This window comes from Durio zibethinus, chromosome 28 (genome assembly GCF_047325235.1).
Source record: "Durio zibethinus cultivar Kanyao isolate XHJ-2024 chromosome 28, ASM4732523v1, whole genome shotgun sequence".
Taxonomy (NCBI): domain Eukaryota; kingdom Viridiplantae; phylum Streptophyta; class Magnoliopsida; order Malvales; family Malvaceae; genus Durio; species Durio zibethinus.
Window position 1 is genome coordinate 6,253,880 of NC_143189.1, and position 60,948 is coordinate 6,314,827.

Genomic DNA, 60,948 nt, shown 5'->3' on the forward strand with positions numbered 1-60,948 from the left:
TTTCTTTGTCAATTTAAGTTGATTGGAACTATCGATTTTCCTATTAACTATTAAGCATGAACTATCATTATAAATTAGCATGAACTAACACATTTTTTACAATGACAATTTTAATAAATTTTGAGCATTCATGGATTTGATTGTTTTATATAATTATTATTTTCATTCATCATTATTCCAAGAGATTAATTAAAGAAAGTTATGACATAGTATGGAATATAGATAAGGTGTGGCTTTCCTATAAAATTAAAGTACGTAGTTTTTGTTTTTGGTTTTAAGGAGCTATTAAGTGCACATCACAAACAAAAATGTATATTATCTTTTGGTACCATGTATTTAAATGCTTCATTCTTTTTTAATGATATATATATTTATATATGTTATTTTTATTATCTTTTTGTGCTTTATATTTTGTTGCTAGAGTTGGGAGCATAAATAGTTGTTTTGGTATAATTTTTGCTATTTATTTGTCCTAAATAAGCTTAAGAGATTGTGTTTTATAAATTTTTTTCTAACTTCCTTCGTTGTTTTTTTCTTATATAGATTGCTCACGCAATTTTTATCTAACGAAGTTCTACAAATGCATTTTGTTTAAATCACTATAAAAATATATGCTTGAGATTTTAATTTTTCTATATACATACTACATTGTTTGGACCACTTAGGTTGCTATCTACCTGCTTTTTCATGATTAAATCCTTTCATTAGCCATATTAGCATTTTAAACAAGATGGATTTATTTTAGATTTTTCATGACCTAATTTAACAATCTTGCTTTTGGGGCAATAACCCACAATATTTACAATAAAAATAATAAAGTATATCTATTCATGTTAAATTCTTTTTTTGAAATATATACATTCACATATAGACATTTAAAAAATATTACATTTTCCCTATCTCTTTGAATTTGAATAATATCATGAATACCAACATGTTAATATCTTCTTAAAAGTTTAAAGATTGTTTGGTTACATGTGTAATAGACAATAAATTATGGTTGTTAATAAACTATTGTATTATTTTTCATTATATTCACTTATTTTAATAACATAGCATTTCATGATAAAACATTTATCATTTTTTTAAAAATAATTTCATAATGTAATGCGGGTTCAAATCTAGTAATTGAATAAAACTTACCTTTTAAAAAAGTTCTAGTGGATTTGTTTAATTTGAGTTTGGCAAAACCCTTATCTAAAGTCTGAACACAAATTACAATCAATTATGGCCCAAATGCTTAGGCTGAGGCTTAAAAAAATTTTGGGGTTTTCCCTTTCTTTTCAAGCTTTTAAGGGTATTGCTTTTTTTTTTTTAAGCCCAATCATCACAAAATAAATTTTGGTTCCTGTAGACACCCTAATTGGTTCGAACCCAAGCCCATTAGGCCTGATTAAACAGGGCCAAATTATCAAGCCCAATTATCCATTTTCATTTTTATTTTTATATTATATTATTTTATTCTATAATTTTTTTAGTTTTATTTATCCATTTTTATTTTATATTATTTTTATTTTTTTGTTTTATCTTATGCTGATTATTCATTTATTTATTTGTTTATCTTTGATTTTTTTTATTTTTTATATGATTTATCTATAATTTTTCAATTAGGTGTTCAGATAATAATAGTGATGATAAAAAAAAATGAAGGAAAAAAATAGAAATTTGGCCGTGCAAAGATGTTGGTAGAGTTGGGGATGGATTGAATTTATAAGGGATAAATGATATTTTTTATGATAATACAGAATTCCTGTTGATGTTGGACTTAAAGTCAATAAGAAACTCTTTTAACTATATTCTATAAATGGATGCACTGATCAGGGGCAGAGGACACAGGGAAAAAATATAAAAGGAAACACAAAAATACAAATCACGTAAATGGAGTCGGAAGGCAATCAGAAATTTGTTAAAAAAATTTTGGGTTAAAAAATTTTTTTTTGGAAATTTTTTAGAAAATTTCAAATTTAGATGAAATTTTTTGACATCGGTTGAATTTTTTTGTGAATTTTTTGGCACTAGTTGAACTTTTCGGTAGCTTTTCTAGAATTCGATAGAAATTTTGACGTCGGTTGAATTTTTTGATGAACTTTCAAAGAATAAACCCGATTCCACCAAGATTTTCTAGAATCCGGTGAAATTTAATTGATGTTCTTAGGGTGTTCTAGAGAGAGGAGGGAAAAAAAGAGAAGAAGAGAGAAAGGGAAAAAGGAGAAATTTGAAGAAAAAGTCAGGAACTAGCCTTTTATATTGTCTTAAAACGGAGTTGTTTTGACATTAAGAAACCCTTAGGATCCCTGCGTTTCTATTCAGATCAACCCGACCCAAGCGTAACCCGCTTTTGGCCAACCTGCATTCTAGCCAATCTCTTCAATAGAGCTAAGCCAAGTCGTACCCTGAGCCGCGTTTTTGAGCCCTTTTTTGTGTTTGAAACAGAGCCGCGTCGCACCCTTTAGTCGAGTTGTTTCTTTTTTTTTTTTGGTTTTTTAAAGTTATTTATTTATGTGTTTTTTTAAGAATTTTAGCATGATTAAATTTAGAAAAAATATAAAAATAAAATATATTTTTAAAAATAAATGATAATTATTCAATGATAAAATTTTTAAAAATTTCAAATGGTAAATATTTATAAAATTCTTAGGTGAGAAATTTTGTTTAAATTTATCTCAAATGGTAGAATAATTTAGATAAAATTTCAATAACAATAGTTACTATTTATTTTCAAACAAAAAAAAAACCAAAAAATAGAAAATATTAAAATTTTGAAAAAATATTAATTACTCAAAGATGAGATCCTTAAAATTTTCAAATGGTAAATTTATAAGGAATCTTTAGGTGAGAATTTTCTTTAAATTTATCCCAAATAATGAAATAATCTAGATGAAATTTCAATAAAAGTAATTGTATTCTTTTTCAAATATAAAAAATTTGATTGAAAATATTTGATAATTATTAAATGATGAGATTCTTACAAATTTCAAATGTTAAATTCTTAAGAAATCTCTAGATAAGAAATTTCTTTAAATTTGTCCAAAATGATGAAAAAATTTAAATGAAATTTTAAGAAAAATAATTGTCATATTATTTTCTTTCAAAAAAAAAAAGAGAAATAAAAAGAATTTCTAAATAGGCCCAAATTGAAAAAAATTTAGAAATTCAAAAAAGAATATTTCTAATTTGGCCCAAATGGTGCAATAATTAGATGTATTTTTAATAAAAAATAATTAAAACTTTTTTTTTACGATGAAGTTTCTTCAAGAAAAAAATGAGATTCTTGAATACTCTTGAGATGAGAAAATATTTTTAAAAATTCTACTAGATTGATGGAAGAATCTTATGAATTATTTCCAATATTTAACATAAAAATTTGAAACCATTAGAATCAAAACCCTATGATAAATTTAAAATAAATGGTACCATCATTTGGATAAGCATGTGGGGGTGCTATAACCTTCCCCACATGTAACCGAACTTTCGAACCCTATTCTGGTTAGTAGACCCAAACTTATTCTTTTAAAAACCCTTAGTCAAGTTTAAGAACTCTTTAAGAGGATAAATTCCTTAGGTGACCAATCATACCTAGTAAAAAAAGATTGGTGGCTACTCCATTTGTTAAGTCTAGCTATAGATTTTTGAATCTATATGTTATGACAATTTAACGACTTCGTTGAAGACGCTATAGAAAGTCAAGCCATAACAATTTTAAGTTTATCCTATCTTTGGTCTAATGGTTTTAAAATGTAATGATTATATTATTTGTTTATTAACATATTTTCCTTTTTGTCTCTTATTTTATTTATAGGGGTTGATAATTACATGTTCCTTTACACATACTATCACATGCATTTGTATTACATGAGCTTTATACCTAGGTTTCATCTCTCTTAGAAAAGAGTAAATTAACTACACTATTGTGAGATGATAATCTCTGTAATGGCTAATAAAATGCTCTCACTCAAATTGAATCCTTTCCGTTGGTAGCCTGTGATGGATAAGGATTAGACTGCGTTACTAGTCTGTGATGGACAATGATGTAAATAACAATTTGAAAACCTTTAGTGATCAAAGTCACTGAACCCAACATATAATTTACACTTAAAAAGCCAGCTTTAAGATATAGCTATTCTTACCTAGTGATAGGTAACCTAAAATTAGGACATAAAAAGAAACGGTTTGTGATCTAACCATTTTATTTATTTAACTTTGTGCATTTGCATTATCATGTCATTATCATTTTCATTGTCATATGTAACATTGTGTATCTGCATCATTTTCATATTAGATTTCATCCATAAAAATGTACATTTCATCCATGCATCAACATATCATGCATAAAGCATAGCATTTCTAATAATACATAAGTATAGTACTTAAAGTTCAAGGATAGCTCCACTAAACAAGAACCTCACACAACCAACTCACCAATATAATACAAAAGCTTGAGCCAAACAAATGGAACAAAAAAAATTCTAATCATTTTGAAAGGATAAAGAAAGCTTAAGAGAAGTTGGAAGGAAAGTTAAGTAAGATTTGGATGCCTTGAATAAGTTAAACAAAGGAAAAAAAATAGAAAAAAAACTAGCCAGTAGGATCATCTATCATAAGAGGTGGATAACCCTCTGTACCTTTTTTTATTTTGGATCGCATCAAGTCCAATCTACACAAGACCTACCACTACAGTAGTTCACATATCTAGTAGGGTATACATACCTTGAAATGTCATTAGCTTCGAATTCAGGGTAGTACAAAGTTATGTAAATCCTATCTTTACTTAAAAGGTAGTAGAACCAGTACCAATCCTTAACTTAGATGATCCAGAAGAGAAACTGAGGCCTAAGGAGAATGAGACTTTAAAAGCTAAATAGAAGATAAACTTATTAGAAGAAAAGTTATAGGCTGTAAAGGGTATTGGTTTTTATAGTTCAGTAGATGCTGCTAGGCTCTATTTAGTCCCAAATGTGATTATTCCTCCAAAGTTTAAGGTTTTAAAGTTTGAAAAGTATAATGGTACAAAATGTTCGAAGACCTACATCACCATGTATTGCCAAAAAATGGTTACCCATGCTAATAATGAAAAACTATTAATGCATATTTTTCAAGATAGCTTTACAGGCTCTATTACTAGGTAATAGGTCCAGCTAGATAGGATCCACATTTGTTCTTGGAGTGATATGATCTATGACTTCATTATTCAATATCGGTATATTATATACTTAGCCTCTGATCACTTGTCTTTGTAGAATATGAAAAAAAAAGTGACTAAATCATTCAAAGAATATGCCTAGAGGTGAAAAGACATAGCTACTCAGGTGCAGCCTCCTTTAACTAAGAAAAAAATTACAGTGTTGTTTGTCAGTACGTTAAAATATTTTTATTATGAAAAGATGATAGGAAATGCCACAAAAAATTTCGCTGAAATGGTAATCTCAGGTGAAATCATTGAAAATGTCATTAAAAATGGCAAGTTGGAAGGAGAAAAAATAAAAAAAATGCTAAAGAAGAAAAATACTGAAGCTCAAGTTGTAAGCTTTAACAGACAGTTTAGAGGTTATCAACCTTATCTACCATAAGGTTATTCTCCATACTATCTTGTTGTGAATAATACCTTATCTTACCCAAACCAACCAACCCCATTGCCATCTTATCCATTAATATATCAACCTATTTTCAGCCCCTTCTCATAGACAACTTTAACATTCAACCTCTCGTAAGAGCCCAGATTCATTTTGCTATCCTAACAAGTGGTTCATAAAACAATGAACTACCCGAGAAAAATCTGTATTTGACCCAATCCTCATAACTTATATAGAGTTATACCAATAATTCTATAATAATCACTTGATTGCCTCCAGTCATCTAGAGTCACTCAAGCCACCCTATCCTAAGTGATATGATCCTACGACTTACTGTGACTACCACTATAGAATTACTGGTCATTCCATGAAGAATTGCACTACCCTAAAGCATAAGATGTAATGATTGATCAAGGATGAAATGATAAACTTTGATCAAAGAGAGGTAACAACATCTAATGTTAGTGGCAATCCATTGCCTAATTATAATGTCAATGCTTCAAGTAAAGATCAAGAACGAGTGTGATTTAAAAAGATTTTAAGAGCTGTAATGAATCGGGGGGCCAAATATTAATAAAAATCTTTCACTTGATCACATGAGGGCATAATTTACAAAAATGATGATGTTAAGACTAGATGCTTTTGTCATTCTGGGTTTTCTTTCAAAGTAATGTTAGGAATTCTTTTTTACAGTAAGATTTCATTTTTTTTACCATTTTAATAAAAGGCAAAGATAATGCATTTCATTACATTTTCTCTTTCATCCTAACCACTATTTCATGCTTAATTTTTTTCTTTATTCTCAATGATGAATGTTTAGACAATGATAACAATAATTCTGGGATTTAATTTTAAAAACGCATTCACATTGATTTGAGGAGATTATTTGAGCAAAAAAAACCAGCTACTAGCAGATGTAAAATTAATATATTTTTAAAATGTGTAATTTTTTATAAAGATCTATGATCTTATTTTGGTTTAATAAATGATTTTCAAGGAAAACATTCACATTTGAGATGAAAAATTATCATTTTTTTTCTATTTGAAAAACTATTCATTGTTACCCCTTTTGAGCTTATTATGATTTATTTTTTTAAGAACCCCAACTAAGGATCACCTTTCATATTATGAGATAATTTTTGAAAAAAAAAGGTAAAAGATCACAACAGGTCTCAAAGATAGAAAAAAATTAAAAAAAAATAAGACAAAGTAAAAAAAAAAAGAAGTAAAAGGAAAAATGAATGCCACACATGATTTGAGACAAAGTAATAAGAATCCTTTTGTGAGAAATGAGATGAAAAAGGAAAAAATAGTGAAATGATGCAAAATGCCAAGTTGCATCAAATGATCCTTTAGTTTTGAACCCTTTAAACATATATTTTGAGCCTATTTTATCCATTTCTTTCATGATCCTTTGCCATAGCCTACATTACAACTTTTAAAGTCTACTTTGATCAAGTGTGAATGCTCAAATTGAATGATCATATATTGGGTTAAGACATGCTTATGATGGAGCAATAGAATTGTGATATGCTATATGTGTAAGAGATATCAATAATAAAAACAAATGGAAAAATGAAGGAAAAAATAAAAAAATGAAAGAAAGAAAAAAATGAAAATAAAAAGAGAAAATAAAAAATAAAATAAAAAAAATAAAAAATAAAAGAAAAATAAAAGAGATAAAAGGAATACTTAAATTGAAAACCCGAAAGGGTAATTTGGATAGAAATTTCTAAACTGAGAGTTAGATTGATAATTCAATAAATGGAAGATCCAAGTTGGGGTAAAGTTCAATGCACTCAAAATTGATTTTGAAAGTTAATGGAATGAGTTTTTGAGAAAGAATTCTGGATTAATGTTAAGAATTGTCTAAGTATTTATTGTTTGGACATTATGGTACCATTCAATGCCATTAATCCTAATGACATGCTTTGAACTTGTTCATTTATCCATTTATTTTTGTGCTAAACTTGCTATTCATTGATTTCTCTTCTCTTAATTCATCTTGTACTTTTTTATTTTTATATTCCCAGAATGAATCGAGAAAATATATGATTGCATTATATTTGTCATGATTGAAATGATAATGAATGATGATGTTCATGAAAGATTCCTATATTCCTTTGAAAAAAAATCCAAGATGATAGGGGTAAAAAAATGAAAGGACATATGATGTGACCTAATTTGTGAGATATGGTCAAATGATGAAAATAATGTAGATCAGTGGATGAAATTCATTTTGGAATGACTAGTGCTGAGAAACCTGTGAATGGTGATTAAGTGATAAACATGATGTGGATCAATTGACAGAATTTATTTTGGAATTACTAGTGTTTAGAAACCTGTGATAAGTGATCAAAATAACTTGGATTGAGAGATGAAATTTATGCTAAAATTGCTAGTGTTGAGAAGCCTGTGAACTGTGATCAAATAATGCAAATGATGTGGATAAGTGGATAAAATTTATTCTGGGATAACTAGTGCTGAGTAGCTAAAAAGGAAAAATATGGGATGAAAAAGTCTTGAGAACCATATTACCATAATTAATTAGAATTTCATGACATTTGCATTACATGTATTACATTCACATTGTAAGTTGGAACAATACATATACGTAATTTGGTTTGGCTATGCACTTACGTTATACAGTAAACATTTGAATTATGACTTAGAGTATGGCATTTACATTATTGTGAAAATCTAGATTGTTGCATTTGCATCATTGATCATGATATTTATTGCATACAAAATTTTAATTCTATTAAAAGTTTGAAAGTCATCTGGAAAGGAAATTTTTGAATATTTTTGTGAATTCTAAGATGAAAATCTTTGAGTTTCAAATAAGAATCTTTAAAATGTGAAACCTCAAAATTTTTTGAATGTGAATCTTCGAAAAGTTTTAAACTTTTTGGATGTGAATCCTAGATTTGTCAAATGTGAACCTTTAAATTTAGATGTGAAACTCTAAGATTTATTGGATGTGAATCTTCGAACTCAAATGATAAGCTTTAACTTTTCGATGTGAATCTTTAAATTTTTGAATGAGAACCTTTGAACTTAGATGTGAAACTCTAATATTTATTGAATGTGAATCTTTGAATTCAAATGAGGAGTTTTGAAAATTTGGGATGAAATCCTAAAGTTTTTAAGTGAGAAAATTTTTCTAAATTAAAATCTCAGACATTTTAGGAGGTGAATCCCTAAAGTTTTTAATTTTTGGTTGTGAATTAACAGAATTCGAATGTGAATCTCCAGAATTCAAATCTTTAAATATTGGATGTGAGCCTTACTATTTGCAAATGCAAATCCTGATATCTTGCAAATCTAAATTCTCGCAAAGCTAAAAAATTTTGTGAAACTGATATTTTGAGAATCAAAATTTGGTTAATTCTTGTGAAGCTAAAAAGTTCTTACGAGTCTAAAAATTCTTGTGAATCATTGAATTGTGAACCTTTGAATTTCAAACTCAAATTGTGAATCTTTGAGTTTCCATTACAAATTTCATCAAACCTGATCTATGACTCTGGACATGATTGTCAAAGAGATTTATTTTTCAAAAGTTGTTGAGCCTCTAATTAGATAAACATTATTTATTTTTCAAAGTTGTTGATCCTTTATTTAGAGGAGACATTATTTATTTTTTCAAAGTTATTGAGCCTTTGTTCAGAGGAGCTTTATTTATTTTTCAAAATTATTGAACCTTTGATTAAAAGAGCCTTGTTTATTTTTCAAATTCATTGAACCTCTATTTAGAAGAGCTTTGTTTATTTTTCAAAGTTGTTGAGTCTCTAATTAAAGGAACTTTATTTATTTTTCAAAGTTGTTAAGCCTTTGATTAGAGGAACCTTATTTATTTTTCAAAGTTATTGAGCCTCTGATTAGAGGAGCCTTATTTATTTTTTCAAAAGTTGTGAGCCTCTACTTATGGGAGTTTTATGTTATTCAGTAATTTTGAGTGTCTGATTATGCAAAAAAAAAAAAAGCAAAAAAAAAAAAAAAAAACAAGAGAAATGTCGAGTTGAGTCTTGATTGGGTGTCTACATCTTTGCACAATTCCTGTTGCACAGGAAATGTGCAAAGAGAGGTAGCTGTAGATATCATAGTTGGTTCGAGCCCAAGCCCATTGGGCTTGGTTCAATATGGCAAGATTATCAAGCCCAATTGTCTATTTTTCTTTATTTTTATATTATTTTATTTTATTCTACAATTTTTTTGGTTTTATTTATCCATTTTTATTTTATATTACTTTTTTTGGTTTTATCTTTAAAAATGGTGAAAATTTTAAAAATTCAAAAGGAAAAATATTTCTAATTTAGCCCAAATTGTGGAATAATTAGATGTATTTTCAATAAAAATAATTACATCTTTTTTCGACTACAGAACCTTTTCAAAAAAATAAATGAGATTTTTGAATACTCTTGAGGTGATGAAATATTTTTAAAACTTTTACCAGATTGATAGAAGAATTTTATGAATTATTTTTAATATTTAACATAAAAATTTGAAACTATTAAAATAAAACTATAGGATAAATTTAAAATAAAATGGTACCATCTTTTGGATGGATATATAGGGGTACTATAACATTTTTCATATGTAACCAAACTTCTGAGCCATGTTCTAGTTAGTAGACCCGAACCTATTATTTTAGGGACCTTTAGTCAAGCTTAGGAGCTCCTTAAGAGGATAAATTCCATAGGTGACCACTCACACATAGTAAAATAAGATTGGTAGCAACTCCATTTATTAAGTCTAGCTATAGATTTTTTGATCTATATGTTATGACAGTTCCCTCAAACCTCCAAGACAATATTTAGACATTTATTTGGCTCTGCCTCACAATTATGCTACACTTGTCTGAACTTTCTAAAATATTAGTTTTATTAATTGTTACTAAACATAGTATTTAATATGGTATTATACTCCAAACATATAATATAATATAATATGAATTGATTCATTACAAAATTGATACATATTTATATGGTGGATCGATTTTATGATTTTATCATGAATTGTTGATGTATTTATTTATGCACAAATAAATCAATGAGTCTCGTACAATACATACAATACACTTCAATCTTGTGATAAATATAAATCAATTTCAATTAAGATCTAATCAAACTTAATTATTTACAAAAGCAATTTTAATAATTTTTGACTAAATAAAACTTATAAAAATATTCTCTAAAAGTTTTTAACTATGAAATGTTAAACTTTTAGGAAATAAATTAAAATGGAAACTACAAAAAGAAAACTTTTATTTAAAAATATGTGCTATTAAGTGTTAATGAATATGTTAAGGTGTAATAATCAGTTGGTGGGGGAAATATCCAAGTGTGTATAAGACAAAGTTTCGGTATTGATGAAAAAGGAAGGAAAAAAAAAGAGTGACAAAAATCTTTTTAATGAAAAATATGGGATTAATTAGGGAGGGATTCAAAACAAAACCATTTATTTGGAGAAGGAAGATCTGAATTTTACTTTTTAAAAAAAAAATTATGTGTCAACTATTGAATAAATACTCAAGTTTCATTGAAATTATTATTAAAAAATAATAAATCCTTGGATGTGGAAGGATTTAGAGGATTTCTAACTATGGGCAAGAACCATCGATCGAGTTCATATGCATGAAAGACATAACAAAAAAAATTTTATGCTTGAATTTCAATCATATCAATGCATAATTGCATATGATTCATGTGCTCATGAAATTTACAAACATAAGCAAGGAAAAAATATTTTTTTTGATTTATTTTGTTAAAAAAAGTTTGATTAAGAATAGAAAAAGAAATTTAAAATGTAAAAATTTTGAATCTTAAATCTATTAAATGTTAATTTTTAAAAATAATTAATTAATTAAATTAAATTTCAAATTTATTTTTTATCACAATTTATACATGTTTTGCACGTTCCTAAAAACTGATTACAAAACAGCCTTTGCTTTATGAGCAAAAATCATGATTTCCATGAGTGGCATGTCAATATCCATCCGCGTTACGTTAAGTTTACATTAAAATTACATGCAATTTTATTTAACACAAGCAAAATACCAACTGCATTTCTCACATGCTCCACCTTCCAGCTTATATAGTTATATATGTCTTATGAATGCAAGAAATCATTGTATATTAGCTAGACCGACTTCGTTTTTAACTTTTTTTTTTTTTGAACGAATAAGCTTTTTCTGCATTTTTATTAAAGTTATACACTCATTAAAATCAATGTTTACAAATAAGACAAGTGTTTCCATAAGTATAAACATAGATAAGATCTATATAACTAATTTTTTAATTTGGTTGCTTTTCTAATTAATTTTTGCTATATATATATATATATATATACATACATATATATCAATAGTTCTTTTTCTTTTGGGTAACTCTTTAATCTTTATCGTGTATTTCTTTTCATTTTTAATCAAAATTAAAAGATGAGTTAATTGATTTAATAAGAGTTGATTTGGCAAGAATGAGTGCATAATAATTATTGCATGCTTTAAAAAAAGAGAGCCTATTATCCCTTGAATCAATTGGTTTGTTATTGGAATTGGCACTTAAAAGTTGCTTGTTCAAGAGAGTTTAGACGTGTAATGTTTTCTTCAACCAGATATATAATCGGGTAAGAGGGGTTTAAAGGTAGATTAGGAACTTCAAAAAAATAATAAAAGATAAAAAGAATGAGGTGTTATTATTTTTGTGATGTTTAAATAACCATTTTTTTAGGATGATCTTGTATAAGTTAATATCTCGATGGATATATATTATATATACTATTATTTTGATATAAATTGAAATGAAAAAAATAGATAAGGGTTTGAAGAAAAAAATTTAGAAAAGGACAAATAATTAAAGTTTGGAGAATCTACAACTATTCTTTCAATTCATTGTGTAGATAGAAAATATTTTAATTTCTAAAACTTATAAAGTAGTTTCTTGATTATTTTATATCTTTATAGTGGAGTTTGCTCTACCGTGGAGCGCAAATCTTGTACTGTTGCAGCACATCATTGACCTTATGAGTTTTTTAGTTCTTGGTACATAGGATGGGCATAGTTCATAAGAAAGAGAGGAAATTATGATCCGAATCCAAGATTTTTATATCATTTTAAAAACATTTTAACCACTTAATCAAAGAAGTGAAGATTGTCTTATTTGTTTTGAGTTTCTTATCAAAAGTCTCACCTTTAACGCTACATTAGTAAATCATTGAAAATTTTGGTCGCATCGAAAAGTATAATTAACATTCAGTCACAATAAAAATAATATTGTGGTGAGAAATTTCTCAAATCAAATTGGTAAATTTAGACTATTAAATGAATTTAAAAATAAATGAAATTATCACCAATATTTTTTAATTTAGTGTGTTTGACCACTGATTATAACTTTATCTTTTTAATAAAATCTTAAAATTAATTAAAATTTATTAAAAAAATAATTTTTGGATCTATAAAAATAGTTTGGGTTTAGGAGTTTGTTATGCATAGAGAATGATTAGCATCTCTACAATGCATGTTAAAAAACAGTATCAATTAATTATGTTTATCCTTTAATTTTGATAAAAAAAAATTAATTTTGGTATTTAAAAATAATTCTCTTGATTACATTTATTAATTTATTTTCATTTCCACCTTTGTTATTTCAAAACCATTTTTCTTTTTTACAATTTTTTTATTTTTTAAATATTAATCCATTTTATTTAAGAAAAATAAATTAGAACCTTGTTATTGAAAAGACTCTTAAAATGTTTCAGTACGTTGGTAATATTGAAAAAAAAAAATTTTACGTAGGAATTTCTCAAGAATTACTACTCAAATTTTCTTATAATCTTATCCTTGGAGGCTCGTATCTATTTTTCAAAATTTTAATAATATGCAAGCAATGCAAATGATTAAATATTAGTGTGCGTGTTTTATTTATAATTTTTATAAAATTTTTTATTGATTTTTTATTATATTTTTTAGAATTTTTTTAAAAGAAAAGCAAAATTTTTATAAATATTTCAATATGCTGATAATATTTTTAAAAAATCATTTCACTTAAAGATTTCTTAGGTATTACTACTTGGATTACCCTAGAATCTCATGATCGAATAAAAATTTTCTTTTTTTTCTTCTTTATTTACTAATAATCTTTTTTTTAGAACAAATACATTTTTTTTCTTTTAGAAAAAAATTTTTATTAATTTTTTTGTATTTTTATTATTTATTATTTTTTTTTGCATTTTTACTAGGAGAAAAATGAATTTTATTTTAGTAAAAATTTTTTATAAATACTTTAATACATTAGTAGTATTAAAAAAAAAAAATTCTTACATAGGGATTTCATAAGAATCATTATGCAAATTTTCTTAGATTTAATCATTAGATGAAATTTTCTATTTCCTCATTTTTTTTAATATTAATTTTAGTTATTTTTATAGAAAAAGAAGGAATTTTTATTATTATTTTATTTATTACTTTTTCATTTTTCATTTTACTTTTAAAGAAATTTTTTATTTTAATTTTTCAACTAAATTGAAATTTATAAAAAATTTAAACTTTATTTTTATATTAAAAATATTTTGCAACATAAAAAAATACTAAAAAATAATAAAAATATAAAAAAGTAAATAAAAAATACAAAAATACAAAAATACAAAAAAATATAAAAATATAAAAAAATAAACTAGACTGGTCAATGGTTTGGTCAATGATCTAGAGTGGTTCGCGAATAATTTAGTAGTTTGGATCGATTTTTGGTAGTTTAAGCCGGTTGGTTTTAGTTTGAGGTAATTCGGATATGGTTCAATCAGATTGGTCAAAGTTTGGTTAGCTGTAGTGTTTTCGGGTCAGGTCAAGCTGATCTCAGGTTAGGTATTGAATTCACATAGATTTTCCTTTCAAAATGGTTCATTTTTACTTTTTCCTCTTCTATAAAAACTAAAACTTTTTTTTCAACTCATTTTTTTCCTTTTTTGCAAAAAAAACTTTCAAGCTAAAAAATTTTCCCCAAACCCTTTCTCCAAAAAATGGTTGGTTGTTACTATGTGCCGATGCTTACTGTCATTATCATTGGTTGCTAAATAACTTTCAAAAACCACCAAAAAACTCCTTTCAATCTCTTAATTCTTGTTCTAGCCTCCTTTCTCTTGAAATTGCCTAAAAACTCCTAGATAGAACTACAAACTTTTGGCCAAAATTTTTTTTTGTTTATTTTTTTGGTTTTTTGTTGTGGTTTGTTTTTGGTGCTGGTTCCCCATTCCAAGGGATATGGCTTTTTTTTTTGGTTTTTTTTTTAAGATTAGAAAATGGTTTTTTGTTTTTGAAAGAAGGTTTTTTTTTTCCTCTTTTTTTAGTAGAGGTTCTGCTTATTTTCGTTCCTCTTTTCTTTCTATGCTTAAGCTCCAAATTTATAGAGCCAAGAAGGGAGACAAGATCCCATAGTTTTTGGGATTCTCAATAGTCCTTCAAGTGTCACTGATGATATCCACGTTGCCAAGGCCACGGTGCTGATGTGATTTTTGTTTTTTTTTTTTTTCATTTTAGCTTAAGCTAAATTTCTTAAAGACTTAATGTTATTTACTATGGCCGAAAAGGGATGGGTGGGTCACGTGATGCTTATAGGATGAAAGGGGGTGTAGGTAGAGGTTAAGGTCAGTTGGTAGAGATAGGGCTCGTAGGTTGCCAGTGCCAAGCATGACACACACTGTCACAATTTTTTTTTTTTATTTTACTTTTAATTAGCTAATTATTGTTATTTTTATTTGTATTTTTATATTTATTTTGTAATTTGATTCCTTAATTTGATTCATGAGATTGTGATTATTGAGGTTTTTTAAGATTCTCAACAATGTCAAGGAGTGAGAAAGTAGGGAAGTCAAAAATTGTCCTTTCCATGAGGTTTTTAATAATTTCAAAAAAAAAGTGAAATTATTTTTTTATTTTTCTTCATTTAATTGCATTTCAGATTATATAAAATAATGTTATTTATTTTATAAACATAGTAAGGTTTTATAAAATATTATGAAAATAATTTTTCTAAATATATTTTAAACAAAAATCACGTTTTTAACATTGTGCTATTGAAATTCTTATAAAAGTTATGATTAAAAATACAATTTTTTTTAGAATATGAAATATTATTTTTCATAATTTAACATAAACAACATTTTTAGGTAACATTTTTTAAATAACAAAACGTTGTTTTTGTTAAAAATATGAAAAAAATATTTTTCAAAATTTAACAAAGACGACATTTTAAGAATAAAAAACATTGGTTTAAGTGAAAAGATGACATTTCTAAAATAAAAATGCAGTATTTATTGTAAATATAAAAAAATAAATTTTAAAATTCAAGAAAAATGATATTTTTAAGATAAAAAACACAATCGTTATTGAAAAGATGATATTTCTAAGATAAAAACATATTCTTTATTAAAAACATGAAAAAATATATTTTTTGGTATCTAACAAAGATAACATTTTAAAAATATAAAACACAATTTTTGTTGAAAATATGAAAAAAATATAGTTTTTAAAATCTAATAAAGATGATGTTTCTAAGATAAAAACGTATTATTTGTTAAAAAGATGACATTTCTAATATAAAAATACAGTCTTTGTTGAAAAAATGAAATTTCTAAGATAAAAATGTTGTTTTTGTTGTAAACATGAAAAAAAAAATTTAGGATGCAACAAAAATGACGTTTGTAAGATTAAAAAAATGCAATCTTTATTGAAAAGATGATGTTTCTAAAATAAAAAACTAGTATTTATTAAAAACATGAAATAAATAGTTTTTAGAATTTAACAAAGAAAATATTTTTAAGATAGAAAACGTAATATTTGTTGAAAATATAAAAAAATATTTTTTAAAATTCAATAAAAATGACGTTTCTAAGATAAAAACGTAATTTTTGTTGAAAAGATGACGTTTCTAATATAAAAATGCAATATTTGTTGAAAACATGAAAATATATTTTTTTAGAATTCAATAAAAATAATGGTTCTAAAATAAAAACATAATTTTTGTTGAAAATATGACTTTTCAAAGATAAAAAAATACACTTTGTGTTAAAACTATGAAAAGAAAATTAAAACATAAAAAATTTTTACTTGATATTATTACATATAAAATCTAAAATATATTTACTTAATATTATTACACATAAAAGGTCAATCCGCATGTTTTTTCTATGTAGAGACAATAACATTAGGATTTTAACTAAAATTATAAGATTATATTTATTAAAAATATAAAAATTATCTTTTAGAATTATTTAATTTTATCAAAGAAAACATATTATTCACGTATCATATGTTATTCACATGTTAATATTATAGATGCCATATTTTATTCACGTTTTATTAAAGATAATATTGTAAAAGATTTTATGAAGTAATTTTATATTACTGTAAACCAAATACAAAAATATTACACTCTCTAATTAGTCAACAAAACCTAAGAATAAAATAATGAATTAATTAAATTAAATTTCAAATTATTTTTTATCACAATTTATTAGTGTTTTACGCATGCCTAAAAATCGATTACCAAATAGCTTTTGCATTATGAGCAAAAATCATGATTTCCATGAGTGGCATGTCAATATCCCTCCGCGTTACATAAAGTTTACATTAAAATTACATGCCAACTACATTTCTCACATGCTCCACCTTCTAGCTTATATAGTTATATACTTCTTATCAATGCAAAAAATCATTGTATATTAACTAGACCGACTTCTTTTTTAACTTTTTTTTAATAAATAAGCTTTTTTTTGCATTTTTATTAAAGTTATACACCGTTAAAATCAATGTTTACGAATAAGACGTGTTTCCATAAGCATAATGATAGATAAGATCTATATAAATAATTTTTTAATTTGGTTACTTTTCTGATTAATTTTTGCTATATATATATATCAATAGCTTTTTTTTTTTAGGTAACTTTTTAATCTTTATCGTTTATTTTCTTTTCATTTTTAATCAAAATGAAGTGTTATTGTTTTTGTGATGTTTAAATAACTATTTTTTAGGATGATCCTATATAAGTTAATATCTCTATGGATATATATTATATACACTATTATTATGACATAAATTGAAATGAAAAAAATAGATAAAGATTTGAAGAAAAAATTTAGAAAGAGGACAAATAATTAAAGTTTGGAGAATCTCTAACTTTTCTTTAAATTCATTGTGTAGATAGAAAATATTTTAATTTCTAAAACTTATAAAGTAGTTTCTTGATTATTTTACTTCTTTGTGGTGGAGCTTTCTTTATCACTATGCATTTGGAGTGGAACACAAATCTTGCACTATTGCAGCACATCCTTCCTTGGTAATGCTAATTTTTTACCTTACGAGTTTTTTAGCTTTTGGTACATAGGATGGGCAAAATCCATAAGAAGGAGAAGTTATGGTTTGAATTTAAGATTTCTATATCCTCTTAAAAATCTTTTAATCATTAAATCAAAAAAATGAAAACTATCTTATGAGTTTTAAGTTTATTATTGGAAGTCCTACCTTATAATGCTGCATTAGTAATTCATTGAAAATTTTCATCTCATCAGGAAGTATGCTTATTACTCCAATCATAATAATAATAATGTGGTCAGAAATTTCTCAATTCGAAATTATATCATGTAAGGCCAGTCCATGTGTTAGAAAAATACAAAAACATATATAAGTTTTCATGATTTATACATTATATATATGTTGATAGTTTAAAATTTAATGCATCCCATATTAGATAAAAAGATTTAATTATGAATGAATAAAATTAATTTTTTTATTAATTTTATTCATATTTTAAATAATTATATTTGAATAGAAATAATTATTATATGACAAATGGTCTTAACTGTTTGAATATAAATGGATTATTATTTATAAACGTCATAATTATACAAAAAGTCATAACCATTTAAATAAAAATTTATGTTGTTTATTCATTATAAATAAATTTTTTAGTATAACTATTTTCACTACTTTTGATTAGAAATTTTAAGGCTTTGTTATATCCTAATGATATAATTATGTTTTTAAAAAAAGTGTTCTTCATACTTCAAAACTAAAATTCTTTTCTATTATTTCTATTCATTTATTTATTTTTTCCTAACAATTTAAAGGAAATTATAAAATTCATATTTAACATAAGGAAGAAACAAGGAAAAGAATAGGCAAAGTTGACAAAATCGACTTTTGAAACCAGCATAAAAGGTTTCAATTATCCAAATAGTTTTTTGGTGAAATAAAATACAAGATAAGTTTGTTGTTATTGTCTTTCTAATTTTTATATTCTACTAAAAGAATTGATGATTAATAATTCATAAGAGACCTTAAGTCTTATTGAATTTTGCTTTCTTTATTGAGAATTCTTAATTTTTTGATTCTGAATTAAATTATTTAATTTATGATTCATGATTTTATGGTAAATTATATGTGAATTTTCTTGATCATAGCATTGAATGGTTATGAGCATAAAATAAAGATGGAGTATTTGCTAGCTTTGGTTATGAATCTTTTATAATCTTATTATATTTTGTCAATCATTAGACTTCATTGTATCTTCAAGTTTTATCATCAATAACTTTTTTGCATACCAATTAATCAAGTGGTGGGGGTGAATAAAAGCTTAAGGCTGTTGATAAAAGCAAAGGACAAAATTATGATTTATCATCGAAATTTAATCAAGATGAGAGGCATGGCATGAATATGGCATTAGATGTGGCACGGGAATGAATTTTTCATTAACTTAAGCCTCATATTATTCATCTTTCTTTGCAAGCCAAGGAAAGAAAAGTTTATTGCTACGTAAACCAGGTATATAATTTATGATTCTATATCACTGGTAAAAGAAATTAGAAATTATAAAAAAGAAAAAAGAAAAAATCTTAAAGATTAACACAAAACAATAATTTTATACCCACGGTTGGACAATACAATGATTTTTAAAATTGAGTTGTGTGAATCAAAAAGAAAAAGTTTAAGGTACAACTCAATTTGTGTTTGATGACTAAAATAAGTAAGACAAATAAACTCAAGAATTTGGAATATAAATGTTCATGCTATATAACTATGATTGATGAAATTGGCTCACAAATGGTAAGAGATTAAAGAGATGCTTATTTAAAAAAAAAATCAAACTATTATAATTATGAGGTTTATAAAGGTTTGGGTTCTAAAATATTATTCCCGTTGATGATAACATTTATAAATTATTTGAATTTATAATGTAATAAGTTAATGTAAGTTTATTATATGCAATGAATATATAATTTCATGAAGAATTGTAGCTGGTGGTAATGTAAAATATATTAAGTATGTATTAGCTAACAATTTAGGCTAATTAGATTATTGATTAAAAAGAAAAGGTATGTCATTAAAAATATTGAAGCATTTGTCAGTTATTAGCATTTTAAAAAATGGTCATCAATGTTTAATTAGCCTTGTTTATGAATTAGAAAAAAACATGCAAATTCAATGTTCCAAAGGCATTAGTACATACATGTGTTTAATTCTATTTTGTGATGGCATGAAAAACATTTGTATAGTTTGCCATATATTATGAAAATGAAATAAACGAGATGGAATTTTTTTTTATACATATAAGAAAGATATAGACCATGGAAATAAAATGTCATTATCCAATTAATAGATTATTGGTTAAAGACAATGAAAATATTTTTGCTTCTTATACCTAAAAAATGGCCTTTTACAGGTTGTTATAATGAAAAGTGAACATGTTTCTGTAGTTTTCAATAGTTTTATGACAATGGCAAGGATGTAGCTAGTTATACACCATATTAACATATGGGCTTAGATAAATAATATTGGCTTGTGAAAGACGTAAGCCTTGGAGTTAACCAATAAATGATTTAACCAATGCAAATTTATTATGAGTTTTTACATGAAATATGAGTAGAACTCATATTATTATTATTGTTTATATTATTTTATGAAAATAATTCTTTGAATTCATGTTTCACGACTTGCATTGATATAGTGATCTAGATATGAACATATTGATCACAAAATTATTGTGAAAGATTTGAAATTAAAGTTAAATATACTATGAACTCTTATTGTATAGAAGCATATTGGTCATATGAGTAAAACTTGAATTTATTATATATTCAAAAATCTTATGACCAATTAAAAGTGGTAAATAATATAGATATATAGGTAGGCTACACAATAGTGGAGAATTAAAGTTCTCATAATATTTTGAAATCAAGTTTAGAGGTTTCAATAGTCATAAACTTGAAATTAGTCATTAGGCAATTAATATATGCATTGAAAACTCATGATAACATTTGAGACAGTTGGTTTTTACTAAAAGTTATTACTATAAATGAGATAACTTTAATAGCTAAATCTATATGATTTATAGGTATGATGTGGATTATTATGGTTGGCTTGGAATAGCCATAAGCCAAAATTGATGACATAATCTTGATCACATTGTGGTAATTTTTTTGTTATGTATATGGTCTAATTCATGGATTGTACAAATAATTTATCATTTATGGTTTTATTAAAAGTTTTGAAATATAGTGAAAATTTTAAAGTATATTTATTTTGGAAGTCATGAGTGATTCAAAGATCTTGTGAATATGAAAACTTTTATAATATCAAAAGGAATTCTATTTGATCCATTTTGGTGATGGAAATGGTTTTATTCATGGTAATAAAAATTATTAATAGTGTCCATGATGAAATAGATAAAAGTAAGTATTTATGAATTGACAATTGATTCATATAAGTATTTATGAATTAATATAAAAAGTCTTAAAAAGAGACTATAGACAAATAATTATATTTAAAATCTACTTATTGATGTAAACTTTTATGAAAAGAAATATTAAGATATTTGCTAGTTATTTTTTACTAAAAGTAGATTTAGAGGCTTACTACTTAAAAAAAAAAAAAACCACAAAGTAGTAAAAAGATAAATGAAATGGTAACTTGATTAAATATATATGATATCTTGATAATTGAATGAGACATTCTTTAATAAAAGAATGCATACTTAAACATGGTGAGAGTGATAAAAATAAAAAAAAATAGAAATTACCACTATAATGTTATAAGATTTTAGTATAATTTTATGAGCAAATTATACAAGCTAATAAATTTAGTATACTTATTAAAGTAAAATCATAAAAAAAGTCATTAAAAATCTTAAAATGACTAAAATGGTTTAGTTTATTAATTGAGTTTATCCAATTATACTAGAAGTATAATTGTATTAAAGATGTATTAAAGATGTATAAAAGTATGAAAATAGAATGATTGAAATTTATGGCTATAGAGTTGTGGCCACTAAGGGAGAGCATTAGGTTGATTTAGTTTATTCGGTTGTAAAAATCTTAAAATCGACTAAACCGATTTAATTTATAAAAAAACCAAATCGACCATTTAATTAGATGAAAACTGAAATTAACTAAACTAACTTAAGTCGATCGGTTTAGTCGAATTTTTTGGATTTTTTTATTTTTCTTCTATTCTTATCAAACTATACTAAAGCCTATGACAATCATTATTGGACTTCAAGCATATAATTAGCTTACATGACTACATATGGACCATTTGCTCACTATAAAAAAATCTCAAAAAAATAAAAAATTATACTAATAATAAGAAAATCCCAATAAAACAAATAGAATATCACATTTTTCTCTTGGTTCTCATTATTGGTCCACCATTCATGTACAAAGGAGCTAAACATCAAATTCAACTTGTTAGGACCACAAATTCTTTGGCATACATATCACCATCATCATTAAATAAACAAGGGAAACAAAGGCTTATTTCTTGTTATGTTGTTCACAAGAAATACAAAAGGCAAAAACAACAAACCTTTGATAAATTTTTAAGCCCTAAAGGTTTGGTGGAGCAATAGAGCTGTCGATGGTTGTGTCAGACTTACGGATACAGGGTGAACTAGGGGTAGGTGAAGTGTAAGATGAAGCATTGGAGAGATCGAAAGGCAGAGTGTGAGAAAAGCTTAGGCTTGAGAGGTCTAGAACTGACTGACGATAGGCAGATTGGTGTTTGACAAAGAGCCAAAGAGGGGCTGAAAGAGAGGGTCAACAACTAAAAGTGTGAAAATTGAAGAAATGTCTCGAAATGTCGAGGGCTTGCAAAGAGTGGCTAGGGTTGTTTCTCTTCAATTTTATCAATTTGATAAAATAAGTAAAAATAGAATGTAAAAATCTAAAAAGTTAAAAAAGATTTATTTTTTCGATCAATTTGGGTCTATAAAACTACCACAAAGAATCAACCATATAAATCATCTAAACTAAGGTTTTAACTGAAATACCCATCAAAATCGATGAGCCCATCCCGATTAAACCAAAAATGTCAGTTTTGATTAGTTTTGTCGATTGAAATCGACAATTGCTCAACCTTAGTGGCCACAACCAAAACTAACTATTTCTTAAAATGACAAGAATAAGGCAATAATGTCTAGAGCATATAAATGATATGCAAAATGAAAATTTTGAATATATTAGCCTAAAATAATTATATTAAAGATTCAATTTCAAGTAGGGGTAATTACCATAAAGGAAAATTGAATTCCAAGATATTTGGTTAGTAGTACTATAAGTAAAATGGATTTAAATCCTTATTATTAGACACCAATAATGGGAATCCAACTTTGAATTAGTAGTCTCTAATTACAAAATTTAATGGATAAAAATAAGTTATTGTTATGTGTCTTTTAAGCACTAATAAAATCTATTTAAATTTTAAAAATTAGTGTAATCCATTGCATGGGAAAGATGAGTTTTTATACTGTTAATGGAGTTTTAATTGTTTAAAGTAATAGAGATATAATGAAAACTCTACTTATATAAATATAGAAGTAGTTTCACTTCAATAAGAAGAATTGGGGTCTCTTTTGTAAATGTTTATGAATATGATAAGCACATGGTCATAATAGTGCTAAAGCGATTATAAACCTCTGACAGAAGAATAAATAAGTATCATGTGTATTATATCTTTAATTCTAATACTATGAGTTAAGGTTTAATCTACGAATACCATCAATTTTGTTAGAATTTTAAGATATATACGTTAATTGAATGTTTAAATTGAGATATATCTTATTGTATTCATTATATTTATTTGTGTGGAAGGTTAAAGATTAAACACCAACATTTCAAACTAGTGGGAGATTATTGGTAGTTTAGAATATGGTGTATCTCACATTGGATAAAAAGATTTAATTTTTAATGAATAAAATTAATTTTTGTATTAATTTTATTCATATTTTAAATTATTATATTTGAATAGAAATATTTATCATATGACAAATAGTCATAACAGTTTGAATATAAATAGATTAATATTCATAAAGATCATGATTATACAAAAAGTCATAACTATTTGAATAAAAATTTATTTCTTCTGTTCATTCATTATAAATAAAAGTTTTAGTATAACTATTTTTACTACTTCTAATTGGAGAGTTTAGAGTTTTATTGTATCTTAAAAGCATAACTTCCTTTAAAAAAATGTTCTTCATGCTTCAAAATCAAAATTATTTTCTATTATTTTTATTCTCTTATTTATTTTTTCTAACAATATACACTATACACTATTTTATGAGATTAATCATATAAGATAAATAAAAATTATTATATATAATTTTCAAAAAAAATTACAATTATTATCACTATTTCTCAACTTTATGGAATATAATTAACTATTAATAAACATATATAAATTCAAGTTTAAATTTGTTGTAATAAAGAGTCTAATATTCTTAGACAACATTGGATTCATTGATCCAAAACAACTTTGAATTTTTTGTTAGGTTTGAAAAAAGTTTCTTACAAATGTGGTTTTGAATTGCCACCTTTGATTCCAATATCTCTTAGGTTTGCCCAAATACAAAAGATCCTTAAGAGGTGTTTGTTTTTGAAAAAGTAATTTCTCTCTCAAAATCCTAATTTTAGTAATTTGATTTTTTAGTTTGATTAACAAGAATGTAATAATTAGGGATTTTTTAAGGATTTTAACAGTGTCAAGAAATGGAAAGTAAGGGAATCAAAAACTCTCTTCTCTCTGAGGTTTTTTAAAATTTCGAAGGTAATTTTTCCCAATTTTTCTCACTTAATTGCATTTTCAAATTATATAAACAACATTATTTACCTTAGAAACATAATATTTTTTTATAAAATATTATAAAAATAATTTTTCTCAATATATTTTAAACAATCATGTTTTTAATATAGTGCTATTGAAATCCTCACAAAAATTATGATTAAAAACATTATTTTTGTTGAAAATATGAAATATTATTTTTCATAATACAACAAAAACAACGTATTTAAAATAAAAATGTGGTCTTTGTCAAAAATATGAAAAAACAATATTTGTAAAATAAAAAATGTAGTCTTTGTTAAAAAGATGACATTTTAAAGATAAAAATGCAATCTTTATTGTAAACATGAAAAAAAATATTTTTCAGAATTCAATAAAAACGATGTTTTTAAGATAGAAAACACAATATTTATTGAAAAAAAATAATATTTCTAAGATAAAAATACAGTCATTGTTGAAAATATTAAAAGATATATTTTTTAAAATTTAACAAAAATAATGTTTCTAAGATAGAAAATGTAGTATTTTTTGAAAATATGAAAAAATATATTTTTTTAAATTTAATAAAAATGATGTTTTAAAAATAAAAATATAGTCTTTATTGAAAAAACGATGTTTCTAAGATAAAACCGTAGTCCTTGTTCAATAAACAATATTTCTAAGATAAAAATAAAGTTTTTATTGCAAATATAAAAAAATATATTTTTTAAAATTTAATAAAAATGACGTTTATAAGATAGAAAAATGCAATTTTTATTGAAAAGACAATGTTTTTAATATAAAAATGCAGTATTTGTTTAAAACATAAAAAAATATATTTTTTAAAATTTAATAAAGATAATGTTTCTAAGATAGAAAATGCAGCATTTGTTGAAAATATGAAAAAAATAAATTTTTTAAAATTCAATAAAAAAGATTTTTCTAAAATAAAATCATAATTTTTATTAAAAAGACAACATTTATAACATAAAAATGCAATCTTTATTGAAAACATAAAAAAAAAAAAATTTATAATTCAATAAAGTCAATGTTTCTAAGATAAAAATGTAATTTTGTCAAAAATAAGACTTCTCTAAGATAAAGACACAATCTTTTTTGAAAATATAAAAAAATAAAACATAAAATATCTTTACTTAATATTATTATATATAAAATCTAAAATACACTCATTTAATATTATTACTCATAAAAGGTCAATTCGCATGTTTTATTTGCGTAAGGACAATAATATTATGATAATAATTAGAATTATAAGATTATATTTGTTAAAAATATAAAAAATTATTTTTTAGAATTATTTAATTTCATTGAAGACAACATATTATTTATATGTCATGTATTATTCACATGTCAATATTATGAATGTCAGGTATTATTCACGTATTATTAAAAATAATATAATAAAAATTTTATTAAATAATCTTTCATTCATTTAAACCTAATACAAAAATCTTATATTTCTTAAGTTAACAAAATCTAAAAATCACATATTCCCCGTCAATATAATTTTTCCCCAAATCACTTTTCCTATTAAAATCTAAGAAGTCATAAACCAAACACTCTTTTTATTTTAATTCAAAGTGGAAGAGCACTAGAGTTTGAACTCTCAAAAACAAGCTTTATAAAAGTAAACAAAGCTATTTTAAAAGTAGCCAAAAAAAAGCATGTACCAACTTTCACTTTAACTAAACAAAAAATATATATTCAATGTTGAGACAAAAGGTAAAGGCACAACGTCTTTTCTAGTTATTCTTCGTCACTTCTCCCAATAATTAATTAATCCAAAATTTTGAAACTGAATGGATCTTCTTGAAGCTTTAGGTGGTGTTTGTATGGTACATTAGGGGGAGAAATTTCATTTCAATAAAAATTTTTAAAAACCCAAAATAAATTTACTTATTTTGATAAAAATAAAAAAAATAAAATTTAGGTAAAATTTTTAGAGAAACTTTTAGGTGCTCAAATTCTCTCTAAAATTCCACCATAAGACGTGGTTTTTCAAATTTTTTCCAAATCCTCCATCTTTTTATTAGATATGACCCATCATAAAGTATAAAGCTCAAAAAATAAAATATCATCTTATTTAACTCTAATATTTATATTTATTTTTTATATTATTAATAATATATATTTTTACAAATCTAATGATGATACCTATATTACATGTTTTATTTATACATATATTATTTTTAATATCATTGTTCTTCTTTTATAATTATTCTTTATCTTGTTAAATTCTAATAAATTAAATTTCTTTCTAAAAAATATTTATCCAAATAAAATAATTATAAATACTAACATTTTGAAATGATGCATTTTAAAATGTTTTCGTTTCAATTTTTTTTTTAAATTCAAAACTCACTCTTATTGATCTAATCATGGTAGATTTATACTCTTTTTGATAGTATGATGGGAGGATTTTCATCACACTTAAATCTTATTATATGATTGAACATTTGAAAATTTAATCATAAAATGCAACAGTGATACAATGAGAATGGCTCCCACCATCTACCAAAAGAGCCTTTGTAGTAATTAATTAACTTTTTTTTTCCTTTTGTAAGGAAATTCTATAATTTTTTTTTTAATTCGTAAAAAAAAAAAAATTTTCTTGTAGCATGTGTGATAATAGATGGTCCATGTCTTTAATTAATTTCTCTAAATATAGTACTGATTAATATCCAAATGTCAAAAATTGAATGAATACAAATTATTGGTTTAATTAGCTTTTAAATTAAGCCTGGTATCCTGGAATATTCTAAAAGCTCCATTGCCTTAAAGGGAGAGAGAAAGAGAGATTTTTAGTGAACAAGTGTGGAGTAAAATAATTGAGCAGCGGCAGGCAGCCTTCAACCACTCTTTTCTTTTGGGTCATTTTCGGGACTTTGCTTTTTGCGAGAGCTAAAATCTAACAAAGTTGTAACACTTTTAATAACCTAATTCCTAATACAAATTGTAAAAATCTGAATTTCAGTGTACATCAATTACAATTTACACATGCATGTCACATCTCAATCTTACATTTTAAAATCATTAACATACACACACATAACACTATATGCCATTATCATCACACACACACACATATATATGTATATATATTTGCTAAGTCATTAAGGATTTTATTAAAAGATCAAACAAAGTTTGGACGAGATCAGGATTCTCCCATCCATTACAAACAAAAGGAGCAGCAGATAAAGCCCAAATCATTAACACAGTTATAGATAAAGGCCCCTTAAAATGGAATTCAGGTTACACCAGGCAATAAACATGTCCGACCGACCCACCGCCACCCTTCACTAAAGCGTCTGCCATCCCGTTTGCTTCACGGAGTATATTTGTCGGTCTTACATTAGTTAACTCTCCAACCAGATAATCAACGGATGAGAATATCTCCATAGTCTTCATGGTCAAATTTCTTCTTTCATTGACGAGCTAACCGCAGTCTTTGAGTCGGATTCAACTATGAGATGGGGGAGCATGCATGAATGCTATATGCTGTATGCTATATGATATATGATATATGATGTATGATATATGCATGCACAGTCATACATGGGATAGCATGCTTTGATTGATTTATTATCATTTATGATAAGAACTCTACTTTTGGTAGTGGGAGAGATATTGACTTGGTACGAAAGAAATTGAACTTTTCACAAAGCCTCTTCTTTTGACACCTGCATGTTTCTTGGATACTTCCAAGCTCATGGTTTTGGAAGCAATCTACCGATCGACCGAAGGCGGTGGCACCTTGTTTTCAGTTCTATTAAGCTCTCCCATAGCCAATGAAATTGGTCTATCTTTTCTTTGTTAATGAGTATGGATAAAAGTAGTAACAATCTTTTTAGCATATAATATGATATAAAGTTCCAATCATAAAAATGTACATTCCCATGTCTCATTATAATACGAATTTGAAATTTTGAAAAGAAAGAAAAAAAAATTCAAATTATTGGGGGCTTTATTTTATTTTTTATATGATACGTTCTCTCCTATTAGTTTTTGGCCACTAAGTGTAGTATAAATATTTAAGGAATGTATATCTGTCTTTATATCTTATAAATTTCATCTTTCCTTTTATAAGATTTGAATTTAAGATTTCTAAATTAAAATTTCGTGTTCTAACCATTGAAATATCAAGCTCATGAGACTAATTGAAATATTTTTATTTATAATATTTTAAACCAAAACTTTATACCTTCGTTACTAATCTTTTCCTCAATCCAATTTATAATAATATAACTTTGTTGTTTATATGAAAGTCAGTATTATTACTTGAACAATTCAATATCAATGGACTTAATTACTTAATTTGAATTGACATGATGATCACGCAATGAATATTGCTGTTTCATGTCAGGTTTTTAGTCTAAATAAGTTGATTTGATACACGTGGTAGCTGGATTATAGTTTAGTTGATCAACATCCTTTGAACTTTAATCTTCCCTTTCTTTTTCTTTTCCTTGATAATTATTTTTGGTGTGCGCGAAGCTAGCTTTATAAACTAACTTTATTGGCAACTGCTACCAATTGGGGTGACTATGAATTAAATTTCCAAAGTAAACGAGGGTAAAAACACAAGTATAGTTTTTCTCACTAAATTTGAAAATAAAATACTGAAAAGAAGAAAACTGAAAAAGCAAAAGTGATTGGGAAAACAATTGAATTTTTTAAGGAGGGTCCAGCTCTAAGTTCCTTTAACTTAGTGGAATCACATCATATCCGGACATTAAAAGTAAAATGAAAGTGGCAGTGATCAATCAGGCTGTAAAAGCCATGCATTTTCCATATTTAATTAAGGTTTCATGGACCTCCCCTATAAAATGATATTAGGGATATCAATTTTATATATATTTAATAGAGAATTTGATTTTTTATTTGAATAGAGATAGAGATAGAGATGGACATAAATATGGATATACATTGTGAAAATAGGAATGGAGATAAATATGAGTATAATTTTAAATTTTTATTGAGTATGAAAAATGAGGATGGATAATATATATTGCAATTGTCTCATACTCATATTTTACATATATTTATATATATTTAGTAAATAGATTTTTTATTAACTACTATAAATAATTTTTTTTAAATTAGTTAAAATTAATATATTTTTATTTAAAAATATATATTAATATATATTTATAAAAAATTACATAAATATATAAGATAAAAATAAAAAAACTAAACAATAAATTTTTATTTTTATTTTTTAAAAAAGCTATGGATGGATATATCCATACTTATTAATATTCGTGAGAATAAAAATAAAAATAAATTAAAAATATTTATTAAATACGAAAATAAAAATAAATATAATATAAAATTTTGAGATGAAGATAAAAATTGCTCTATGGTTCAAGTGCTCTATCCATTAATATTCTTAAATGAAATGTCACATCAACTTAGCCGCTGCAATTTAGATCTTTCCTGCCAGCTGCCTCAAACCCTAAATTTAGGTTAAAAGCTCGAACTAAAAGCAATGAAAAAAGGGTTAATTAATTATTAACTAGTAAAAGTACAAAAGGGGAAGAATTATTCCCAAAACCACAAAATAAATCATACTTCATTAACATGGCTATAACTCAATTAATCAGTTAATTATTTATTTGAAGGATTTCAGTTTGTCTCCAAAGGTTGTTCAACGTCTACTTTTTATGCTAAAACAAAACTTAAATGAAGAAGAAAAAAAAAACAAATTAATTAATGGAGTTTTAGTGTACTATTTCAAATTCCAGTATTTGTAATTTTTTTTATTTTCAAATCACAGTCTTTTTTTACCCAAAAAAAATGGCTAATTTTCTCAAAAAAAAAAAGTGCTAATTAATTAATTTATAAGCTTAAAATTCTCTTAGTGTACAATGCCTCTCATTGATATTACAATAATTTTCATGACAAACATAACCAGATTTTAACATAAGATTGAAAGAAAAACTGAAAATTTCATGACTCTTTCTTATAATTTTCTTTTATTTGTTTATATCAACAACAAAATTAAAACCCAAAAAAAAAAGTAATTAACCATATGTGAACTCCAAACATGGAAAATCATTAACAAAGCAAAGGCCAAAGAGTTCCCTTATAACTCAGCCATTCTCTTATTTTGCTGCTTCAAATCCTTGTAAAACCTGTTTATGAAATCCTCGGCTGCCTTGTCTACGTAGCCATTGTCTTCGTCCACATCCCTTAAAGGGAAAGGAGAATCCGTTACCCTAAGTTGCCTTGCCAATGGAGTTTGTCCGAAACCTGGTAACATAGGGGAAGCAGCAGCAGCTTCAACCACCATGTTATCGCTGTCGCGGTTGTTAAGCATCTCCAAGACAACCTTAACCGCATTCATGGTCGCCACGTCGTCGTCTTGAGTAGGAGGCGGGTGGGAGCACGCGAAAAAGTGGTGGTAGTAGTTGATAATGCTGTTTTTCTTCTTGGTGGCGAGGTTGAAAGGAAAGGTGTAGTTTGGGGTGTTGCTGCAGCTGAACTCGTACTCATGGGCTGTTGCTGCCGCCGCCATGAATGATGATGAGACCTGGCAGTCTTTGTGGTGGTGGAACATGAGGTTGCCAATGACTTTGGTGCTGGCGATTTTGCCACGTTTGAGCATCAAGTTGAGACCAACCATGAGTTTTCTCTTTGGCAAAATTCCTTTTCTCATCATGAAGAGAACTGCCCTTACTATGCTCCATACTCTTTTGGCCATCACTGGTAGATTTTGTTCCATTTTTGCCTTTTCTTAGTTTTTTTTTTTTCTTTTTGGTGACTTTTGAGAGAGAGAAAGAGGGGAGGAAAAACAGAAGGAAGAGAAAATTAGTATTAATTTGGGTTAAGCAAGAGAGGGTGAGAGGTGGGGTATATAAAGGGAAGAAAAGGGAAGGCAAAAGAAATTAAAAGGTGATTTGCACGTTAAAAATGGGACTAAAAAATTAAACTAAGGATGCGTTGAATGATGGATGTTTTGGGTTATTTTAATGTTTTAAGTATTTTCCTTTACTTACCTTATTGCTTGCTTCAATCATTTTTTGTTGGTAGCGATTAGATGGGCTCAAGCTCATGTGAGCTTGGGTGATGAAAGTGCCAGCTCGCTGTTAGACCTTTACTTACCTTATTGCTTGCTTCAATCAATTTTTGTTGGTAGCGATTAGATGGGCTCAAGCTCATGTGAGCTTGGGTGATGAAAGTGCCAGCTCGCTGTTAGACCATTTTGTAATTTTTTTTTCAAAGTAAGGTATTTTTTAAATTTAAATCCTTAATTAGAGTATTTTTAAATGTTTTTTAGCTATTAACATTGATAGGTATTAAATTTAAGATTAAAAATTTAACACTTTAGTAATTATTAAATTCTATTTCAAAACAAAATTAACTTTCATGTCCACATTTTGTTTCACATTAGTGACTGCTCTCTTAATAGGTCTACGTTCTCTTTCATTCCTTCAACACATTTGGCATTCATAACTTTTTCACTTTTTTTTCAGAGTATCAGAGTATTCATAGGAAATTAGAAACAATATTTTTGTTTTAGACGGATCTCAAATCTGAGACAAAGTGAATCATCTAGGAAATATAAAAAGGAGCAGGCTTCAATTTTCATTCATCACAGAATTTTCTTTTACCACTTTGATTATCACAAAATTTTGAGTCTATACAATGTAAAATTAGCTGCATTGGAACGTGTTTGATTTCCATATTGAAGAAGAGCTTGGTTGCAACGATGGCCACCATAGTCCAGTCCACCGTGTAAATTTCTCGCTTTAGAATAAGGAATAAATCCTATCCATCAGTATCTCCATTAAATTCTGGAGACAAGTCCACTGATTCATGAAGAGAATGATCCATAACCTGAAAATGGACCAACTGGGAAATTGAAGGCTGTGGCTGATAACGTTGCCCGTAAGATTGAGAAAAGCCTTCATAATGTCCGGGAAAGGAAAAATGGAGAGAGGGATAAGCAACAGATGCATGGCATAGTCTTAAATTTGTGAATGGCATTCAAAAACGGTTGTTTCAACTTGCTTGCCAATTTGTGGGATTTTGTGTGTGAGTTTTTTGTGTTCTCTTATACAAGAATACAAGTCTACAATATTATTGCACTGATATAATAAAAAATTCAATTGTTCACATATTTTTGCATTTAAGATTGTTGAAAATTAAATGTTAATCATTAAAATTAAAAGTTCAATACTTGAATCAATATCAAAAAATTAAAAATCCTACAACCTACCATCGTCACACAGTTATTGCGCATATTATTCACATTTTTACGAAATTATTACTTTAAATTTGGCTGTATAAACAAAATGAGTTGAAAAGTAAACTTACATTTCAAAAAGATGAATGAGTGAAAGCTGAAAAGAGCGTCAAATCTCCGGCGCGATTTAAAATGCCTATTTTAAAGGAAAATAGGTGGCTGCATGATATGTTTTGTTCCATTAATATCCCCAACTTTTGGTATATTTATGATTTCAACTTCAGGCTAATTGAACAATTTTATCAAATATGAGGAGGGGTATTTTGGGGAAAGTGATTATAAAAATAAAAAGATCCAACGTTCTCCTTGGAATTTCGACCTTCCCCATGACCTTAAGGAGTTTCCTTAGCCTACAAACAAAGGCGAAGCTACGGCTTTTACACAACAAAGCAAAGTCTCTCTTTTGAAAAAACTGGGTCAAGAATACAATTTCAATCAGTTACTTCATTGAGAGTTCCATTATTTGATCTGTCTGTACTATTGGTCAAAGGATATTACAAAAAAAACGTGGGAGAATTGCACCATTTTTCTTCTTTCTTTGGTATCAATTATCATCAAGAACGTACGAACGTTGTAATTAAGGTTTATTCTTTGCTACAAATAATACTGTTCTTGTTTGAAATTTTTGTATGCTACTACTTTTAAAGGTCACTTATTATTCTTTTCAATATTTACAATCACTCAATATCTTCTTAAAAGTTTCATTCGAATAAGAACTAGAAAAAAATGTTGATTATGTGCATAGAAATAAGAATTAAAGTTCATAAATCTGTTCGCATGGCATGATGCCTCTTTCTTTTTTGATACCTTCTCTTTAATTGATTACAGGCGTTAATGGAGCAAGTTAGCATCCTTCCAATGGGCGATTAAAAGAGTTCAATTACAGGAGGGTCCTTCAAACTTGGCTTTTGGGAGTCTGCTGCATATGGTTTCATGCCTCATCAAGAACTCTCCTAATAAGCTTGCGATATTTGGAGAGACTGCCGGTGTTGTTGGAGACGATGGGATCGACGGCTTTCTTTTTTTTAATCTACTATTAATTAACTTCCGACTCCTATTTACTTAAACTCATACATTACACACTTAAGTCCTCTCGGATTAATAACCTCCAAACGTATATACATGTCATTAAAATTAATATTTAATTCACATTAGCCAAGATGTTAAGTAATGGAAAAGAGAAGAAAACCTTGGTTATGAATAGGGCATCAGAAGTTAATCGTAAAAGTTCGCGAGGTCCCACAGCAAACTAGGAGGACCATGAAGTGCGGTAAGAATTTGAAAGAAACAGATTTTGAATTAAGTAATGCAACTGAGGGAGGCCAAAGGGGAAAGTATATCTATATAGGTACCCAAATGACTGAAGTGGACCAGAAACACACCTCAATTCCATTGCTCACTAATGAAACAGAAATTGACCAAGAAAATGTTGAAGGGGACATGAAGCATGTATTTCATGATGAGAATGGGATTGCACCAGACAGCTTCTTTGCTGTGAGTTCAACTCCTTACGAGCCTAAAAGTGCACCTCATAAAGAATTAAAGCATCAGGAGACATAAGGTAATTTATCACCGGCCAGTGATTGTTTTAGGGGTACTAACGATGCTCACATAAAAAGAATTCCATATAGGCAGAGATCAACATAATGCTGATTTCTCATTTAATCCCAAATACAATATTTGTATCTGTAGCAAACAATAAACTTCAATATCTGCTATAAGGATACTTAATCCGAGATATAGACATACATTTCTTACCAAGTTAAAGTTGAAATTAAATTAAAAAAAAAAAAAGAGAGTTCAAACACATACTGTTGATAAAAACAAAAAACGCTTTGAAAGCAATAAATTTAAAAGGCTATCCAAAGAAAAGACAAAGTTTACAGATGGAGTTCATGAGATTTTTTACTATAAATGAGTAAATAAAAATTTCAATAAAAAATTTAAATTGATAAGCTGATAGAATTTAATATAAAAATCAATAATATATAAAAAAATTATTAAAAATATTTTTTATAATTTAAATTTGATCTATACTTATTAAACAGTAAAATTCTGTTAATATTTTTATTAAAAATATTTATTTAATAAATATATCAAAATTTATTAAAAAATTTTTAAATTTTACACTATTATTCTATGTGATGAGATTTTTTAATTTATCAATTTTTATTTTTATTTTTAATTTTTATTAACTCTCTTTTAATAAAAAAAATTTTATGAATCTGACAGTATAGTAATCATTTTCTCCAAATAAATGTTAGGCTGATTCCGCAATTTTTTTTTTTTTTACAAAGCAGGAGAGTATTTCAAGAGTAAGATAGACCGCATGCTTAAAAAAAAGTTAAATTAAATTTAGAAATTATCACCTAATAAGAGTTGTTGGTTGAGTGACACAAACTTAACTTTTACAAGCAAAGTAATCAAATCTTATAAAAAAAAAAAAAAAAAGAATCTTTGCGTAATTGTAAAAGCTTCACAAAAATAACAAAAGGAGGCTGGCCGATCTCAATGCCGAACGAAGGTTGCCCAACTGCCCACACCTCTCCTAGACTGAAAAGGTGAAACGCATAACTAGTCTTTTCGAGATATTGTTGTATTAGTAGGAGTTTTAATTTCACCATCTCACTGTCATATTCAAATGCGGCTAGCCATGTACAACGGCGCCAAGTTTTCGACCCTCAAAAACTGTATATCCGAAGTCCAAAACCAAACCAACCCATCGCCAACTATGGACAGTTCAAAGTGTTTCCAAAGTACATAGCCGCCCAATTGAAACCCACAAATGCAAAGCTAATTTCGTTTTCCAAACTCTTTACAAGATAAATGTGAATTGTTAATTTATCATATTACTTTAATTCTTCTTTATGCAAAAAAACAAAAAAGCAACTTCAATTACTACCTTTCTCTCTCTCTTGTAGGTAGCAACTGCTGCCCCCGTGAAGTTCTCAGGTTCTTATGGTTTAGAGATTGATTCATAAAATGGAAACGTCTTTTCATTAAATGTTGTCTCCAAAAAAAAAAAAAGTTGGCTGCCAAAGGGTGCATATGGCTAGTTTAGGCCTTCACGTGAATTCCGAACTCTCTCTATGCTTTTTATAGATAAATTATTTCAATTTCTTTTTTTAAGGCTAAAGAGTAGATATATCATTTCAACGAACTAAATAATGTGCCTACATGTACAACATTTCAACCTCTATTGTTCATCAGTTTTTTATTTTCCTCTTATTGATCAATTTATTGAACATAAATATAAATATATATATTAATTTTTTTATAAAAAATGTTGCAATAGATACATAAAAAAAAAAGATTTCAAATCTTAAAATTTGAATATCAAACTTATTATATATTATTTTTTAAAAATGATTATATGAATCAATTAAATTAAACTATTAATTCACATATATATATATATATAATTTTGACTATAAAATATAAACAAAATTATTTTTATCTTCCATTATAAAAAAAATATTTTCATCTTTCATATAGCTATAGGTTGATGACATGCAAAATTTTATGTTCCATTATATATAACTTTGGAACAGACTTGGACATGAAAATAAGGATTAAGTTTCTTAATTTTTTGAAGTTTATGCCCCCTTTATATACTTAAAAAAAACTTCATTTTTGTATAAAAAATGACTAGGCAACATTGACTAATTATTCTCCAGCTCCTAAGTTCTTTATTATATTATAGTTTTGTTTTCTTTCTTCAACAAACTATAAATAAAGGACGAAAAATTCATATTAACTGCAACACCTGATGATGAAGATGAACCCAACTGCCCAAATGGAACAGTACTAGGGGTGAAGGTGAACATGAAAAACTATCCTCAAAAACTTTTCCATGAAATGACAATGATGCTCTCCTCTAAGGATTTAGATGAACAGTTAGCTTTAAACCCAAAAGCCTAAACAAGTTGGCATTAATTTCTTGAAATATCTAGCATGTTTTTAAGGCTATACTTGCCCTGGTGCATGCAGCTACAGCTACTGACAGCGGACATGTGAGTCCACAAGATCCACACATAATTTCGCTTGTTAGATGCAAAAGAGGGGATTCCAACTGCTATAAAGAGGAAAGTTTCATACACTTAATCGTCTATGTACCACCATTTGATTTTGACAAAGAATCTTCCAAGCTCTTCTCTAAGGTTCTTCACTTCAAGCTCTATTCTTAGTTCAGCATTATCACTTGGTTTCCTACGAAGTTTCCCAATATCTGCACTTCTGGTTTTTGTCTCTTAACATGGCACCGCATGGAGAAGCTATTACTAGCATTTACACCAGGAGCAGCAACTTCCCCAAGCCACCGATACTCTCAAACGACAGCCTCCATCGGACCATATCGGATATCTCTTTCCAACTGAGCAAGGAAGTGCTTGATAATTATAAAGAAGCAGCATCTGTAGTAGTGGATGAGAAACAGCTCCCACCCATATCCGAAGTCGAAGATGCAAAGTGTGAGTGTTGTGGCATGAGTGAAGAGTGCACCCCAGAGTACATCGAGCGTGTCCGCAACAAGTTCTTAGGGAAATGGATATGTGGGTTATGTGCTGAGGCAGTGAAAGAAGAGATGGAAAAAAATGGGGCCAAGATACAGGAAGCTTTAAGTGCACACATGAATACATGTGCAAGGTTTAACAAGTTTGGGAGGGCTTATCCAGCTTTGTTGACAGCCGAAGCCATGAGGAAGATTTTGAGGAAGAGCTCGAGATTGGAAGGGAAAAGTCTTAGGGCCAAATCTATTAGCCCTAGGGATAGAGGAGCTCAAAAGAAAGGTGGGATCGCTAGGAGTTCCAGTTGCATTCCAGCAATTACAAGGGAGATCAATAATCTCACAATAGCAAACTGATGAGTAATTGCCCCAAAGGTTTCTTTTCTCTTCCTGTCCATCTCCTTTTCAGCCTTTGCTTTAAGCTCTTGGTAATTTTTTTTTTTCATGGCCTTTGTTCTTGTATGGACCAAACCTTTTTACTCAACATCATCAGACCTTGAAAGTTTTTTGGGTTCGGTCCAAACTCTCTTTATACATGAAATCAACTAAAGGAGTATTATTTTTCTATATATCCTTGGTTGATTAATTTGTATAATTTGCTAATTTGATCTCTGATTTTTCTTTAGAATTTTCCTTTTTTTTAGGTGGGCACAAAATTCTTCCTTCTTTTCTCCCACCAGTTCCAGGGATGTTTCTTAGAACCAAAAACTTAACCACCCTTGGCTGGGTTTTTTAGGCTGGTTTAAATGCTTCCTTTCCCTTCCTTGTCCTTTCCCCCATGTGTTCCGCTGGTTTTATAGTAATTTCTAGAAGTAAAGAGCTAGGGTTAGCTGTAAAATAATTTCGTGCAGAGCCGGCGTGTCCTTTTCTGCTTCAGTTTACTCGACCCTCGAGCTCCTTTATTACTAGTGCTAGCAAGCAATTGCATCTAATTTTTATGTATTAAAGCCCCATGTATCCCGGGATATTGTTATTGTATGATATATATCAATAAATGACATCTTTTTATATTTGAGCTCCTGCATGTTTTTTCTCTGCTTCAAAGTGAAATCAGTTACGTTGGAGTTCTGAGTAACTACCACAAATGAGAAGAAGGAAAATTAAGCAGATGATGTATGTCTTTACACAGTTGATGTATGGTTTGACAGTCAACTTTCCTACTAGAAGATTTTTTATGCAACATAATTTTAACCGGTTCAACTCTTCCAACTATATTCAACAGAAAAATAATTGAAGCATAACCCTTAAACGAAAACATATTTCTTGTGGACTGAATGAACCCTGCCATACTCTTTTAGTGGACTTGCTTATGGCTAGGAAATTTAGATCCTACCGACTTGCCTGGTCCACGGTCTAGACCAAACCTAACTAAGCTCACTCTCAAATCCTGAATTTAGTTTACAAGCATCCTCAATCAAGTGATTCAGCATAAGATTTCCAGTAACATTAGGAAGTCTTAAAGTACAGAGGAAAAACAGGCCAGAAGAGTATTATAAGGGTTTTACGGGCTAAAGAAAAACAAGCCAACAAAACATAAAACACAGTTCAAGAGTAGTTTTTTCTGGTCCTAAAGTTCAGACAAATGACCAGTTGACAAACATAAAGCAGATGCAATGAGCATTCTCTTCTTCATTCAACACCTTCCAAGCCACTGCTCTCTCATATGAAACTGGTCTTCCCATGCTTGACAAACAGATCCCACCTTGTAGACAAGCAAAACCCTACCAGCAGAAAAACATGTCAAAACAAAGCATAAAATTCAGTAAAATATAGTACCTAAAAGTAAACATTTGGTATCCATTCATTGGTTTTTGCATTCAAAGACGTCATTAGAGACTCGTTACTCTAGTTTAGAAATAAGAATAAAATGCTAGACCTGTTGCATTATCTGTGGGAACTCCGTGCAGAGAGTCTTTCTTCCATGATCATCAAATATCTTCTCCAAAGTTATGTCCTGCAGAGCAACCAGGGTTGTCTCCAGCATGTCAAGCCCAGCCTGATTTGTAAAGGTAAATACGGGCAATGCCTGCAAGAACTACTAGTTTTAGATAAAAACAGATTTAAATAAAGTCTAGTGCTAGCATTTACAAAATAATGAAAATGCAAGAACCAAAAATAGAAAGAGGAAGACAGAGCGAATTAAGTCCAACAATAATTTGAGATTCGGTGCTTATGCAAAGAAAACTTAATGTTCAATGGAAAAATCATATGCGGAAAAAAGGCTCCAGGATCTTTATTTTTCTTGAGATAAATTACTACTAATTATATGAAAAAGCAAGTAGTTTTATTTCGTGTATCCTAAATTGTTAAATACAAGCACTTTTTAACATAAACATACAAGCATCCTCTATCAAAAAAAGGAAAGGTAGGAAAGAGAAAGAGGAAGGTATGTATTAAATAATTTACACATACCTTAAGAGAGCAGCACATGATGGCATCTGAGTGATCCCACAAGGTCTTGAGGATGGATTCACTCCCTTCGCCGCTAGATTTGAGCAGCTCAACACCCATGTAGAGCCTGCAAGATTAGAGACAAATCATCGATGGTTCAAAATATAGCAGCAGTTCCTAGCACAAATATCCAACTTATGCAACATTTCTGGTATGCATGGTATAGGATACATCAATGCAAGTGCGACACCAAATTCACAGCAAGCATCTCTTATTTGACATTGCGTGAGAGATCATGTTAATAATGCTCCCCTTTCGGTTGAGGCAATAGCCTGTCGGTAGCCACATCATATCCCAAAAAAGCCTCGAGGTTGAATCCCCTTTCCCAACTTAATATCAAAATATATAACAATGAATAAATCCATCCTGGAAAGGAAAGGAGGGTTGATGTACCTGTAACTCTGGCAGATCCATCGAGCAAGTGTCTGTGCTTCAGGAGTACCCAGTGGGGTTCGAAGACCAGCATATGAACTTAAATGAGAAGGAGAAAGTGCTAATGCCACCCTCTGAACTGAAGATATAATGCTGCGGACATATTGTCGGGCCATGGATGCTACATGTTCTTGCATGTGACTCTCAAAGGCAAACTCAAAGGCTATGGTCATCACAGATCTCATACAGCCAGAATTAGCAGAGTAATCACTGGATGCTTTATTTCCAGCTGGCCCAATCTCAAGAGCAGAAGCAAGGTCAAGAGTGCGATTTGGACTAGAGGCTTCCTGCATCACTTTCCCATGCTTAATAATAAACTCCACAAAAGATGCAGAAAAGTCTAACAAAAGAGCCTGCTTAACATAATAAATAGATGCCAACCTTCCTAGAATCAAGAGGAATGATGCGAAAACCAGAAGGCAAAAGAGGTGCATCATCAGCAAAAGAAGCATCTATGGGAGCAAATATAAGCTCAGCACAGGCGCCCACAGCATTTTCATCCATTCCACTGCATAGCTATAAAATAATACCACAGTAAATTATGCAAGAAGATACCCCCCCCCCCAAAACAAAAAACATATAATAAGCATTAAGACTTCTGGATTAAATGAAGTACAAAATGTAGCCACTATTGTAGCATCAGTTGCAAATACACACTTACACAACAAGCAGTGCAGCTGTTCTATAAGAAATTTGAGAGAGCAGAAGGGCTACGCAAAAGGGATGTATCCCTTGCTCAATGACACTACCACAGAAACATGCTGTTATTACAAACCAAAAGATATGTTAACATATCCAAGGAAAAGCCCTATTCACTAACCCAAAAGCATAACCAAATAACATTTAATTGCACTTCTCAACCTCTGAACCTCACTTGTGGTGTGTGTTCTGTATGAGTTCCCTTTCCTCTTGTTCAAAAGAATAAAGTGAAAAAGACTTGCAATGAAAATACACAGTAGAAAATAAAGCATATCACAATTCAAGCAGTGTGTTAAACAATGGTGCAAAAAACTCAGTAAAGAAAAAAAGAGAGCTGAAGCTAAAATCACCCTAACATACATCATAAGCAGGAAACAACCACGAAGTTGATGAGTAAAAATAAGAATACTTACTTGCAAGAGAAAAATGTCTCTTGGCATTATTGTGTCTTCAGGAGAGTGTACAATTCCCTCCAACTTAATGACCTCTAAGAACTAATAATAATATAAAAAAATGTCACATGTTAATGCAGAAAGCAGAAACTAATAATATGATAACATAACAAATTTTTAAGTACTGTGAATTTTCAATTTTCTTACCTCTTCATGCTCTATGGTATGTGCCAGGGGAAGTATAACTTGACCGCTAAAACCTCCTACTCGAGACCCTTGTGAATTACATGGACCAACTTTAACAGCTGCAGCAGAGTAGGCATCAATGCTGCTGTCTGCCCATTCCGATCTGTGCTCCCGCAGAAAACGGAGAAGGATTGCAGGAGGTACATTCTAAAACAGAAACAGCAGAGAGCAAAGATAAAAAAATGAAATTTATTAACCAAGCAGATGTTATAGAATATTCAGATAATATCATGCTTATGAAATTCCATCCAATAGAGCTAGCAAACAATGGGATTGACTGACAAGTCCAACTAGGTGATACAAAATGCTTGTTATTGTGGAAGCTACAAAACTGTACATACTAGGACAGACAAACACCACAAGCAAATTCGGGGGGGGGGGGGGGGGGGGGGGGGGGAGAAGGAGCAGGGCGGCTTGCCTTTGGGAAATGCTCAAATAAAAGGACACAAAAAAGATCATGACTATCTTAGCCGCTTTCAATTTTGACAAAGAGGGGAGGTGAGGGAGGAAAAGCCCTCACAAGTAGGTAAAAATGGCATCATGGCAACCACATAAACATAAGAAAGCATAATTCATGAACAATTAGGAAACAATGATATATACTTCCAAAAATAGTTTGCCATGAACCATCAAGACTGAAACATGTGAAGCACCCTCACCTGTAAAAGCATAGATGCTTTAGCACATAAGACTGCATTGTTAACAGATGGAAATCCATTAGCAAAGGAAAGATTGAGGCCCATTAGCTTGTCTGGAGATGAGTTCACAAGGATAGTAATATCATCCATGCCATCATTTCCCATCATCGACCACCCCTCATCAGTAAAACCATTGAGAGCCTCATTAAAACCCCTGTCACGAATCATCTATCAAATTATAAATAGCATAGCAATTTTAACAGGCAGAAATCATATTATGACAAGCACTTAGAAATTAACCTGCTTAACCTCTGGCTAAGAGCTCGTAAGGCTGCTGGTCGTCGGCCCCAACCAGTCATATTAGGCTGAGAAACCTCCTGAGCTATCTGTCTCAGTTGTCGTAGAGCCTAAAAGAAAATCAGCAAATAAGATCCTCATCCTTTTTCTAAAGCTACAATTGTAGAAATTTGAGCAGACAATCCTTCGAACAGTTTCAGATGTTAGTGACAGGAACCAAAAGATAAAAGGCAGCAATATGTAACATGCTAACTGGAAAAATAATCTTACTGCCATTGTTGTCTTTTGAGCAAGCACTGCTGATGATTCATAAAGTGGGCGCACCACTTCTGGCACACTCCATGGCTGGTTGGTAATAAACATTCCAAATTAAGTATCAAATGTCAATAATATCTAGAGTTTAAAACATTGAAGACAATTTACATACAAAAGACAGGCACACCTCCAAATTCATATGATCAACAATGTGCATGATTGAACCACCCCCTTCACAAGGCCGAATAAGGTATCCACTTGGCAACATTTCTGCTCTCACAAAATGTTGCACTGCGGGCATGCTAGGGCCATTTTGAGTATTTTTAAGCGACCTCTCACAGACCTAGCATTGCAAAAATCATTAAGAAAAAAGTTTTTATTCATAATATAAAAGATAGGTGCATCAGTGTCTTTGAATGTTTAATACCCAAAATAATATAGCTAAAAAATATTTGGTACAATGATGAACCAAAAATCAGAATACTTATCAAACCACATACCACGAGGCTTCCATCTTCTAGAACTGAGGAATAACGCAACAACCAGAAGTCACGAGCAGGCGCCAATGTTGTTGGCGCATAGAGCTATATCAGCAAATTTGATGAGATCACTAATTAATAATGCACCAAAAATGTCTGACAAGCACAACAAGGTAATAAGCACTGACCTGCATGTACAGCAGCTCAATGGTTCCACCATTGGCAGTAGGCAGCACATTTAGAACATCCACAGCTCGGCAATCGCGGAACCACGAAGGCTTATCCTTGAGGAGTTCTGCAACCTGGAAGGAACACAGTTATTGAATTCAAAGTTCAAATTCAAAACGAATAGGAAGTCGGGCTACAAAGACAAATAGACATACCCTCGTAGGTTCAAGACCCACAAGGCCGCAGGCACGTGCTGCCACTCCAGTGCAACCATAAGAAATAGCAACGATTCCAATGGAATCCGGACCAGGCTGTTCAAGTCAAAAAGTGTTGAGAATGGATTAAAAGTCAAAAGTTGCTGCTTAATGAAACAATTTATGGATATCCTTATCAGGAACAAAAAAAAAAAATTATGGCTATCCTTATGACATAATTTTCCCCAAAAAATTACATTCTAACCTAGTAACATCAAACACATTAAAAATATATATCATGGGAATTAAGGGGCTAGCACAGGAGAAAATAACCCTGTCAAGCTTTGTAATTTTTTAACTTTGAATCAAATTTTATTGAGATTTTATGTTCTTCTAATAAGAAAAGAGTTGTTAATTTAATACCGAATATTTGAAAAATATAAAGAAAAGATGGAAGAGATACCTTCATTCCAGGCATTTGGACCCACTCTACAGCAGTCCCAGTGGCCTTTGAAAGAAACTCTGCTAAAGTCTCTTCTGCAATGGACAAAAGCCTGGAAAAAAAATACAACCATCAATTTATAACCCACACACACACACACACACACAACAAAGCGGTCATAAAGCACGATGAAAGAAAAGGACCCAACAACCAATAACCCCACCAACCCTGCAGGACTAGCATCTCTCGGCGGATGCTGAGGTGTCACGTGGTGTTGACCACTCGTCACCACGGATTCACAGCTTGGATCTTTGGTAGCCATTGTCGCCTGTAAGAAAACAAACCAACCCTTCACTCTCAATTTCCATGTAACTCAAATTCACCGAAAGTATATAAAAATGCAAATTGAGCTCCAATTTAATTGCTTATTTGTGGGAAGGCAATTGCCATAAGTTGAAATTAGCAAACAGTTAAACTTCCAAATTTCTTGTTTCTACGACTACAAAAGTGAAGTAACTGAAGAGAACAAACTAAAAGTATACAACCCAGAAACTAAAAGCATAAATTCTCACATTCTGAGTATGTTGGCGAAAATAGCCATTTTCATACACCAGCTGTGACACCTGCTTCTGCAACCTATCATTCTCCTCCATCAAAAGCTTGTTCATCGCTGTCAGCTTCCTATTTACAGCTTGAAGGCGTGATGCCTCTTTCCTCTGCTTCTCTCTACATCTAACATACCAAAAACATAAATAGTAGCATGCATTATTTATTAAAATTAAAATCGTATTTCACCTGAAAGGAAAATCTGACCAACCAAGGACAAAATAATACTAAAAATAACGCATTTTATTAGTTCCTTCCTATTCATTTCCAGTAAAACTGAAACATTAAAGGAAATAAATTGCAGTAAACACAGACAAAACAAAACCAAAAGCAAAAGCAAACCTTCTATTTTGGAACCAAACTTTGATCTGTTTAGGCTCAATGTTGGAGAGAATAGGGCATTCCCTAATCACCTGCTGTCTACGAATCGAACTAGGCTTGGGGCATTCATGATAAAGCCTTTCCAGGGCCTCAACCTGCTCAGGTGTGTACCTTACATATTTCCCATTATCCAGGCTCCCAGGTTTACCATCCTTGCAGGACATTGCCATCCTTCAAACTTCACCCTCAGAATTTTGCAATTACCCAAAAACTACAAATAACCTTCCTTTCCTAAAAAGCACACAACTTTACACAACTTTTTGCAACTTTCTTTCCTTATATCACAAGGAACTGAGCAAAAGTACTAAAAATCTAAAAACCAAAGTTCACAATTTTTACATAAACCCACCAAAACGGACTAAGAGAAAAGCGGGGTTTTTTTTGTCCCTCTCTTCTTTGAGTTACTTCATAGCTTGAAGATGAAGAGGACACAAATGGATTTTTATTTTCAACTAGGTTTTCACCATAGGTACCTAAATCTTACAACTCTGGAATTGATGCTTGATTGTGAAATGCTTAGGATAAAGAAAAGAAAGAGAAAGATAAAACCCGAAATGGGACAACGATATCCTGATTGGGGATAGAGTTATCCTCGGACCTTGCTTTTTTGGCACTATTTAAGGACAGCCCAAAAACCAAGAAAAATCTCTTAATATCTTTCGAGATCAGAGCCTCCTATCTCAAAGAGCCGATCTGATTCAACCAACCATTTTTCCTACAAACAAAAAAAAAAAGCTTTCTTCTTGGACCGAGTTACTGATGCCACTCAACCAGCCTTCCGATTCTGAGTCACCAAGACGCCTCCTAAAAGTTAAACGGGCAAAAGAAAAACAAAAGAAGCATTGAGACGCTTGACTTTTCTCTGGATTCAAAGCACCCTTTTTTTGTCTCTCTGGCTGGAAAAGAGATCTCTCCAGTTTAACGCCAAAGAACCATCTTTAACGATACCGCTTGGCCGATCTCCATTTCGGGAAAGACCCAAATCGTACCTAACCTCTGAAACATCGTTTCTTTCTTTCCAGGGATTTAATCACCAAAAACTAGAGCTTTCCCTTTCACCATGAGAGATTTTCTCTCTCTTTTTTTTTTTTTGAACGAGCAAAAAAATAAACGGATTTAGAAAACAACAAAAAGAGATATAAAAGAAAAAGAAAAACAACAGTGGAGGATATTGCTGTGGTGGTGATGGTGATACGAAGAAGGTAGAGAAAAAAAAAAAGGTAGAATGGGCAGGGACAGAGTTATACGTTGATGGGATTTAACCTTTTGAGGGGTTTTTTCAACTCATTAGAGTTTGGGATTTTGTATTTTTCGTCTTTTTCTAAGGATTTTCATTGGTTCGTGATTTGGGCTTTTTCACTTTTGAAACAGAGAGACAGACTTCCACTTCACTTTGCAGACTAAAGGAGGAAAGTGGGAGAAATTTTTTGGTTTTTTTCTTCAAATTGGGTTTTAAGCAATTGGCTTGTTTGCCCTTTCGAGTGCTTCGGAAAATTCAATGTCGATGGTAATAGTGTGAAACAGTGAAAGAAAACCTCATGGAAAGCATAAAAAAGGAGAAGCGGTAAAAGCATAAAAACAGAAAAACAGGGGGTAGAGAAAATGCGGTAGCGTAAGGCAAAGGAATATGAGAGAGAATGAAAAGCAGGGGGCCTGGCCAGAGAGGACACCCACATCATGATGAGGTTTTTGCATGCGTCTCGGTTTCAAAGCTCTAAGTTTATTTAATACTTACTACCGCACAAACATTATTTATATAAAAACAGAGAAAGAGTTTAATAAATATAAGTTGCAATGAAAAGAAGACGATGATACAACGATAGGTGTGGCGATGAGCGAGAAGCAAGAAAGACGACTGATGACAAGACTTTTTAGGGGACATAGGATGGAACGGGTTGGGTGTAGAAATGGCAACGGTGGGATGAGCCATGATTTTGTTCATCCCGAGTACGATCGATCTTATATTTTTAATATTTAAATTTAATTAATTTATATTATTTTTATATGATTTGATATTATATAAAATTATAATTAATTTGATTAAATACAAAATTAATAAAATATTTTTAAATATAAATATAAATATAAATATAAAATAATTAAAAATACATATTTTATACATACCTCAAGTTGAGTAAGATGAATTTACTTAAATTTTAACTCTATCTAATTTTTTTTATTTAAAATTTAATTTAACTTAATTTAAATTTTAAATTAAAAAAAACAATATCATAAAATTATATTATATCAAAATTCAAAGGAACGAATTGAATTACCAACTCTAAATGGATAAATATATAAATGTTATGGAATATTTATTTGTAAGAGTATGAGAGGGTGAAAAAAAAAAGGAAATATAATTTAAAAATTTAGTTCTCAATTCAACTTAAATTGATTTTTTATAAAGTTTCTTTTTGTTATGTTTAAATAAATATTAGTAAAATAAAAAAAAAGTAAAGTAAATAAAAAAAAAGTTTTTTAAAGGAAATAAAACGATATATGTACTATTTGTTTAGATAGCTAAAATTAATAAAATAAAATAAAATAAATGAATTTTAATAATTATTATTTGGTTAAATAATGTAAAGGGAAAGAAATTATTTATTATATTATTTTTTTCTTATAACTTTTGGTAATATTTGTCTTTACTATAACATTTACATATTTATGTTTACATATTCCATGTATGCAATTTTTCTTTATTTCTTCATAAAATAGTAATCAATTAAATTTATGAAATTTATAAAAATAAGAGAAAAAATTGAAGACAATAAATTTATTGGTAAATGATGTTTTGTATTTTCAATCTAATTTTAGAGTTCAAAATTATACAATTTTATTTTAGAGAAATTAATAAAAATATAATAATCATTTTATATTTTAAAATTTTTATTATTTTCCTTTCCTTTCCGTTTCCTTCAATTTGAGGTAATTAAAAAATAAAAAGGTTGAGGGAATCTAAGAGGAGCTAAGCATACTTTCTTTTTCTTTATTTTTATTTATGTCATATATAAACAAAGGAAAAGATTCTTCGTTTTCTTTTGTTTCTTTTCCAATCATTTCATTTCTCTTCCCTTACCTCGATCCAAACATAAGCTTTGATACAATGGAAAAGCACTTAAAAAAATTATTTTTTGCATTTTTTCCTGTTTAGATGATAAAAATGAAAAAATTAATTAAAATTGAATTTTCAATCAAATCTTTATCATTTCTTCCTTAATTCTTTCACCTTTCTTCAATTCAATTTTTTCACAACCACCATAAAACCCACAAATCTCCAACAATTTTTCATCTTTCTTTTTGTTTTTTAATTGTTCTTTAATTTTTTGTAAAACCAACCAATCTCCCACCATCTTTAATCTTCTTTCACTCTTTCATTTTCTTCCATCTTCATCATCATTTTCCATCATCAACCACCATATGTAATGATGTAAATAATTTTTTTTCTTTTCGCACTTCTTCTTGTTGTAAAGGAAACCCAAAATTTTTATGCTTAAAAAACTTAGAATAGTAGTTAAAGCTAGAAGAATTTGATGAAAATCCTTCAATCAAGATCTACCCACCCTTGTTTTTAGCAAATATTTGTTTCCAATTACTTCCAATTTAAAGATTCTGATTAAGGGTTTTATCATAAATTTGTTTCCAATTTGAAATCGATATCAAGAACTATTATGATTTTGTATGGGTTTTGGTTTGAATTTTTATTATCATGGATGGATTTAAGTTTTGATTTTATGAATTTGTATGAATATTATAAATATTGATGAATTTTTTTGTTAAAATTATGAAATACTTTGATGAAAGGAACTGATGAATGTTGACAACAAATATTTCTTATTAATATCATTCAAACATAGAAAAATGATTTCCTTTATAGTCTCTAAACAATCAAAAATATTATGTTTTCCAAAAAACATTTTTCATGAAATTTTTTTTATTTTCGAAAGTTGTTTTCAAATTATCAAACGGAGCCTAAATCTTAACTTTTTTTCTTAGCCTATATCCTTTACAAATCCAACAAAATTTTCTTCTGTTACTCTTAAACTTTTTTTTCTCTTAATTTCTTTTATTCCTTCAAATATAATAAGCTACCGAAAAAGTTCTCAACATTCTCATAACAGCTAATAAGAAAACTCACAAGGTCTAGCAAAAGCCTTTTTCTTCTCCGTAAGCTTTCTATTTCCTCCACGATCTCCCTTTTTAAACTTCAATCTCTAAATTAATTTTGTATGTTCTAATATTAAAAAAAATCTACCTTTTTTTTCAAATGTTGTTATTTGGTTCTTTTATTATGTTTATTTTATGGGTTTTTATAAATTTAAAATAGATATGTTTTAAGTTAAAAAAATTTTAGAAGATAAAATGAAAGAAATAGAAGATGAATAGTAAATATATTTGTGTATTTTTGGCTAAAACAAAGGAAAATATTTTTTTTAAAGTGATCCAAATATTCACGACAAGGGTTTAGGTTTTTAGTGGCCTTTTTTTTAATGTTTAGCAGTATTTAGGCGTTTATAAACGCTACTAAATGATTTACGGCATTTACCAAAAATGCCACTAAGAGCATTGGTTATACATACGTTGGGGAAAATAGGGCCATTTCTAAGAAATACCATTAATTTAGTGACGTTTGTATAAGAAAAACATCACTAATCTAGTGGCATTTGTATTAAAAAAACATCGTTAATATAGTGGTATTTGTATCATAAAATGTCACTCTATTTAGCTACGTTTGAAAAGACAATTGCTGCTAAATTAACGGGATTGTATCAAAAAAATGTCGCTAAAATAACGGCATTTGTATAGAAAAATGCCGCTAAATTTAGTCATGTTTTATGGTACAAATATCATTAAATTTAGAATTTAGCGGCATTTTTTAACACAAACACAGCAAAATTAAGAAATTTATTTTTTAAAAAAAATTTCTTTTAATATTTATTATTATCATTAAATAAAAATGTTAAAAGAAATAAAAACAAACTTAAATTCAAAAATTGAATTTAATAAATACATAATTTGTTCAATTAGGCATGTCACATAAAGTTTAATAATTAGTATAATAACATTCAAACTATTTTAGTATATTCACCAAAAAATTTTAAATGCTTGAAATTGATAACTGCATAGATTTGAAATATTACCATTTGATGAAGCATTTTTTCACCTTAGTCACTAGCGTGTTTAAAAACCTACTGAATAATATCATACAAGTTTTAGCACTTAATAATAAGCTATTTTTTATATTAAAATATATAAATAGTTACTAAATATAATACTTGAGTTGGTGGACCACCTAGATTACTTCTTAAAAATTGTTGTTGCATAAAATTCATAAGAGTATCGAATCGATCATGCAATTGCTGAAATTTTGCACACTTTTGGTCTATTTTAGCATGTTTTTCTTCAATTTTAGCACACTCATGTTCTCTTTCTATTGCCATTTACTAGAAATATTGTTGCATAGTTTGCAACTCTTATCTCAATATAAAAATTCTCACGAAAATTGACTTGCTGAAAATGTAAATTGCTGAGAGCTACATCCATAATAGTTAGATGGTGTTGGACCCAATCTAAGGCTTCAGACCCGTACTTGTCTTTCTTTTTCAGTAACTTCTATGAAAATCTAATTTTTCAATTCTTGTATGTTGATAGAACATCATATGCTACTTCAATCTCAGCAACCATTTTTTATTTCGTTTTCTCTTGTAAATTAATCGGATAAAACTATCAAGTTTAATGATTAATTCATAATATGTTTAAAATAGTAAATATTTACTCTCTGTATAAAATAAATGTAACAAATTATCATAATTTCTTATGTTTCGACATTCAGGTAAGATCTGTTTTTTTTTTTTGGGTTAATCGAGAAAGTTTTACACGTCTAATTTTTTCACCCATCTCCATCTCCTATAAAAAAATATATGTTATTGTTAAATACATATCAACCATAACTTATTCATGTATATCAAGTCTGTCAATCAAGTTCAAAATTTTGAATAAGTTTAATATCATGTATTTAATCTATCTAAATTGTTTAAAATAGAAATATAACTGTAAAATTATATTTTTGCCCTTTAACAGCACAAAAGTCTTAAACAAACGTAAATAATAAAAGCATTTTGGCATTTCACACATATCAATCATGAAAACCAAATTCAATTATTTGAACAAATATAATATCATGTATTGAAACCATCCAAACTGTTAAAATAGAATAATAATAGCAACTTTGTATTTTTACCTTTTAATTGCAAAAAAAAGTCCTAAACAGAGGTAAACAACTTTTTTACATATATCAACTGTGAAAGCCAAGTTCAATCATTCAAAAAAGTTTAATATCATGTTTTGAAGCTATCCAAACTATAAAAACAGAACAATAATAGCAAATTTGTATTTTTACCTTTTAACAACACGAAAAATCTTAAATAAAGGTAAACAGTAACTTTTTCACATATATCAACTATGAAAATCAAGTTCAATTATTCAAAAAAGTTTAATATCATATATTGAAGCCATCCAAACTGTTAAAATAGAATAATAATAGCAAATTTGTTTTTTTTTCCTTTTACAACAAAAATAGTTTTAAATAAACATAAACAATAATTTTTTCACACATATCAATTGTAAAAATCAAGTTTAATTATTCAGACAAGTTTAACATTATGTATTGAAGCTATCCAAACTGTTAAAACAAAACAATAATATCAAATTTTTATTTTGCCTTTTAATGACGTAAAAAGTCTTAAACATATATAAACATTAGCTTTTTCACACATATCAACTGTGAATACCAAGTTCAATTATTCTGACAAGTTTAATATCATGTATTAAAGCTTTGTATACTGTTAAAATATAACAATAACAAAAAATTTGTATTTTTACCTATTAACAGCATAAAAAGTCCTAAATAGACATAAACATTAACTTTTTCATACATATTGACTGTGAAAACTAAGTTCAATAATTTGGATAAGTTAAATATCATATATTAAAACTATCAAGACTATTAAAACAAAATAATAATTGTTAATTTGTATTTTTATCTTTTAACGACACAAAAAGTTGTAAATAGACATAAATTGCAAATTACAACACATATATCAACAATGGAAATCAAGTTCATTCATTTGGATAAGTTTAATATCATAAACTTATTATTTCTTTTTACTTTCTTGTAAAACTTTTTGATCTACTTGTGTGGCTATATTTCTGTTACTTTTCGCTACCAATTTCAATCTGTTCTCTTTTCTGTCATACAAAATAATTGCGTATATGGTAGAAATACAAATGTTACTAACTTAAATCATAAAACACTTTTATTATTAAAACTAATATTAAAAGCTATAAATTAGTACCTCTCTTTTTCTTGAGAATCAAAATCTAACTAATTGCTCATATTGCCACCTAATCACATTACGAGGTAAATTTTTCATTGTGACCTCTATAATAGTATTTTGATCAAAATATTTTTTCTTCAAATTATGCTTATAGTCTTTTTATTTCTTTCCCAATGACTTAAGCACAAATGAAGTTGGTATTTCAAATATAAATCTTGATTGTAATAATACAAAAAGAAAAGTTTTAATCAATAAACCAAATTTAAAATAATTAATTTTTTATATGTAATTAATTATACTAATACCTTAATAAAGTTTAAAGCATCAACCTTAACTTTTGCTAAAACTTTATGCCATGTTTCATAATGAATAGGCAATTTCATTCCATTACGGGCAATCATACCTAGAAATCCAGCCAATAGTTGAGACTCTTCACCAATTTGTTGCCTATCAAAGTTTAAAGATATTATAATACGCTCATTCAGAGGTAGTGCAAATAATTTCTTCAAAATTGTCCAGTTTTTAGTCTTCCGTTAACCATTGTTATTAACTATAATAAATAAAAAATCAATTTGTAAATTACCAATACTTTAATCATTATAATCAAAATCTAAATATAAGGTTTATGATACCTACATTCAAATTAAAAGTAAAATTAATTAATGGTATACTATCTAAATTTAAACCTCTTGTATTGTCAGATCCATTATCAATTGAAGGGTTAGAAGTGACTGAGTTAGAACAGATAGTACGTACATTCTCCTTCAAAAGATTCAGTCCATAGCCAAGATCAACAAATGCAACAGATAGTTTTGAAGTAATATCTCTTTATATATTTCTTTTAATCTACTCTTCCGCATTGTAGCTTAGCTGCATCATAAAAGTGAATATATAAAAAACATATGTAAAGAACATATATAAAGACATTGAGAAGTTAAGAAATCATAGCTAACGATATATAAAGAACATATCGATTTAATTAAATTAAAAAATAATGTATGATTTATAAAAAAAATAAATATACAAAAGCGAATGCAACATAAATTACATACAAGCATTTATTACATTATGTTTTAAACACTCAAATTACAAAATATGAATTATCCATCATGGTTCATAAATGTCTTCATTAATATCTTCACAAACCCACTGAGTAAAGGTACTAAGATATTTTCATCCAAGTTTTATTTAGCAAAAGGATAACATTCAATTTTATGTTCAACATCATATATGGTATCTAATCCCATATCAAATAAGTCTCTAGGTGCGTTTTGAAGAATAATAAACTAACCTAATTCTTTAGAATCTTTAAAATAAAAAACGTATTTGACTTGAGAGGAAAAAATATAAGGTTCATCAATGAGTTGTTGTCTGGTGTGAATTAATCGAGAAAAATTCACAATTATAAATCCAAACTGATCTTTCTTAATACTTTTTACATTATTCACATCAGCCCAATCATACCAAAATAAGAAAACTTTCCACTTGCCAAAATAATCTAACTCAATGATGTGATTAATCATGCCATAATAGTCAACATTGTCCTTTAAAAGGTTTGTATCCCTAGCACTAGCTTAGCTAATAGTTGATGAAGTAACGACAACTCTTGAATTTTGTGTACTTCTAAATCTCTCATGGAATTTAGTGTGAAATCTAAATCCATTGATAATAAAACTTTTGTACCATTTCACAATCCTATTCGGACCTTGTGAAAGATATTTCACCTCTTTACTAACAAGCCTTCCACTTCAAATTTATAAAGGTGAAAAATATATATGTTATTAATTTTATTTATACCCTAAACATTCTATGTCGATTTCTCATAATGAAAAATATGGCATTACTTACAGTTGCTTTTAACTATTCATGAAAGTTTTTAATGAACAACTTATCAAGCTTTCGAGGGTTTGATCGTCGATAATTTGTATGAGCTCTCAAATTATTTCTATACTCACTACAAAGCATCATGAAAAAATATTAATAATAAAAAAAATACAATAAATTATGCTTAATGGAATGAATTATTTTATTGCAAGAAAACTTACGTGCGAAATGATTTAATTGAGTCATGATAAAAAAGAACATATCGATGTGCTTGTGCCCAAGATTTATCATCTAAAGCCTCCATTTCAGCTTTGCCTATTGATTGTCCAAAACTTTCAAAAAGATAACTATAGGCAAAGTCAGGATGTTGCATACCAATATTTCTTGATGGTCTATTAAATCTCATTTTAACATCTTTCAAATAACGAGAAAAAAATGTTATACACTCTTTTCCTAAATATTCTTCAATAATAGAGTCTTTTGGATAGCGTTTGTTATGACAATAAGACTTTAACCTCCCCAAAAACCTAAGGCATAAAACATTTGTCATATATCTTTTTAACTAGAGTGATATGATCAACACTAACAACCTAATCAAGCTATTAACAAATAATACATTTTGATATAATACATCCATCGATAATAAACCAATCCACTGACGTTTGCATCATATGGAAGATGGATAACCAAATGCATCATAATAGTGAAGAAGTTTGTAGGAAAAATCTTCTCTAAATAGCATAAAGTAATTGCAGCTCAATCTTCATGTTTGTCAAGCTCTTCCATATTAAAACTTTACTACATAGAGCTTTAAATATGTTACTCAATTCAATTACCACTGAAGTGACTTACTTTGACATTGATGAATGTAAAGCAAAGGGAAGTAAGTCTTGCATCAAAATGTGATAATCATGTGACTTTAATGAAAAAAGTTTTCACTTTTTTTATATTCACACATCTTGATATATTTGACACATAGCTATCTATAACTTTCATATTTTTTAAAACCTTATAAAACACATATTTCTCTGTTTTAGAAATTCCAAAATAAGTATGAGGCAATCAATATTTGCCATTAGAAAGTAATTTCAGATGAAGGTCAGGGTAAATCCTTTTATCAACCAGGTTAAGTCAACTCTTTAAGTCATCCTTTAATTTTTTATTCATATTGAGAATTGTCTTGATAAAATTTTTGTAAACTTTCTTCTCTATGTGCATTAAATTAATGTTATGACATAATAAATTATATTTCTAATAAGGTAACTCAAAAAAGATACTTCTTTTTTTTTCATAACTTAGACTTATTAGTGTTATCTTTTTCATATTTTCCTTCATCACTTTGAACATTAAGATCACCAACTTGAGTAATAGAAGGCCATACACCTTCAAAGATCTTCTTCAGTCTTTTTTTTATTAAGTTATTTTTTATAAGTGAAATTAATATCTTTTAACTTTGACAAGATATTAGACTCACTAATTAGTAAAGACGATCTCTTTAACTATTCAATTCCATCAAAGAAATATTTTTGAAATCTAAATCGATGATTATCATCTAACCATTGACGATGTGCTATATAACTAAATTTTTTACTATTATGTAACCACTTCAAATATGTCTGTGCAGCATAACATGGACAAGCGTAACAACTTTTTGTGCTTCTACCAAATAAATTCACATAAGCAAAAAAATTATTGATAGTCCATAATAAAGTAGCATGCATATTAAAGTTTTTTTTTTTTATGCATCATAGGTCTCAACTCCTTCTCATAATTGCTTTAACTTTTTAATAAAAAGTTATAAGTAGATGTTTATATCATTACTCAGACCTTTTTCCTTCGAAATTATTATAGACAAGATAAATGATTATTGCTTTATGGTAATCCATAGTGGCAAATTGTATGGAATCAATACAACTGGCTAAGTACTATAAAAAGTACTCATCATTTTGGACAGGTTGAATCTATCAAATACTAGTCCAAGTATAACATTTTGAGGATCAAAAGCAAAGTCTAAAAACCTAGAATAAAATGATTTCCATGTTAAAAAATCTGCAAGATGTCTTAATGATCCATTATCCGTTCGCTTGTCATGATGTCACATCATAAAATCTGTAGTTTTGAAAGACATGAAGAGTCATTGAAGTCTTGGTATTAATAAAAAATAGCATAAAATATTTACATGTTTTTTTTTTTATGTAGACCTTATCATTATCCCCATTCAACCTTTCATCAGGATTTTTATCTACCTAACAAGAAATACCACACAAATGATAAGATTCTTAATTTTTTCTATCACGCTAATACAACATGCAATCATTGGGATAACTATAAATTTTTTCATATCCAATACCCAAATTCTTGATCATCTTATTTGAATCTTTACAAGATTCAAGGATTTTTGTAAAAAGAAAATTTTCTTTCATAAACTCTAATAATAAAGTTAAAAAAATTTTCGTCCATCCACATAAGCATTTCAAATGAAAAAAATACACACAGAAAGATAATCTTGAATGCTTACATCTTTCATAAAGTTCTTCATTCATATCCTCAAGCAACCTATAAAACTTGAATACTTATAAACTAGGTTATTGGTCACCTACACCTATCCTATGTTCACCAAATTCATTTCTTTCAATATTTAACTCATTAAATCCATCATTTTAGGGAGTCAAATTATGAAAATATTGGTTATGAATGTTAAAAACATCTCACAATATGCCTTCAATGTCATCTGATCTAATAAGATCATGTTGGTATTAGGGAGCCCTTAAAGTTGAAGGAACTCTAGTCGAAGAGCTTGATGGTATAGATTTTTCATGAAAATACTAATTAACATATCCCGAGATAAATTCAATACAAATTAAATATTTCAAAATAACTTCACGCATTTGTCAATTGATATTAGCACACTTCAAATATGGGCATAATATCATATTATCTTCACTTGTATTTTCAAATGTAAAATTAAAAAGATTTTTCACTCCATCTTGGCACTTTTGACTTAATCTTAACTTTTGCATCCAACTCTTATCCATTTAGTACTTGCTACATTATCAGACCAAAATTATATAAATAAATTATATGAAAACAAACATGTAAAATACTTAATTATACTATGTATTAAACTAAAAATAACAATAAGATCAATACTTATAAAAGACCAGAACAACAAAGCAGTTATGCATATTATGACAATATCAATTGAAAGATCTCCTCATAAAACTTGAACGATTTCTCAATTTTTCAAACACAAGTATGAAGCACCAGAAGAAGTTACCTCGGTAACTTTATTTAGCTTATCCCTGACAATTTGTAACAAATAAGAAATGTCACTATCCTATTTATAAAATTTTAACTCCTTATTGTGAAGTATTTTTTCAGCTATATGATATAAAACATTTATAACTCTACTGCTAACCCAAACATTAGGTTAGAGTATTTGTATTTATGGTTGAAATAAGATAAATTCAGTTCAAAGGAAACTAAAAAAAAAAAGAGAAAAGAAAAAAGAAACGGATAATGGGTTCCAAATAGGTGTTTAAGGAATATAGGTTTTGGAGAAAAATTGTAAACCAAAAATTATAACGAAAACTACAAAAATTAAAGGAATTGTAGAATGAAGTAAAAGGTAAAGTAAATAACGAATGAATAATAGAAATAGGGTTCCAAAAAACAAAGCTCGAATAGTAAAAGTTGAAAGAAAAAGAAAGTAAATTGTAGTTGATCTGAAATAAAAAATATTAGATTAATGAAGCTAAAGCTTAAAGTTAGAGGTTCAATATGCTAAGTTTGAGGATAATTTTAGTGGAGTTTGTAAGACAAATGCCTATAAATCTGACAAATAGAGGTATTTTCAACAAACAAACGTCACTAAATTTTAATGTTATGAGTTGGAAGGACTTCTAAAAAATTACATCAAAATGATTACAAAGTTCAAGACAAGGGAATGAATATAAAAAAGATCAATGAAGGCATTTTTCTACCAAAAATGCCTTTAATAATCTCCTCAAATTTTGACGAAAAGATTATTGAAAGTGTTTTTGACTAAAAACGCCTTCAATAATCCTTTTTAATTTTTTAAAAAAAATTATTAAAGGTATTTTTTACAGAAAACACCTTTAATAATCCCATTCATTTTTATCAGAGATTATTCAAGGTATTTTCTGCTAAAAATGCCTTTAATAATCTCGTTAAATTGTGACAATAACATTATTGAAGGCGTTTTTTATTAAAAATACCTTCAATAATCCACTCTATATTTATCAAAAGATTATTAGAAGTGATTATTGAAGTTTTTTTTAGTCAAGATAGGGGAATGAATATAGAAAATAATTAATGAAAGTGTTTTACCAAAAAAATGCTTTCAATTTTTTGTAATAGAATATTTAAAGCTTTTTTAAGAAAAAATGCCTTAAGTAATCTCAAATAAAAAAAATCATGGTGTATTGAAGTCATTTTTTTACAGAAAATGCTTTGAATAATTCTCTTTAAAAAATTAGATGAGATTATTGAAGGCGTTTTTGGCATAAAATGCCTTGAATTTTTTGCAATAATATTCAATGTGTTTTTAGCAAAAAAATACCTTTTTTTTATTTTTTGTAATGAAATATTCAAGGTGTTTCTAGGCAAAAACGCCTTGACTAATCCCAATTAAAAAAATCACAGTTTATTGAAGGCATTTTTTTACAGAAAATACCTTGAATAATCCTCTCTAAAAAATTAGACAGGATTATTAAAAGTGTTTTCTACAAAAAAATGTTTTCAATAATTTCTTTTAAAAAATTGAAGGGGATTATTAAAGATGGTTGTAGTCAAAAACACCTTCAATAATCTCCTCATCAAAATTTAAGAAAATTATTGAAGGCATTTTAGACAAAAAATGCTTTCACTGATCATTTTTTATGTTCATTCCCTTGTCTTGAACTTTGAAATCTCAAACTGTTATTATAGAGAATCAGTAAAAGTTGCATTGCAACTAAACTAAAATCTTTAAACCTTTTTAGTTTGCCTTTGGGTTTCTTTATCTCTTTCATCATCGTCGACCTTTAACAACTTAATGTCATGCACCTATTTATTTATCGATATGTCCTTATTTTATTTGTTTGTTGTATTATTTATATTCTTTGATATATGTATTTTTTTCATTCTTTACTATTTACATATGCATATATAATTTTATTCATTCTACCATAACCTTAGTCGTCTAAGCACCTTTCATTGCATGTATGATATTTATATGTAGTTTGGTTTAAATATTGTGGTTTAAATATTGTGGTTTGCTAAATTGTATTATATGATATTGGTTTACTGAATGGTATTGTATGATATTAGTTTGCTGAATGATATTGTATGATATTGGTTTGTTGAATGGTTTACTGAATGGTGTTTCTGAATGATGTTTCTGAATGGTTTACCGAATGGTGTTTCTAAACACATTGTTGAATGGTTTGCTAAATTGTGCTTTTGTAGTATAATATTGATTGTATTTTATTACGTACTGTGTAAAATTTAGAGAGACAGTTTAGTATATTTTGTTTAATTATGATCAAAATCATAGATATTATGAAATCCAAATAACATACTCCTACTACTGAATATGAAGAAGATACACCTATTGACTAAGAAAGAAAATGAAGGGGATGAAATAAACAAATTCAAGTGACTGATACAAAAATTCATGTCGACTTCAATCACAGTTGGTAGTCTGTGTCTGATGGAGCTGCCAAGTTGGCTATTCATATTAGAACGGTCGTTCATAGTAGCATTTCAATTACATATCATAATTGGTGATGAGTTTCTGATGATCTAAAGAATCGTATATGGGAGCCGGTTATAGTATGTTTATTCAACAATTTCGTAAAATTTGTTAAATAATCATTTAATTGAAATTCAATGTGTTCATACTAATTGTGTACAATTTTTTAAGAAAAGTTTAACGTACCAATTGAGTGTAAAAAGTTTATGTTACAATCAACCGAAAGAGTATTCAGAGACTTTAAAAGTATATTGACAACTCAATATATTTTACTGCTCATTGATCAAGGTGATAATTGGCTATTCCACCTACATCATATGCAAATGTTATAAGTTATGACGATTGGATGATTTTTGTTCAGGATTAACTATTAGAAGATTTTTCGATACACATACCCATTACAAAATATTGTTTATAAGATTTTATATAATATATTTGATATCTTAATATGTGATTGACGTAATTTTTTTCTTTTCTAGAAAATCAAAGAACAATAAAAGAACATTCGAGCCAAACAAGTATATCACTATCGGACATCGAGAAAGGGTTATGCAAATGTCAAGTATGAGCTTATTAGCATTGATACGCTTGTTTTATACTCATAAATGAATATTTATGAATATTCATATAATAGATTCTGATTTTTATATTACGGTAATTTATTAAGAATCAGCTAATTTTAGCACTGAAGTTTTTAGATGGAATGTCTGAGAACAAGAACATCTGCGAAATGATGGATCGTTTACATATGAAGTAACCCAAAAAATAGCTAAAAAGATTGTATGTGTAATTGCTCATTATATCATGTATGATTAGTTTTTTGCTTGTATGCATGACTCAATATTTGTATATATTTATTGCTACGGCCCATCTTATTTTGTCTTTCAGAATAATTATGCTACTAAATTTAATTTCAGTGAACTGGTAA

At 28.1% G+C, this 60,948-nt stretch overlaps 3 protein-coding genes across 3 annotated transcripts; 1 reads left to right on the forward strand and 2 right to left on the reverse strand.

The window, feature by feature from the left end:
• Nucleotides 1-30,600: 30,600 nt before the first annotated feature.
• On the reverse strand, nucleotides 30,601-31,507 carry LOC111281154 (uncharacterized). The gene has a single exon (XM_022868791.2). It carries the CDS (start codon nucleotides 31,394-31,396, stop codon nucleotides 30,758-30,760), a length of 639 nt encoding a protein of 212 aa, XP_022724526.1. The 5' UTR covers nucleotides 31,397-31,507; the 3' UTR covers nucleotides 30,601-30,757.
• Nucleotides 31,508-37,042: 5,535 nt separating this feature from the next.
• Nucleotides 37,043-38,434, forward strand: LOC111280420 (uncharacterized). Its single transcript, XM_022867783.2, has one exon. It carries the CDS (start codon nucleotides 37,176-37,178, stop codon nucleotides 37,779-37,781), a length of 606 nt encoding a protein of 201 aa, XP_022723518.1. The 5' UTR covers nucleotides 37,043-37,175; the 3' UTR covers nucleotides 37,782-38,434.
• Nucleotides 38,435-38,668: 234 nt separating this feature from the next.
• Nucleotides 38,669-46,341, reverse strand: LOC111280419 (homeobox-leucine zipper protein ATHB-15-like). The gene is made up of 18 exons (XM_022867780.2): nucleotides 45,066-46,341; nucleotides 44,690-44,849; nucleotides 44,345-44,445; nucleotides 44,139-44,229; nucleotides 43,697-43,792; nucleotides 43,502-43,615; nucleotides 43,335-43,418; nucleotides 43,022-43,177; nucleotides 42,850-42,924; nucleotides 42,583-42,689; nucleotides 42,304-42,496; nucleotides 41,606-41,791; nucleotides 41,420-41,500; nucleotides 40,689-40,823; nucleotides 40,269-40,594; nucleotides 39,837-39,942; nucleotides 39,301-39,450; nucleotides 38,669-39,145 (listed from the first exon to the last, which is right to left on the reverse strand). Exons 1-18 carry the CDS (start codon nucleotides 45,272-45,274, stop codon nucleotides 38,999-39,001), a joined length of 2,517 nt encoding a protein of 838 aa, XP_022723515.2. The 5' UTR covers nucleotides 45,275-46,341; the 3' UTR covers nucleotides 38,669-38,998.
• Nucleotides 46,342-60,948: the final 14,607 nt, after the last annotated feature.

Bases quoted from the DNA above. Each gene is read 5' to 3' on its own strand.
- LOC111280420 (XM_022867783.2), top strand. From the start codon at position 37,176: ATGGCACCGCATGGAGAAGCTATTACTAGCATTTACACCAGGAGCAGC.
- LOC111281154 (XM_022868791.2), bottom strand. From the start codon at position 31,396: ATGGAACAAAATCTACCAGTGATGGCCAAAAGAGTATGGAGCATAGTA.
- LOC111280419 (XM_022867780.2), bottom strand. From the start codon at position 45,274: ATGGCAATGTCCTGCAAGGATGGTAAACCTGGGAGCCTGGATAATGGG. The intron at 44,446-44,689 runs GTGAGAATTTAT...GTTTTCTTACAG, and splicing joins TTCGCCAACATACTCAGAAT to GCGACAATGGCTACCAAAGA. The intron at 43,419-43,501 runs GTCAGTGCTTAT...TTGCTGATATAG, and splicing joins TTGAGCTGCTGTACATGCAG to CTCTATGCGCCAACAACATT.